Genomic DNA, 72089 nt, shown 5'->3' on the forward strand with positions numbered 1-72089 from the left:
TTAGTGCAGGGACACGCAAACCATCACACAGCCTCCCCGTTATTGATGGGGCTATAGAGACACACATCTTTATTGCTGGGGTCACAGACACACATCCCTTTGGTGCTGAGGTCACACAAACAGACACAGACACACACCTTCAGTGCTGGGGCCACACACACAGCCCTTCAGTGCTGCATTTCTGGAGACATGTACATGTGTGCCAAACACACGTGCACACACCCCTTCAGTGCTGCAGTGCTGAGGACACAAACACACATCCCTTTGGTGCTGAGGTCACACAAACAGACACAGGCACACACTTTCCGTGCTGGGGCCACACACACAGCCCTTAAGTGCTGCATTTCTGGAGACATGTACATGTGTGCCAAACACACGTGCACACACCCCTTCAGTGCTGCAGTGCTGAGGACACAAACACACACCCCATTAGTGCAGGGACACACAAACCATCACACAGCCACCCCTTTATTGATGGGGCCATAGAGACACAACCCCTCCATTGCTGGGGTCACAGACACACATCCCTTTGGTGCGGAGGTCACACAAACAGACACACACCTTCAGTGCTGGGGCCACCCACACAGTCCTTCAGTGCTGCATTTCAGGGGATATGAACACGTGCACACACCCGTTTAGTGCTGCGGTGTTGAGGAAACAAGCACACACCTCATTAGTGCAGGGACACGCAAACCATCACACAGCCTCCCCGTTATTGATGTGGCCATAGAGACACACATCTTTATTGCTGGGGTCACAGACACACATCCCTTTGGTGCTGAGGTCACACAAACAGACACACACCATCAGTGCTGGGGCCACACACACAGCCCTTCAGTGCTACATTTCTGGAGACATGTACATGTGTGCCAAACACACGTGCACACTCCCTTTCAGTGCTGCAGTGTTGAAGACACAAACACACACCCCATTAGTGCAGGGACACACAAACCATCACACATGCACCCCTTTATTGATGGGGTCACAGAGACACCCCTTCATTTCTGGGGTCACAGACACACATCCCTTTGGTGTTGAGGTCACACAAACAGACACAGACACACACCTTCAGTGCTGGGGCCACACACACAGCCCTTCAGTGCTGCATTTCAGGTAACATGTACACGTGTGCCAAACACACGTGCACACACCCCTTGTTGCAATGATGAGGAAACAAGCACACACCCCATTAGTGCAGGGACACACAAACCATCACACAGCCACCCCGTTATTGATGGGACCATAGAGACACACATCTTTATTGCTGGGGTCACAGACACACATCCCTTTGGTGCTGAGGTCACACAAACAGACACACACCTTCAGTGCTGGGGCCACACACACACAGTCCTTCAGTGCTGCATTTCAGGGGATATGTACACGTGTGCCAAACACACGTGCACACACCCCTTTAGTGCTGCGGTGTTGAGGACACAAACACGCACCCCATTAGTGCAGGGACACACAAACCATCACACATGCACCCCTTTATTGATGGGGTCACAGAGACACCCCTTCATTTCTGGGGTCACAGACACACATCCCTTTGGTGCTGAGATCACACAAACAGACACAGACACAGACCTTCAGTGCTGGTGCCACACTCACAGCCCTTCAGTGCTACATTTCTGGAGACATGTACATGTGTGCCAAACACACGTGCACACTCCCCTTCAGTGCTGCAGTGTTGAGGACACAAACACACACCCCATTAGTGCAGGGACACACAAACCATCACACAGCCACCCCTTTATTAATGGGGCCATAGAGACACAGCCCTTCATTGCTGGGGTCACAGACACACATCCCTTTGGTGCTGAGGTCACACAAACAGACACAGACACACACCTTCAGTGCTGGAGCCACACACACAGCCCTTCAGTGCTGCATTTCAGGGGAGATGTACACGTGTGCCAAACACACGTGCACACACCCCTTCAGTGTTGCAGTGTTGAGGACACAAACACACACCCCATTAGTGCAGGGACACACAAACCATCACACATGCACCCCTTTATTGATGGGGTCACAGAGACACCCCTTCATTTCTGGGGTCACAGACACACATCCCTTTGGTGCTGAGGTCACACAAACAGACACAGACACACACCTTCAGTGCTGGGGCCACACACACAGCCCTTCAGTGCTACATTTCTGGAGACATGTACATGTGTGCCAAACACACGTGCACACTCCCCTTCAGTGCTGCAGTGTTGAGGACACAAACACACACCCCATTAGTGCAGGGACACACAAACCATCAAACAGCCACCCCTTTATTAATGGGGCCATAGAGACACAGCCCTTCATTGCTGGGGTCACAGACACACATCCCTTTGGTGCTGAGGTCACACAAACAGACACAGACACACACCTTCAGTGCTGGAGCCACACACACAGCCCTTCAGTGCTGCATTTCAGGGGAGATGTACACGTGTGCCAAACACACGTGCACACACCCCTTCAGTGTTGCAGTGTTGAGGAAACAACCACACACCCCATTAGTGCAGGGACACGCAAACCATCACACAGCCTCCCCGTTATTGATGGGGCCATAGAGAGGCACATCTTTATTGCTGGGGTCACAGACACACATCCCTTTAGTGCTGAGGTCAAACAAACAGACACAGACACACACCTTCAGTGCTGGGCCACACACACAGCCCTTCAGTGCTGCATTTCAGAGGACATGTACACATGTGCCAAACACACGTGCACACACCCCTTCAGTGCTGCAGTGTTGAGGACACAAACAAACACCCCATTAGTGCAGGGACACACAAACCATCACACAGCCACCCCTTTATTAGTGGGGCCATAGAGACACAACCCCTTCATTGCTGGGGTCACACACACACATCCCTTTGGTGCTGAGGTCACACAGACAGACACACACCTTCAGTGCTGGGGCCACCCACACAGCCCTTCAGTGCTGCATTTCAGGGGAAATATACACGTGTGCCAAACACACGTGCACACACCCCTTCAGTGCTGCAGTGTTGAGGAAACAAGCACACACCCCATTAGTGCAGGGACACGCAAACCATCACACAGCCTCTCCGTTATTGATGGGGCCATAGAGACACACATCTTTATTGTTGGGGTCACAGACACACATCTCTTTGGTGCTGAGGTCACACAAACAGACACAGACACACACCTTCATTGCTGGGGCCACATACACAGCCCTTCATTGCTGCATTTCAGGGGAAATGTACACGTGTGCCAAACACACGTGCACACACCCCTTCAGTGCTGCAGTGTTGAGGACACAAACACACACCCCATTAGTGCAGGGACACACAAACCATCACACAGCCACCCCTTTATTGATGGGGCCATAGAGACACAACCCCTTCATTGCTGGGGTCACAGACACACATCCCTTTGGTGCTGAGGTCACACAAACAGACACACACCTTCAGTGCTGGGGCCACCCACACAGCCCTTCAGTGCTGCATTTCAGGGGAAATATACACGTGTGCCAAACACACGTGCACACACCTCTTCAGTGCTGCAGTGTTGAGGAAACAAGCACACACCCCATTAGTGCAGGGACACGCAAACCATCACACAGCCTCCCCGTTATTGATGGGGCCATAGAGACACACATCTTTATTGCTGGGGTCACAGACACACATCCCTTTGGTGCTGAGGTCACACAAACAGACACAGACACACACCTTCAGTGCTGGAGCCACACACAGCCCTTCAGTGCTGCATTTCAGGGGAGATGTACACGTGTGCCAAACACACGTGCACACACCCCTTCAGTGTTGCAGTGTTGAGGACACAAACACACACCCCATTAGTGCAGGGACACACAAACCATCACATATGCACCCCTTTATTGATGCGGTCACAGAGACACCCCTTCATTTCTGGGGTCACAGACACACATCCCTTTGGTGCTGAGTACACACAAACAGACACAGACACACACCTTCAGTGCTGGGGCCACACACACAGCCCTTCAGTGCTACATTTCTGGAGACATGTGCATGTGTGCCAAACACACGTGCACACTCCCCTTCAGTGCTGCAGTGTTGAGGACACAAACACACACCCCATTAGTGCAGGGACTCACAAACCATCACACAGCCACCCCTTTATTAATGGGGCCATAGAGACACAGCCCTTCATTGCTGGGGTCACAGACACACATCCCTTTGGTGCTGAGGTCACACAAACAGACACACACCTTCAGTGCTGGAGCCACACACACAGCCCTTCAGTGCTGCATTTCAGGGGACATGTACACGTGTGCCAAACACACTTGCACACACCCCTTCAGTGTTGCAGTGTTGAGGACACAAACACACACCCCATTAGTGCAGGGACACACAAACCATCACACATGCACCCCTTTATTGATGGGGTCACAGAGACACCCCTTCATTTCTGGCGTCACAGACACACATCCCTTTGGTGCTGAGGTCACACAAACAGACACAGACACACACCTTCAGTGCTGGGGCGACACACACAGCCCTTCAGTGCTACATTTCTGGAGACATGTACATGTGTGCCAAACACACGTGCACACTCCCCTTCAGTGCTGCAGTGTTGAGGACACAAACACACACCCCATTAGTGCAGGGACACACAAACCATCACACAGCCACCCCTTTATTAATGGGGCCATAGAGACACAGCCCTTCATTGCTGGGGTCACAGACACACATCCCTTTGGTGCTGAGGTCACACAAACAGACACAGACACACACCTTCAGTGCTGGAGCCACACACACAGCCCTTCAGTGCTGCATTTCAGGGGAGATGTACACGTGTGCCAAACACACGTGCACACACCCCTTCAGTGTTGCAGTGTTGAGGAAACAAGCACACACCCCATTAGTGCAGGGACACGCAAACCATCACACAGCCTCCCCGTTATTGATGGGGCCCTAGAGACGCACATCTTTATTGCTGGGGTCACAGACACACATCCCTTTAGTGCTGAGGTCAAACAGACACAGACACACACCTTCAGTGCTGGGCCACACACACAGCCCTTCAGTGCTGCATTTCAGGGGACATGTACACATGTGCCAAACACACGTGCACACACCCCTTCAGTGCTGCAGTGTTGAGGAAACAAACACACACCCCATTAGTGCAGGGACACACAAACCATCACACAGCCACCCCTTTATTGGTGGGGTCATAGGCACACATCCCTTTATTGGTGGGGTCAGAGACACACATCCCTTTATTGGTGGGATCACAGACACACATCCTTTTAGTGCTGGGGTCACAGACACACATGCCTTTATTGGTGGGGTCACAGATACACATCCTTTTAGTGCTGGGGTCACAGACACACTTCCCTTTAGATCTGGGGTCACACAAACCTTCAATGCTGTGCCTACACACACACTCACATGCACGCACACCTACCTTCTTGCTGAATCCCAAAAAGTCTACTCACTTGATAATTGCCAGACGTATGATAGTTACTCCACAGATCTCAGAACAGCCTTGAGGAAGGTCAGGAAGAAAGAAAACAATGCAGCTAATAATCATCTGGAAATATCATGGGGATGAGGACACAGTCCATACAGCACACACTGCAGATCTCTTCCTGATCCTACTCTGCTGTTTGTGCTGTGACACAATGCTGTGCAGCCAGTCCTCCTCCCTTTCCGATGTGACCCGATCCCCAGCGTTCAGTGATGAGCTACTTACCTGGACTGGTCCTCTTCAAGCTGTGACACAAGATGGCTCAGGAATAGAACTTTGTACATTCTGTAGCAGTTATGATGTCATGTGAGGTCTATGATGTCATGTTCTCGGTGCTGTCATGTGCTTTGTGATGTCATCATAACGGACACTGCTGTTTTATGTATCAAGTTTACACTTCAGGAAATAAATTACTAAACAAAAAAGTCACAGACTGCAAATATCCCACAGCCCCATGTTATAATTCATGACAGCTATTTAAATGAACCTTTATTTTAATCCATATAACCTACTGCTATATGAAAAACACTCGAGACCTGAACTGGAATTTTAATTGTCGTGCATGCAGCATGTAAGAGCATGTTCACACATGTTCACTAGCCAGAAAAAAAACGAAGACAGAAATACAATACACAAACACCCTGCAATAAATAAATAAATCGCAATAGTGCATGAAAATAATAAAGCGTACTTAGTTAACATAATTTTGATTGAAATAATGCGAAAGCCATCCCGTGTCGTCACGGCGACCCTTATGGGACAGTCCTAACTCTAATATTTAAAACTTTACCGATGGCTTTCACATTATTTTGATCACAATTCTGTTAACTAAGTCCCCTTTGTTATTTTCATGCACTATTGCGGTTTATTTTACTGCAGGGGATTTGTGTATTGTGTTTCTGTCTTTGTCTTCTACTGCTATGTGAGTTACAGGAAAACACTGGACTAAAATCACTGACTGTGGTGCTGTGGTGGAATCCCCAATAAAATGTACATTTTATTTCCTTAAATAACATTTTCCTATACACACCTTACCTAATAATCGTGACATTTTGTGGAGCGTGCCAAATACTACTCTCCATTTAAAGTCTACCAGCTGTGTTTTCTTGAACCTATTCACACTTGGTCGCAGACCAATACCACACTACAAGGCCAATGCCTAAAACCGTGGTCATCAGACGTGATCCCATATTACTGCCGTAAACATCCTGAAATTTTTGGGAACTGTCAAATATTATACTCCGTTTAACCCCTTTAAAGCATGGGGCGTAATAGTACGCACTAGGCTATCACCCCCGGTTCAGTGAGGGCTCCGGCGCTGAGCCCCCACTGAACCGGGCACATGTCGGCTGATTTATACAGCTGACATGTGCCCCCAACAGCCGCGGGTGGAATCGCAATCCACCCGCGGCTGTTAACATGTTAAATGCCGCTGTCAATCTCTGACAGCGGCATTTAACAGCGCTGCGCCGGAAGCGCATCACTTACCCCGCCCATCGGTGACCCCGTCACGTAATCGCGGGTCACTGATGGGTGGGCATGACAACTCTGGGTCTGCAGCAGACCCCAGTGATTGTCATGTACTGACGCTATGAGCGCCACCTAGTGGTCGGCGCTCATAGCACAGGAGCATTTCTGCTACATAGAGCTGATCTGCTCATCACCTCTATGTAGCAGAGGTGATTGGACAGTTGCTGCTTCTAGTCTCCTAATGAGACTATAGAAGCAAGCAAAAAGTGTACAAAAAAAATGTTTTTGAAAATATTAAAAAAAAATAAAAAATATATAAAAGTTTAAATCACCCCCCTTTCACCCCATTCAAAATAAAATTCTAAAAATACCACCCACATACACATATTTGGTATCGCTATGTTCAGAATCGCCCGATCTATCAATATAAAAAAGAATTAATCCGATCGGTAAACGGCGTAACGAGAAAAAAATTCTAAACGCCAGAATTATGTTTTTTGGTCGCCGCAACATTGCAATAAAATGCAATAACGGGTGATCAAAACATCGGATCTACCCCAAAATGGTATCAATAAAAACTTCAGCTCGGTGTGCAAAAAATAAACCCGGTCCCAGATCCCGAAAAATGGAGACGCTACGGGTCTTGTAAAATTGCGCCATTTTATTTTTTTAATTATGGCACTTTGCAAAGCACTTCATTAGTTTCTTTGGCGTCATATCCATAAAATGATGATATTAAAGTGGCCTCCAGACCCTGCTTTTCCCCAGTGCAGGAGCGTTGCTGGGGTCCTAAGAGATCAGGGACCCCAGCCCCAAAGTACATGTTTCCCCATATAACCTCCCTGCCACTTAAAAGAGGATTTATACATATATAATTACAGTATACCACTGTTACTAATAAAATACACTATACAAAGACCAATATTACCAAAATTACTACTATACAAGGCCAAAATGATCCTGCTACACAATGTCCTCTACCATCACCACCACACAGTGAGTCCATATATGAAAGAAAACCCCGCAGGGTAAAAGACCATCAAAGGAGTCCAGGGAGTATAAAATCTATGATATTTATTCAGCAATAGAACAATAAGATGATGGGGGAAGAGACGCAACACATATGTGATTGTTAGACATGTAAGCGAAAAAAGCAAGGCACGCAAGGAAGGGGCCATTCCAGGTATAATGGCTGTCTATAGTATCATCATGGGTATACTAAAATATCCCAAAATAGACACCGCACATATTCCACTGGGGGCAACAGTCATCATATGCAGGTGCATCTCACTAAATTAGAATATCATCAAAAAGTTAATTTATTTGAGTTCTTCAATACAAAGAGTGAAACTCCTATATTATATAGAGTCATTACAGACAGAGAGATCTATTTCAAGTGTTTATTTCTTTTAATGTTGACGATTATGGCTTACAGCCAATGAAAACACTAAAGTCATTATCTCAGTAAATTAGAATAATTAACAAAAAAACACCTGCAACGGCTTCCTAAGTGTTTAAAAATGTCCCATAGTCTGTTTCAGTAGGCTCCACAATCATGGGGAAGACTGCTGACTTGACAAATGCCAAGAAGGCAGTCATTGACACCATCCACAAGGTCCCAGAGTTCCAATTTTCCTTTGGAAATCAAGGTCCCAGAGTCTGGAGGAAGAGTGGAGAGGCCACAATCCAAGCTGCTGGAGGTCTAGTGTGAAGTTTCCACAATCAGTGATGGTTTGGGGAGCCATGTCATCTGCTGGTGTAGGTCCACTGTGTTTTATCAACACCAAAGTCAGCGCAGCCGTCTACCAGGAAATTTTAGAGCACTTCATGCTTCCCTCTGCCGACAAGCTTTTTGGAGATGGAAATTTCATTCTCCAGCAGGACTTGGTGTTAGAACTCTCCTGTTAGGTTTTTTCTATCTTGCTGGTCACATGACCTTTTTTGCCTATTTAATCCTGCTCCGCCCTTTTGGTCTTGCTGGACTTCATTGTAATTTCTACTCTTGAGCTAGCTTGGTGCTCTGTTACCTTTCTCAGTCAGTTTTGCTAGGTCTTCTGACCTCTATGTTCTATGTTGTTTGTTTATCTTTTTACTGCTACAATTTCTGCTAGGAGGTGTCCATCTTTCTCCCAGTCCCTAGTTCTTGTAGGGATCCCATCCTCACATCTATAGGTCTTCGTTCAGACTAGCCGAGGACTTTAGCTGGTCTGATCGCAGGATCAGGTTCCCCGTTACATCGTAGGGATCCAGCTTAGTTCTATTGTAGGGATAGATCTCCTGTCTTTCCTTAGTGCTTGTAGCAGATCATAACAGTAAGTCCAGCCCAAAAATTTCTCTAAGGAAAGACCACTGTAGTGCCGGCGTCCCTGCCGTCTGCTAGGCAGGGACGCTGCTCCCCTCACCGCTCTGCTCCGTGCCCGGCATCCTCCCCCCGCTCTGCTGTCAGCGCGCGCTCCGTCCCGGCGTCCTCCTCCTGCTCTGCTCTCAGCGCGCGCTCCTTCCCGGCCCCTGTGCTTAGGGCGCGCGCGCGCGCGCTCCCCTCCTCTTAAAGGGGCCGCGCGCGCCGCCCTAAAGAGTCCCCGGCCAATGGCCGGAGGACTTCATCATATATAAGGCACCTCCTCCAAAATGGAGGTGCCCGAGCAATGTTGTTTGCACCTGTGTCTCACCTGTGCTTCAGCCCTCAGGTCCCGTTGCCAGTTACCTGCCAGTTTCCTGCCAGTTACCTGCCAGTTACCTGCCTGATTCCTGCCTGAATACTTGTTACCTGTCTGCCAGTCTGAGGTCCGACGGTCTGCCTTACTACTCCTGTCAGTCTGTCTAAAGGACCAGCCTGCCCGCTCACCTGGGAGCGCATATCAGCTACCTGCCTGCTTGCCTGAGGTCCGACGGTCTGCCTTACTACTCCGGTCAGTCTGTCTATGGACCAGCTTGCCCGCTCACCTGGGAGCGCTTCTCCGATATCTGCCTGCTTGCCAGCCCGGAGGCTCCGTTGTCACGTGCTGTGACCACCAGCTATCTCAGAGACTCTTGCCCGCTCACCTGGGAGCGCATCTCCGTTACCTGCCTGCTTGCCAGCCCGGAGGTCCCGTTGTCACGTGCGGTGACCACCAGCTATTCCAGAGACTCTTGCCCGCTCACCTGGGAGCGCTTCTCCGTTACCTACCTGCCTGCCAGCCCGGAGGTTCCGCCGTCACGTGCCGTGACCACCTGCTATTCCAGAGACTCTCGCTTGCTCACCTGGGAGCACACATCTACCATCTGCCTGCTAGCCTACCCGGAGGCTCTGCCATCACAGGTCGTACCTACCCCTTACCCAGAGACTGCCCTGATCACTTGCCGTAACTCCCTGTCCGTTCACCCAGAGACTGCCACCCGCTCCCTTACAAGGGCCGCCCCCTTGTATAGTAGCTCAGAGGTTCCGCCTCCCGGACCCGTTACAGTTTGCTCGGGCCATGGAACCCGGTGGCACCCAAGCTCCCTCGCTCACGGACCTGTGTCATGAACTGTCCCGTCAAAGGTCCCAACAGGAGTCCATCCTGGGTCACCTGCGGAATGTCAATACTCGCCTGGACACTCTGACTGCACCACCTGCAGCCACTGCCAGTACCATGACTCGCAACCCGGCAGCTCCGCTAGCACTAATACCATGGTAACCTATCCCGGTCCCCAGCTGTCTGCACCTCCTCGCTTCGGAGGCGACTCCGCCCAGGCTCGGGGCTTCATAAATCAGTGCACCCTGCACTTTGAACTTTTGTCCCATCAGTTTAATTCCGACCGGGCCAAAATTGCCTTTATCATGTCCCATCTCACCGGGGAGGCCCTGGCCTGGCTAAATCCTCTATGGGAGAGAGGAGACCCCCTGGTGTCCAACTTGCCTGCTTTTCTCTCGGCTTTCCGGAAAGTCTTCGACGAACCCGGACGGAAGACCTCATCCGCATCCTCTCTGCTACGCCTCCGTCAGGAGGGTCTCACCGTGGGCCAATATGCCATACGGTTCCGCACCCTTGCCTCGGAGCTGGCTTGGGATAACGACGCTCTGGTATCCGTCTTCTGGGAGGGTCTGTCCGGTCGTATTAAAGATGAACTTGCTGGTCGGGACATTCCTACCTCTCTCGATGATCTAATAACCCTTGCCACCCGGATTGACCTACGGTTCCAGGAGCGTGCCAAAGAGGTCACCCGTGAGAGAAGGATTCCACGTTTAGCTCCTACTTTCCAGAAACCCGTCATTCCCTCCATCTCTCCCCAGGTACACTCTCCTGAGCCTATGCAGGTCGACCAGACCAAGATGGTCAAAACCCGTCAGGACTCACGCCGTGCCGAGGGGAGCTGCTTCTACTGTGGCAGTAAGGAGCACCGGATCCGTGCCTGCCCGGAGAGGTCGGGAAACGCCTGTGTCTAGGTTCGCTCAGAGAGGTCCACCTAGACAAGAATAAATCCTCTCCATCCCTGCTGTTGTCAGTTTCGATCATCTACGGGGAGAACCGTTATTTCGAACTAGCCCAACTTGACTCTGGAGCAGCCGGGAACCTTATTTCACAGTCCCTGGTTGAGAAATACCGCATCCCCATCAAACCTCTGGCTGTACCCTTGTCTGTCGCTGCCGTGGATGGGGGCCTCTTACCTCGCCCCATTCAACTCATCACCGAATCCATTACCCTGCAGGTGGGAATGCTGCATTCTGAAAGTATCTCCTTTCATGTTCTGCCTGGACTCTCTCACGCCCTCTTGCTAGGTCTGCCCTGGCTCCAGAGACATGCACCCGTGCTAGACTGGCAAACCGGAGAGGTCCTTCGCTGGGGACAAGACTGTCATAAAACCTGCCTGGTTCCCGTCCATCCCGTCCGTCCCTCTCCTTCCCCAGCTAATCTACCTGGACTTCCGATTCCTTATTGGTCTTATGCAGATGTCTTTAATAAAAAGGAGGCAGAGACATTACCACCACATAGACCATACGACTGTCCCATCGATCTGCTACCCGGTACTACTCCTCCCCGTGGGCGTATCTATCCTTTATCCGCTGCTGAGACCCGGTCAATGTCCGAATATATTGAGGAGAATCTGGCCAGAGGATTCATCCGGAAATCTACCTCCCCGGCGGGAGCAGGCTTCTTTTTCGTCAAAAAGAAGGACGGCTCTCTCCGTCCCTGTATAGACTATAGAGGCCTAAACCTGATCACGGTGAAGAATAAGTACCCCCTTCCGCTCATTCCAGAATTATTTGATCGTCTGAGGGGGGCTAGGATCTTCACCAAACTGGACCTTCGTGGGGCGTACAACCTGGTTCGTATTCGTCAGGGGGATGAATGGAAGACGGCATTCAACACCCGGGACGGCCACTATGAATACCTGGTAATGCCCTTTGGTCTCTGTAACGCTCCTGCCGTCTTTCAAGAGTTGGTCAATGACATCTTCCGGGACCTTCTCTACTCCTGCGTAGTGGTGTACCTGGACGACATCTTGGTCTTCTCTCCGGATCTCCAGACTCACCGGAGGGACGTTCGTCAGGTCCTGCTCAGGCTAAGGCAGAACCATCTCTACGCTAAATTTGAGAAGTGCCTCTTTGAGCAGACCTCGCTTCCGTTTCTGGGCTACATTATCTCTCAGACCGGCCTACAAATGGATCCTGAGAAACTGTCTGCCATCGAGAAATGGCCCCGACCGGAGGGGTTGAAGGCCATTCAGCGATTCCTGGGCTTCGCCAACTACTACCGCCTCTTCATACCACACTTCTCTTCCCGGACGGCCCCAATTTCTGCGCTCACCCGTAAAGGTACTAATCCCAAAGAGTGGCCACCCGAAGCAGAGGAGGCCTTTCTTTCCCTTAAACAGGCCTTCTCTTCCGCCCCGGTGCTGCATCGCCCAGATGGCAACAAGCAGTTCTTCCTGGAAGTTGACGCCTCCTCCTCTGGAGCCGGAGCGGTACTTACTCAAAAATCATCTTCCGGGAGGATGGTAACTTGTGGCTTCTTCTCTAAACTCTTCTCCTCTTCTGAGCGCAACTATTCCATAGGAGACCGAGAGTTATTGGCCATCAAACTGGCATTGGAGGAGTGGCGTTACCTGCTCGAGGGGGCTCTTCACCCGGTAATAATTTACACTGACCACAAGAACTTGGCTTACCTCCAGCATGCCCAGAGACTTAACCCGCGCCAAGCCCGGTGGTCCTTGTTTTTTGCTCGTTTTGATTTTGTCCTTCATTTTCGCCCGGCTGACAAAAACGTCAAGGCGGACGCCTTGTCTCGATCCTTTCTGGTGTCTGATCTCGAGGAGGATCCGAAACATATCATCGATCCCGCCAGAGTAATGCAGGTGGCTCCCGTGAGTCTAAATCGTCTTCCTCCTGGTAAGACGTTCGTAACAGTACCTGATCGGGAGAAGATCCTACACTGGGGTCATTCGTCTAAACTAGCTGGCCACGCCGGTCAGAAAAAGACCCTCCAGCTTATTACCCGGCACTACTGGTGGCCTAACCTGCACAAGGATGTAATAGACTTTGTTTCTGCCTGTGTGTCCTGCGCCCGCAACAAAGTTCCGAGACACCTGCCGGCCGGCCGCCTCCTACCTCTGCCAGTACCTGCTGCCCCCTGGCAGCATATAGCGATGGACTTCATTACTGATCTGCCCGTCTCTGCCGGTTGTACGGTCATTTGGGTGGTCGCTGACCGCTTCTCCAAGATGGCTCACTTCATTCCACTGCCAGGTCTTCCGTCTGCACCCGAGCTGGCTAAAGACTTTATCCGCCACATCTTCCGTCTTCATGGCCTGCCCGTCACATCGTGTCGGATCGTGGGGTACAGTTCACTTCCCGTTTCTGGAGAGCCACTTGTAAATTGCTGGACGTCACCCTGGACTTCTCCTCCGCTTACCACCCACAGTCTAATGGTCAAGTGGAGCGGATCAATCAGAACCTGACCAGTTACCTTCGGCACTTCGTTAATGCCCACCATTCTGACTGGGTGGATCTCCTGCCATGGGCCGAATTCTCGTACAACAATCACGAGAGCGAGTCTTCCTCCAAATCCCCGTTTTTTGTAGTCTACGGTCAGCATCCTCGGATCCCGTTTCCCGTCTCCACCTCGGCGGACAATCCGGCTGCGGAATCTCTTGTTAACAAATTTTCCTCCATATGGGAGAGTACCCGGTCCGCACTCCTTCTGTCATCCGAGCGTATGAAAAGACACGCTGACAAAAAACGTCTGGACCCTCCTCAATTCCGCCCTGGGGATAAAGTCTGGCTCTCGTCCAAATATGTCCGGCTCAAGATCCCTTCCTATAAGTTAGGGCCTCGGTTCATCGGCCCACTGGAGGTCATCAGTCAGATCAACCCGGTGGCCTATAAATTGAAACTCCCGGCCAACTTACGGATCCCTAACTCCTTCCATGTGTCTCTCCTCAAACCTGTGGTGCTTAACTCTTTTTCCAAGTCTACAGGTACGCCTCCTGCTCCGGTTTCTGCTGAGGACGAGTTTGAGGTAGAGAACATTCTTGCCACCAAAAGGGTAAGAGGAAAGACCTTTTTCCTGGTAGATTGGAAGGGGTTTGGTCCTGAGGAGAGAACGTGGGAGCCCCGGGAGAACATCCATGCCCCTCTCATCCTAGCTAAATTTCTGTCTGGCCTAAAAAAGGGGGGGCCTAAAGGGGGGGGTACTGTAGTGCCGGCGTCCCTGCCCTCTGCTAGGCAGGGACGCTGCTCCCCTCACCGCTCTGCTCCGTGCCCGGCATCCTCCCCCCGCTCTGCTGTCAGCGCGCGCTCCGTCCCGGCGTCCTCCTCCTGCTCTGCTCTCAGCGCGCGCTCCTTCCCGGCCCCTGTGCTTAGGGCGCGCGCGCGCGCGCTCCCCTCCTCTTAAAGGGGCCGCGCGCGCCGCCCTAAAGAGTCCCCGGCCAATGGCCGGAGGACTTCATCATATATAAGGCACCTCCTCCAAAATGGAGGTGCCCGAGCAATGTTGTTTGCACCTGTGTCTCACCTGTGCTTCAGCCCTCAGGTCCCGTTGCCAGTTACCTGCCAGTTTCCTGCCAGTTACCTGCCAGTTACCTGCCTGATTCCTGCCTGAATACTTGTTACCTGTCTGCCAGTCTGAGGTCCGACGGTCTGCCTTACTACTCCTGTCAGTCTGTCTAAAGGACCAGCCTGCCCGCTCACCTGGGAGCGCATATCAGCTACCTGCCTGCTTGCCTGAGGTCCGACGGTCTGCCTTACTACTCCGGTCAGTCTGTCTATGGACCAGCTTGCCCGCTCACCTGGGAGCGCTTCTCCGTTATCTGCCTGCTTGCCAGCCCGGAGGCTCCGTTGTCACGTGCTGTGACCACCAGCTATCTCAGAGACTCTTGCCCGCTCACCTGGGAGCGCATCTCCATTACCTGCCTGCTTGCCAGCCCGGAGGTCCCGTTGTCACGTGCGGTGACCACCAGCTATTCCAGAGACTCTTGCCCGCTCACCTGGGAGCGCTTCTCCGTTACCTACCTGCCTGCCAGCCCGGAGGTTCCGCCGTCACGTGCCGTGACCACCTGCTATTCCAGAGACTCTCGCTTGCTCACCTGGGAGCACACATCTACCATCTGCCTGCTAGCCTACCCGGAGGCTCTGCCATCACAGGTCGTACCTACCCCTTACCCAGAGACTGCCCTGATCACTTGCCGTAACTCCCTGTCCGTTCACCCAGAGACTGCCACCCGCTCCCTTACAAGGGCCGCCCCCTTGTATAGTAGCTCAGAGGTTCCGCCTCCCGGACCCGTTACAACCTCCAGTTTCCATCATGGTGTCGGTTCAGGATTTGGCTCAACGCTTGCAGGGACTCTCTCTGGAGGTGGCCGAGCTCCAACAACACGTGAGTAGCTGTTCTGGAGCGCATTTTGTAGAGCCAAAGGCACGATTGCCTGATTTATTTTTTGGTGAACAACAAGATTTTTTTTCCTTTAAAAATGCTTGTTTATTGTATTTTCGTTTAAGACCCAGATCCTCTGGTGATGTATCACAGCGCATAGGGTTCATAATGTCACTTTTGCGCAAAGAACCTCAGGGATGGGCCTTTTCTCTCCAACCTAGTGATCCGTGCTTTAGATCAGTGGATAGTTTTTTTTCTGCTTTGGGGTTGCTGTATGATGATCCTGATCGTGTCTCATCTGCTGAGTCTGAATTAAGACGTTTGAGGCAGGGATCAGGTAATGTGGAAAATTATTGTACTCACTTCCGTCGGTGGTCTGCTCAGGTGGGGTGGAACGATTCAGCTTTGAAAAGTTTGTTTCTTGCGGGGCTAGGTGAAAGGGTTAAGGATCTGCTGATTGCTTATCCTTCACCTGGAAACTTGCAGGAGGCAATGCAATTAGCTATACGGGTGGACAGGAGACTGCGTGCAAGGGTTAATCAGAGTAAATCCTCTGCCATGTCAGCTCCGAGTCTTGAGAGGGTCTGTACTGACATTGGAGAGCCGATGGAGATCGGGGCGATGTCACCCCGCTCTCAGGAAAAAGACCGCAGATTTTCTGAAGGTTTGTGCTTTTATTGCGGTGGATCTGACCATTTCATTAAGAACTGTGTGCTTCGTATGAACAAAGAAAAAAAAAAAAAGGTCAGTTACGCCCGTATAGCCTGTTTAAATACTAAGGGTGTATTTCTTTCTGCTACTACTGCTGCTCAGGAAGAATTAATTTAATTTCGGGTATTTGTGGATTGTGGTTCTACTCTGAATGTGATTGATGGGGGATTCTTGGAAAAACTTAAATTAAAACCCAAACCTTTGTCATCCCCTATTGCCGTGGTTTCTGTCGATGGCTCTCCCTTGAAATGTGTTACTCACAAGGTTTATGAATTTCCCCTCACTATTAATGGTATTCACCAAGAAAATTTGGATTTGGTGGTATTAAATAATTTGCCTTCTCCTGTAGTTTTGGGGTTACCCTGGTTAAAATTGCACAATCCTGTACTGGATTGGTCTACCAATGAAATTAAGTCCTGGAGCCCTAAGTGTTATGACAAGTGTTGTAACGGGCGCATTGCTGCTGTGGATAAAGGGGAATTACCTGTACCTATTCAGGATTTTTGGAAAGTTTTTTCTGAGGAGGTGTCGCAAATTTTGCCTCCCCATAGAGACTATGATTGTACCATTGAATTTGTCCCTGGAGCGACTCTTCCTAAAAGTCGTTTATTTAATCTTACTATCCCTGAGAGAAAGGCTTTGGAGGAATACATACAGACGAGCTTGGCCGCCGGTCATATCAGACCCTCTAAGTCACCTGTGGCTGTTGGATTTTTTTTTGTTAAAAAAAAGGACTGCGGTTTACGTCCTTGTCTGGACTTTCAAGAGATTAATAAAATTACTGTACGCAATCCCTACCCACTGCCATTGATTCCTGATTTGTTTAACCAGTTAGTGGGGGCCAAGTGGTTCTCTAAAATTGATCTCCGGGGGGCATACAATTTGTTGCGCATGAAGGAGGGTGATGAATGGAAGACTGCTTTTAACACTCCTGTGGGTCATTTTGAGAATCTGGTTATGCCTTTTGGTCTTACCAATGCACCAGCATTTTTTCAGAATCTTATTAATGACATCCTTAGACCTTTGATCGGCAAAAATGTGGTTGTGTATTTGGATGACATTTTGATTTATTCGCCGGATCTGGAGTCTCATTGGCAGAGCGTACGTGAGGTATTACAGTTATTAATTGACAATTCGCTTTTTGCTAAGCTAGAGAAATGTGAGTTCGCTGTACAGAGAATTAGTTTTTTGGGCTACATTATCTCCAGCGAGGGCTTTGAGATGGACCCGGTGAAAGTTCAAGCTGTGCAGGAATGGCCTAGGCCTATTGGTTTGAAATCGATACAGAGGTTTTTGGGTTTTGCCAATTTTTACAGAAAATTCATAAAAAATTTTTCTATTATTGTTAAACCACTGACCGATCTCACCAGGAAAGGTGCTAATGCGGTTCAGTGGACTACTGAGGCCATTGAAGCTTTTGTGTTTCTAAAGGAGAGGTTCACCTCTGCCCCCATCCTTATGCAGCCTGATGTGACTAAGCCGTTTTTGGTTGAAGTTGATGCTTCTTCTGTCGGGGTCGGTGCGGTGTTGTCTCAGGAAAACAAGGATGGAGTACATCCCTGTGCCTTTTTTTCAAAAATTTTTTCTGAGATTGAACTTAATTACGATATTGGTAATCGGGAATTGCTGGCTATTAAACTCGCATTAGAACACTGGCGTCATCTCTTGGAAGGTGCTGAATTTCCCATTCAGGTTTTCACTGATCATAAAAATCTGATCTATCTTGATGCTGCCAAGCGCTTGAATGCCCGTCAGGCTAGGTGGGCACTTTTTTTTTCGCGGTTTAATTTTTCCGTTACTTACATCCCGGGTACCAAGAATGTTAAAGCTGATGCTTTGTCTCGCAGCTTTTCTCCCATGGTCGGTGCTGAGGAGGAGGAGAGCATTTTACAAGAAGGTGTTATGATTGCTGCATTGGACTCCGTTTTGGAAGATGAGATTCTTAAAGCACAGGAGAATGCCCCATCTAACACTCCCAATGGGAGGTTGTTTGTGCCTAGGACCTTTAGGAGAGATTTGTTTGTTGAGTGTCATGAGTCTCGGTTGGCAGGTCATCCAGGAATTTCTGAGACCAAGAGACTTGTGGGTCGCAGTTTTTGGTGGCCTGGATGGCAGAAGGAAGTCATTAAGTGGGTGCATCAATGTACTGTGTGTGCTAGATCTAAGTCTTCACATACTCCTGCTGCGGGGTTGCTTTGCCCTCTGGAGGTTCCTAGTGCACCTTGGACACATCTGGCTATGGACTTTATTACTGACCTTCCCCCCTCTGAGGGTTTCACGGTCATCTGGGTGGTCGTGGACCGTTGTAGCAAGATGTGTCACTTGGTTCCCTTAATCAAACTGCCCTGCGCTAAGACACTCGCTAAGGCCTTTGTCAAGGAAATTGTCAGACTCCATGGTGTTCCTACTGACATTGTTTCTGATAGGGGACCTCAGTTCGTGGCTCGTTTTTGGTGTGCCTTTTGTGACAGGTTGGGAGTTCATTTGTCATTTTCATCGGGATATCATCCTGAGTCTAATGGCCAGACAGAAAGGAAGAACCAGGATGTTGAGCAGTTCTTGCATTGTTTTGTGGCAGACAATCAAGAGGGGTGGTCTGAGTTTCTGCCACTTGCTGAATTTGCTCTTAACAATCATACATCCTCTTCTGCTGGGTGTTCGCCTTTTTTTTGTTGTTCTGGGAGACATCCGTCTTTTGGGTCATTCTCCAAATTGGTATCGGCTGTGCCTGAGGAGGAGAGTTTTTCCGGTGATTTGGAGAGAGTTTGGACGGATGTGCGTGGTAATCTTCAGGAGGCTAACAAAAAATCTAAGAGGTACTTTGACAGGAAAAGTCAAGAGGTTTTGTTTACGGTTGGTGACATGGTTTGGTTGTCCTCTAAGAATCTGCGGTTGAGGATTCCTTCTAAAAAATTGGGTCCCAAGTTTGTAGGGCCCTTTAAGGTGCTTCAGGTAGTTAACCAATCTGCTGTTAGGTTGGAGTTTCCCACCTCCTGGAAGATTAATCCGGTGTTTCATGTTTCTCTATTGAAAAAAGCTGATGTATCAGATAGAGACGCCACTGCCACTGTTCCTCCGGTGGTGGAGGACGGGGAATATGAAATTTCCCGCATCCTTAATTCTAGACGGTATAGAGGGAGTTTGCAGTATCTCGTCGCTTGGAAGGGTTTCGGTCCCGAGGTTAACTTATGGGTGAGGGCGGATGATGTTTCTGCTTCCAGACTTGTCAGAGCGTTTCACAAGAGGTTTTCTGATAAGCCTGGGCCTAGGGGATCCGGAGGATCCTCATAGAAGAGGGGGTACTGTTAGAACTCTCCTGTTAGGTTTTTTCTATTTTGCTGGTCACATGACCTTTTTTGCCTATTTAATCCTGCTCCGCCCTTCTGGCCATGCTGGACTTCATTGTAATTTCTACTCTTAAGCTAGCCAGGTGCTTTGTTATCTTTCTCATTCAGTTTAGCTAGGTCTTTGGACCTCTATGTTCTATGTTGTTTGTTTGTCTTTTTGCTGCTACAATTTCTGCTAGGAGGTGTCCATCTTTCTCCCAGTCCCTAGTTCTTGTAGGGATCCCTCCCTCATATCTATAGGTCTTCGTTCAGACTAGCCGAGGACTTTAGCGGGTCTGATCGAAGGATCAGGTTCCCCGTTACATCGTAGGGATCTAGCTTAGTTCTATTGTAGGGACAGATCTCCTGTCTTTCCTTAGTGCTTGTAGCAGATCATAACAGTAATGACTTATTACCTACCAGCCATTGTCTCCTTTATCACTCGCTAGTTCTTATACACATTTGGATGATTTCAGATCTTCGTTGGAAGCCGTATTAGGAACCTCCATCGCAGATTTTATCTTTTAGGATGAGTTCTCAGCCAACAGCTATTTGGCCATTGTTCACATAACGTAAGCCTATGTTATATACAGCAATATGCAGCAGGATACACGAGATCCAGGGAAATATCCAATCGCCAGAAATGGGGTCAGGAATGGTATGTGTGGCCTTCTCATCCCCCAATCCTGGTATGTGTGGCCCCCTCATCCCCCAATCCTGGTATGCATGGCCCCCTCATCCCCCAATCCTGGTATGTATGGCCTCCTCACCCCCCAATCCTGGTATGTGTGGTCCCATCACTGCACACACAAAAAATAAATACTTATACTCGCCTTCCTTCCTCACCTCTGCTCCAGAGCTGCTGTGTTCTGTCTGCCAGCAGCTCATGTTGGTATCTGAGCAGCGCGCGCTCTCAGTTGCCGAGGTGAGCTGCTCCCGGCATATTCACTCCTCTCCACGCCGGGACTATGAGTGTTGACAAGCGTGAATATGCATTCTCTTTAGTAGTGGGCACTGTAAGCAGGAGCCACGGCTCAGCGCTCCTCCGTCCCCGCTACTAAAGAGACTGAATATTCTCTCTTCTCCACGCCCATGGAAGTGGAGAAGAGGGAATATTCATGTCCCTTTAGCAGCGGGCACACGTGGTAGCTACAGCAGCCGCTACTGCGTGTGCCCGCTCCGCAGCCGCCGCAACCTCCCACCCCCCCAATACTCACCTATCCTTCTCACTCCCCCGAGGCTCACGGGCCCCATAGCAGTGGTGTGGCCTTCCACCATTGGTGGTACGCCACTGATTATGGCTTACAGCCAATGAAATCACAAAAGTCATTATCTCAGTAAATTAAAATACTTTATAACATCAGCTTGAAAAATGTTTTTAAAATCCGAAATGTATGTTCAGTAAATGCACTCAATACTTGGTAGGGGCCCCTTTTGCATCAATCACTGCATCAATGCGGCGTGGCATGGAGGTGATCAGCCTGTGGCACTGCTGAGGTGTTATGGAAGCCCAGGTGGCTTTGATAGCAGCCTTCAGCTCGTCTGCTTTGTTGGGTTTGGTGTCTCTTATCTTCCTCTTGACAGTACCCCATAGATTCTCTATTAGCGATTCTCTATGGGGTTAAGGTCATGTGAGTTTGCTGACCAATTAAGCAGAGTGATACTGTTGTTTTTAAGCCAGGTATTGGTACTTTTGGCAGTGTGGACAGGTGCCAAGTCCTGCTGGAGAATGAAATTTCCATCTCCAAAAAGCTTGTCAGCAGAGGGAAGCATGAAGTGCTGTAAAATTTCCTGGTAGGCGGCTGCGCTGACTTTGGTCTTGATAAAACACAGTGGACCTACACCAGCAGATGACATGGCTCCCCAAACCATCACTGATTGTGGAAACTTCACACTAGACCTCAAGCAGCTTGGATTGTGGCCTCTCCACTCTTCCTCCAGACTCTGGGACCTTGATTTCCAAAGGAAAATTGGAACTCTGGGACCTTGTGGAGTGTGTCAATGACTGCCTTCTTGGCATTTGTCAAGTCAGCCGTCTTCCCCATGATTGTGGAGCCTACTGAAACTGACTATGGGACATTTGAAAACACTTAGGAAGCCGTTGCAGGTGTTTTTTGTTAATTATTCTAATTTACTGAATTAATATCTTTTGTGTTTTCATTGGCTGTAAGCCATAATCGTCAAAATTAACAGAAATAAACACTTGAAATAGATCACTCTGTTTGTAATGACTCTATATAATATAGGAGTTTCACTTTTTGTATTGAAGAACTGAAATAAATTAACTTTTTGATGATATTCTAATTTAGTGAGATGCACCTGTATATGATGACTGTTGCCCCCAGTGGAATATATGCGGTGTCTATTTTGGGATATTTTAGTATACCCATGATGATACTATAGACAGCCATTATACCTGGAATGGCCCCTTCCTTGCGTGCCTTGCTTTTTTTTCACTTACATGTCTAACAATCACATATGTGTTGTGTCCCTTCCCCCATCATCCTATTTTTCTATTGCTGAATAGATATGATAGATTTTATACTCCCTGGACTCCTTTGATGGTCTTTTACCCTGCGGGGTTTTCTTTCATATATGGACTCACTGTGTGGTGGTGATGGTAGAGGACATTGTGTAGCAGTAGCATTTTGGCCTTGTATAGTAGTAATTTTGGGAATATTGGTCTTTGTATAGTGTATTTTAGATTAGTAACAGTGGTATACTGTAATTATATATGTATAAATCCTCTTTTAAGTGACAGGGAGGTTATATGGGGAAACACGTACTTTGGGGCTGGGATCCCTGATCTCTTAGGACCCCAGCAACGCTCCTGCACTGGGGAAAAGCAGGGTCTGGAGGCCACTTTAATATCATCATTTTATGGATATGACGCCAAAGAAACTAATGAAGTGCTTTGCAAAGTGCCATAATTTTCACAATTCTAAAAATAAATTGTAAGTTTAGTTCCAGTATAAGTGATGTTAATTCTGTTATGAGAGCTAACCTTCTGAGACAATGTATCAATGCGGTGTGTGAATTGTCACATTAAGCTTTGCTACATCTATACATAGTGAAGTTCAGGATGAAAATGCTGCAGGTCCCATCTCTGCTACAGAACGATCCCATGGAAATAAAGCTGATCATTTTATCAGATGGGATCATTAGAACTTACCTGGTTGATCCTGATAACATTCAATTTAGCACATAAAGTATTGAAAAATGGGGAAAAAAATCAAAGTAAGGTTATTATTTTTGTTTGTTTGGTTTTTTTTATGAACATTTAAAAAAAAATGTGGTTTGTGAGACCATTTTCATCTTGCATTTTATAAAATGATCCCATTGATGGAGTTGTCGGATTCTTCCTGTGGAGAGATCAGTAGTTACAAGTTTCTGATTGCATTTTTGGGAGGGAAGTAGAGAGACCCAAAAACCACAACCATGGCACTTTACTGTCCTTTACAGCATTGACCCGACGTGTAATAGATTTATATATAATGAAAGATTGTACTTATGTCAATGCAGCAGAAACAAATATTGTTTTACGCTTTTTCTTTTTTATAGTTGGCCAGAAAACCGCAGAACCTTAAGCAGAAAATGACATGAATGAGACCATCTGCCCGGCTTGTACCGGATCCGGGGGTGTTACGTACAAGGCGAAGGTCCCAGAATAAGGATTTGCTTCATTTTGGTGCAGAGTTTCTAGTAGTTTCTGGTTACTACTGTTACAGGCAGATGCCGTCTGAATAATACAGCCAGCACCGCCTCAACCCCCCCATGCATGTGGACCCCGGCACAAACACTCAGGTACATCATTTTATGCTAAGACATTAATAATTCTACAATTATCACACACAACTTATATACAGAAACCTCCCAACCGTCCCCGATCCAATGGGACTGTCCGGCTGTCGCTGGAGGTCGGGGCTATGTCCTGACGAGCTGTGTTCTGTCAGGACAGTCAGTGTGGTACAAGAATGTCTCATGCCGTGCTGCTGTGATCGCTCCTGGAGAGGGGCAGCATCCGCTCCGCACGCCTCGTACACGCCCGGCTCCGCTCCGCACACCTCGTACACACGCGCGGCTCCGCTCCGCACGCCTCGTACACCCGACTCCGCTCCGTACACCCGACTCCGCTCCGTACGCCTCGTACACGCGCGGCTCCGCTCCGTACACCTCGTACACGCCCGGCTCCGCACGCCTCGTACACACGCGGCTCCGCTCCGTACGCCTCGTACACGTGCGGCTCTGCTCCGTACGCCTCGTACACGCGCGGCTCTGCTCTGTACGCCTCGTACACACACGGCTCTGCTCCGTACGCCTCGTACACACACGGCTCCGCTCCGCACGCCTCGTACACACGGGGCTCCGCACGCCTCGTACACACACGGCTCCGCTCCGTACACCACGTACACGCGCGGCTCCGCTCCGTACGCCTTGTACACACGCGGCTCCGCTCCGTACACCTCGTACACAAGCGGCTCCGCTCCGTACACCTCGTACACAGGGCTCCGCTCCATACACCTCGTACACACGCAGCTCCGCTCCGTACACCTCGTACACAGGGCTCCGCTCCGTACGCCTCGTACACACGCGGCTCCGCTCCGTACACCTCGTACACAGGGCTCCGCTCCGTACGCCTCGTACACGTGCGGCTCCGCTCCGTACGCCTCGTACACACGCGGCTCTGCTCCGTACGCCTCGTACACACGCGGCTCCGCTCCGTACACCTCGTACACAAGCGGCTCTGCTCCGTACACCTCGTACACAGGGCTCTGCTCCGTACACCTCGTACACACGCGGCTCCGCTCCGTACACCTCGTACACAGGGCTCCGCTCCGTACGCCTCGTACACGTGCGGCTCCGCTCCGTACGCCTCGTACACACGTGGCTCCGCTCCGTACGCCTCGTACACACGCGGCTCCGCTCCGTACGCCTCGTACACAAGCGGCTCTGCTCCGTACACCTCGTACACAGGGCTCTGCTCCGTACGCCTCGTACACATGCGGCTCTGCTCCGTACACCTCGTACACAGGGCTCTGCTCCGTACACCTCGTACACACGCGGCTCCGCTCCGTACACCTCGTACACAGGGCTCCGCTCCGTACGCCTCGTACACGCGCGGCTCCGCTCCGTACGCCTCGTACACGCGCGGCTCCGCTCCGTACGCCTCGTACACGCGCGGCTCCGCTCCGTACGCCTCGTACACGCGCGGCTCCGCTCCGTACGCCTCGTACACGCGCGGCTCCGCTCCGTACGTCTCGTACACGCGCGGCTCCGCTCCGTACGTCTCGTACACGCGCGGCTCCGCTCCGTACACCTCGTACACGCGCGGCTCCGCTCCGTACACCTCGTACACGCGCGGCTCCGCTCCGTACACCTCGTACACACGCGGCTCCGCTCCGTACACCTCGTACACACGCGGCTCCGCTCCGTACACCTCGTACACACGCGGCTCCGCTCCGTACACCTCGTACACACACGGCTCCGCTCCGTACACCTCGTACACACGCGGCTCTGCTCCGTACACCTCGTACATACGCGGCTCTGCTCCGTACACCTCGTACACACGCGGCTCGGCTCCGTACACCTCGTACACACGCGGCTCCGCTCCGTACACCTCGTACACACGCGGCTCCGCTCCGTACACCTCGTACACACGCGGCTCTGCTCCGTACACCTCGTACACACGTGGCTCCGCTCCGTACACCTCGTACACACACGGCTCTGCTCCGTACACCTCGTACACACACGGCTCTGCTCCGTACACCTCGTACATACGCGGCTCTGCTCCGTACACCTCGTACACACTCGGCTCTGCTACATCCACACTGTAAACCCCTCCTGACCCCACACATAAACTTCAGCTCATCCAGCACCATGACAACCAGCACAGCAGAGTCCTGCATCCACTGAGGCCCCTGATCATGTGACCCCTGACTCCTCCCCTCCTGTGACCTCATCACAGCTCCTGTGCGCACAGAGCAGCCATATATGTGGTGGCGGCTCTGCAGGTGGAGGTATGTGGAGACCCCATTACTGGGCGCAGGGGTCATTAACCCCTTCAGCTCGGAGACTCTTTTGGGGTCTTGTGTTGCCCCTTTATAAGAATCATAAGGTTTTTGTTGTGTTTCCTGTAATAATGTATTGTTCTCATAGTACAGGGCCCCTTTCTTGCCCCCACACAGTGTAATGCCCCCATTATGCCCCTTATGCAGTATGTATTATGCCCCCACAGTGTAATGCCCCCATTATGTCCCTTATGCAGGATGTATGATGCCCCTCACACAGTGTAATACCCCCATTATGTCCCTTATGCAGGATGTATGATGCCTCCACACAGTGTAATGCCCCCATTATGCTCTTTTTGCAATATGTTTGATGCCCCCCACACAGAGTAATGTTCCTACACTACCACCTTCCCCCCCACACACAGTATAATGTTCCCATAGTATCGCTTGAGGTCCTGCAGTTGGAATAAGCCCTGAGGTTTTACAGTTAAAATAATCCCTCTGGAGTTTTCCCTCTGCCTGCTCCCCTACATGTATACCCTCGAGCATGTATACTTGCATGTAGGGGAGCAGGCCTTACTAGATATCGAGGCTTTGTACAGTAATATACTGCATGAGGATGATATCAGAGGAGCATGAGATTTACCAATTATTCTTATGGTAGCATGAGACGGACTTTACAACCCACAGAGGTTGACCAGGTAGTGCAGCTCATCTAGGATGGCACATCAATGCGAGCTGTGGTAAGAAGGTTTGCTGTGTCTGTTAGCGTAGTGTCCAGTGGCTGGAGGCACTACCAGAAGACAGGCCAGTACACCAGGAGACGTGGAGGGGGCCATATAAGGACAGCAACCCAGGAGCAGGACCGCTACCTCCGCCTTTGTGCAAGGAGGAGCACTGCCAGAGGGCCCGACGTCCACAGATGGGGGTTGTGCTCACAGCCCAACACCGTGCAGGACGCTTGGCATTTACCACAGAACACCAGGATTAGCAAAGTCGCTACTGGCGCCCTGTGCTCTTCACAGATAAAAGCAGTTTCACACTGAGCACATGTGACAGACAAGTCTGGAGATGCCTTGGAGAGCGATCTGCAGCCTGCAACATCCTTCAGCATGACCGGTTTGGCAGTGGGTCAGTAATGGTGTGGGGTGGCATTTCTTTGGAGGGCTGCACATCCCTTCATATGCTCGCCAGAGGTAGCCTGACTGCCATTAGGTACCAAGATGAGATCTCAGTCCCCTTGTGAGACCATATGCTGGTGTGGTTGGCCCTGCGTTCCTCTTAATGCAGGACAATGCCAGACCCCATGTGGCTGGAGTGTGTCAGCAGTTCCTGCAAGATGAAGGCATTGAAGCTATGGACTGGCCCTCCTGTTCCCTAGACCTGAATCCGATTGAGCTCATCTGGGACATCATGTCTCGCTCCATCCATTGCACCACTGACTGTCCAGGAGTTGGCAGATGCTTTAGTCCAGGTCTGGGAGGAGATCCCACAGGAGACCATCCGCAACCTCATCAGGAGCATGCCCAGGCATTGTAGGGAGGTCATACAGGCACGTGGAGGCGACACACAATACTGAGCCTCATTTTGACTTGTTTTAAGGACATTACATCAAAGTTGGATCAGCCTGTAGTGTGTTTTTCCACTTTAATTTTTGGGGTGACTCCAAATCCAGGCCTCCATTGGTTAATAAATTTGATTTCCATTGATGATTTTTATGTGACTTTGTTGTCAGCACATTCAACTTTGTACAGAACGAAGTATTCAATGAGAATATTTCATTCATTCAGATCTAGGATGTGTTATTTGAGTGTTCCCTTTATTTTTTTGAGCAGTGTGTGTATATATATTTATTATAAATACGCACACATATACTGCTCAAAAAATAAAGGGATTCAGGTCTGGGGCCAGTCCATAGCTTCAATGCCTTCATCTTGCAGGAACTGCTGACACACTCCAGTCACATGAGGTCTGGCATTGTCCTGCATTAGGAGGAACCCAGGGCCAACCGCACCAGCATATGGTCTCACAAGGGGTCTGAGGATCTCATCTCGGTACCTAATGGCAGTCAGGCTACCTCTGGCGAGCACATGGAGGGCTGTGCAGCCCTCCAAAGAAATGCCACCCATACCATTACTGACCCACTGCCAAACAAGTCATGCTGAAGGATGTTGCAGGCAGCAGATCGCTCTCCACGGCGTCTCCAGACTCTGTCACATGTGCTCAGTGTGAACCTTCCTTCATCTGTGAAGAGCACAGGGCGCCAGTGGCGACTTTGCCAATCCTGGTGTTTTGTGGCAAATGTCAAGCATCCTGCGCGGTGTTGGGCTGTGAGCACAACCCCCATCTTTGGAAGTCGGCCCCTCATACCACCCTCATGGAGTCGGTTTCTAACCGTTTGTGCAGACACATGCACATTTGTGGCCTGCTGGAGGTCATTTTGCAGGGCTCTGGCAGTGCTCCTCCTGTTTCTCCTTGCACACAGGAGGAGGTAACAGTCCTGCTGCTGGGTTGTTGCCCTCCTATGGCTCCATCCACATCTCCTGGTATCTGCTCCATGCTCTGGACACTATGGTGACTGACACAGCTACACTTCTTGCCACAGCTCGCACTGATGTGCCATCCTGGATGAACTGCACTACCTGAGCAACTTCTGTGGGTTGTACTGTAGACACCGCCTCATGCTACTGTACCTCTAGGGGTGAGAGCTATGGCAAAATGAAAAAGTGACCAAAACAACAGCCAAAAAGGATGAGAACAGAGAGATGGTCTGTGGTCACCACCTGCAGAACCACTCCTTTATAGGGGGTATCTTGCTAATTGCCGATCATTTCTACCAGTTGTCTGTACCATTTGCACAACAGCAGGAGAAATTGATTCACAATCAGTTTTGCTTCATAACTGGACAGGTAGATTGCACAGAAGTGTTATTGACTTGGAGTTACATTGTGATGTTTAAGTGTTCCCTTTATTTTTTGAGCAGCGTGTGTGTATATATATAATATATTTACATATTTTTATTGATCATATATATTGTGCAAGACAAATTTGTTTTGCATCAAGTTGGAGATGACTACGGAATTGCACCCAATTCCACAAATTATATACTATTATCCAAATGATCAAAGGTTCATTATTATGCCATCAAGTTTAGTTGATTTGATAATCAGAATTATACTATGTCAAATAATAAAGGAGATTATTTATGAAAAATTCTAAAGTGACTAGTGCATCAAATAGATAACAATTGATCATATCATATACTGTGTATAAAAATAATAAATAAACGATACAACAAAGATACCACCTATAAAGTACTCTTGTGCCATATTTCGATATGAAATTGATATAAGATTGATAGATTATTAATTACTAGAGATGAGCGAATGTTTTGATGTTCCGGTTCGGCAAATAAACCTGTAACATCAAAAAAATGCAAGCACCACACCTAAAATCGACTCCAGGTCTTTTATCTGCTTAATTGAGAATGACATAACGAAGGGATTGCCCACACCTGTCCATGAAATAGCCTTGGAGTCAATTGTCCAATTACTTTTGGTCCCTTTAAAAACAGGGTGGCACATGTTAAGGAGCTGAAACTCCTAAACCCTTCATCCAATTTTAATGTGGATACCCTCAAATGAAAGCTGAAAGTCTGAACTTCAACTGCATCTGAATTGTTTAGTTTAAAATTCATTGTGGTAATGTCTAGAACCAAAATTAGAAAAATGTTGTCTCTGTCCAAATATATATGGACCTAACTGTATATGTTCTGCTCTGCGTTTTTTCTATTTTCTTACAGTACACACCACGTACAATTTACTGCACGCTTTGCATTCAATTATATATACAACATGATTACTGTTGCAATATTTATGCAGCTGTGGAGACATTTTTTGAGACCTGAACTAAATTACTCATGCCACAGCCATTTTGACCACATTTAAAAAATTTTTTGCAATTTAGCCATGCATGTCTTTGTCTCACAGTATTAGATCTCTTTGGGGATAAAATGTCTCCCCAAGATGATTGTCTCTTTGCCACAATTGAACACCCTGACTTCAGAATCTCAGATCTGACACTGTCATCATGCAATATGGGCAAATATTTATTTATTATTTTTTTTAATCTTATTAAATTGTAGACTAAATGTTAAAGCTAATGCTGGTTTCATTATCTTTTTTTCATCAGTTTCACTCTCAGAGACATCAATTAGTTTTTCAATCACAAGTAAGAATAGAAGGAAAGGCAGCACTCACCCAGTCTTCTTTAAAACGTTCCTTTATTTTTGTGCGCGGAGGTTTGGACCCGTTGAAGCGCCGGAAGGCAGCGAAACGGCCGTTGTCCCTTTTTTCCCCCGCACACCCTTCGGGGTCTCAGTCCAATGCTGCACGCTGAATTGCTCCACACACAAAAATAAAGGAACGTTTTAAAGAAGACTGGGTGAGTGCTGCCTTTCCTTCTATTCTTGCTTGTGAGTGAAATATTTCTTGGATGTGCACCACCGTTTAAGTCTTGAAGCACATAGTCTGAATTATGCCCTGGTGATTGATCTTCTGAATAAACAGTGTGGTGGCAGAATGTTTCTCTTGCATTTGAATCAATTAGTTTTTCTCTGTCTCTTGTAGCTACGATCCTTGAAGCTCTGTCCAGAGTCCAGGGTGGGTAACCTCTCCTAATTAGTTTATCCCGACAAGTAGTGATTTCACTTTCTAGTTGTCAGCTTTACTGCAGTTACGCTTTATCCTGGTATACTCTCCCGCTGGGATGGCTTTTATGGTGTGACTGCGGTCGACTGCTTGCAGCATGCAGTATCGTATTTCCTGAGCGGGGTTTAGAAAATGATGAAGTAGCTATACTTCCATTTCCCCCCTCCAGTCTGAGGTCCAAGAATGGAATTACAGTGGGGTGAGTATTGTATGTGAATGACAAATTAAAATCATTAAGATACTGTACAAATTCCGGTATGGCAGATATATTGCCCCTCCATATGAAGATCAAATCATCGATGTATCTGACATACCAGAGCAGACAATTCACATAAGGATTCGCAGAAGTATACAAACATTTATGCTCCCAGAAGGACATTATTAAGTTTGCGAGCGACGGGGAGTATTTAGCTCCCATGGAGACCCCCTTGCACTGAAGGAAAAAAACCTGCTTGTACATAAAAAAAATATTAGTTATTAAAAATTGCACCTACAAGACAATATATTCACAAAGATCAGAAGAATAAGCGCTGAATTTAAATATATGATACTTTAGTGTTTGGATAACAATATTATAGGGAATGCAAGTATACAATGACACTACATCGCAGCTAAGCCACGTGTAGTAAGGCTGCCATTCCATTTTAGATACCTGATTTAAGACATCCCTGGAGTCCTTTAAAAATCTTGCAGTTCTTTGAACTAATGGCTGCAGCAAATTATCCTTCCAATCCCCTATTAATTCAGTAACTGAGTTTATACCCGATACTATGAGTCTCATCGGGGGAGGAATTATATTTTTTTGTATGTTTGGCAGACCATATAAACCTGGCAACATTGGTTGCTCCACAATTAAATAATCCCTTTCTTTTTCAGTTATAACCTCTAGGGCAAAACCCTCTTGAATAATAGAATGGGTATCTATAACTAGCTTTTGTAATGCACACGCCCGGACTGACTGGCATGTGCGTGTATATGTAGTGATTCCACTGGACCGTACCGGAGAGTGCCAGGAGGGGCGTAACTAAGTATCTGCCAGATCCGACCAAGGTCGCACGACGGCATATGACGCCAGTGCACCAGGGAGGAACCGAGCTGAGGGACCCGGGTCTACTCCAGGTCAGACTCCGGACACGGCGGTTGGCCCACACCGGGGAATACAGGAACTGGAATGTTAGGCTGGCACACAGACTGGGGGAATAGGCGGACACGGCTGGTAAGCACGACTGGTATGCAGGCAGGGAGGTACTGGCAGGTACAACAGGTTGGTGCACAGAGTGGATAGGACCCAGTACAGACTGGGACTTCCGGAACAGAACCGCAGATGCGGTAGACAAACACAGCAGGGTGAGACCGCCCGGAGCGGCGGGCAAGAGCAGAGCAAGACGAGACCGTCAGGAGCGGAGAGTAAAGGGTCAGAGCAGAGCGAGACTGCCGGAGCGGCGAGCAAAGGGTCAGAGCAGAGCGAGACTGCCGAAGCGGCGAGCAAAGGGTCAGCAGAGCGAGACTGCCGGAGCGGCGAGCAAAGGGTCAGCAGAGCGAGACTGCCGGAGCGGCGAGCAAAGGGTCAGCAGAGCGAGACTGCCGGAGCGGCGAGCAAAGGGTCAGCAGAGCGAGACTGCCGGAGCGGCGAGCAAAGGGTCAGCAGAGCGAGACTGCCGGAGCGGCGAGCAAAGGGTCAGCAGAGCGAGACTGCCGGAGCGGCGAGCAAAGGGTGAGCAGAGCGAGACTGCCGAAGCGGCGAGCAAAGGGTCAGCAGAGCGAGACTGCCGGAGCGGCGAGCAAAGGGTCAGCAGAGCGAGACTGCCGGAGCGGCGAGCAAAGGGTCAGCAGAGCGAGACTGCCGAAGCGGCGAGCAAAGGGTCAGGGCAGAGCGAGACTGCCGGAGCGGCGAGCAAAGGGTCAGGGCAGAGCGAGACTGCCGGAGCGGCGAGCAAAGGGTCAGGGCAGAGCGAGACTGCCGGAGCGGCGAGCAAAGGGTCAGGGCAGAGCGAGACTGCCGGAGCGGCGAGCAAAGGGTCAGGGCAGAGCGAGACTGCCGGAGCGGCGAGCAAAGGGTCAGGGCAGAGCGAGACTGCCGGAGCGGCGAGCAAAGGGTCAGGGCAGAGCGAGACTGCCGGAGCGGCGAGCAAAGGGTCAGGGCAGAGCGAGACTGCCGGAGAGACAGTCTGGACTGGAAATCAAATGCGCGCTCTTGCACAGTGGGAGATATACCACTATGCAAGGACGCCGCCAGGTATGTTACAGCTTTGATGTGGGATTATCTAGGACTTTTTTATATGTTGTTTTATCTGACAGCATTTGTAAATCATACATCTCTGCTTCCATTAACCGCTTCCGACCTCCCACTTGTAAGGCGGCGGTGTTCACACCGTGCAGTAACTGAGGCAGTGACCCAAGCAAGTCCAACATAAGCAGCTTTTATTCAGCACTCACGGGTAAAACAGAAAGTCCTCTGGTTTTCAGCCGGGTTAACATAAGTCCATAACAACGGTTGCCGTGGGCAACGGCTGCGCCGGGCTGCTCAGAGCCTGACTGGTGCAGAGCCTACCCAGGCGTAGGTTCAGCTACACACAGGCCCGCTAAGCCTTCCTGCTATGTCCCTAGCGGGTCCGAACACTGAACAACACTAATCCTTAATGCAGGGTTTTTAAAGGACCTGAGGCAAGAGCCACTGGAAAACCCGGGTTGGAGGGAGGAATCCGCCCCACTGCCTTCCTGTAGTCTCCTCCAAGAAATGAAGGCCCCGGGTTTTACTAATCTGCCTTAGCCAGATAGCCTGACCAGGTCAATGCTCACCTTCATGCCTGCATTGCAGCCGCAGGTGTGTCTGTGGCTGCAATGCACTTCAATGGGTTTAATAGGTCTCTGTACACATTCTGGGGGATATATACCGTCCCTTGTATACGATCCCCGTCACTGCCTCACACACTGTACATAAACGTCGGTGCTGGCTGGGCTCTGTGCAGCGCCCACGTTTATGAACAATCGGCGGCCTCGCAGCGCTCAGGAACCCCAGGGTCCTGCAAGTGCTGCGGTTGCGGTGCAGAGCAACAGCTCTGACAGGTAACATCATCGGAACCTGATTGGATCAGGTCCCAATGATGCTAACCCTTTGCTATCTTCTATGCCGCGATCCATAGCGATTGCGGCATTTAGGAGATGGTGAGAGGAGAGGGGGTCGTCCACTCACCTTTCCGATGGCCCCCGTGATAGGACCTGGCGTTGTCATGGCAGCAAGAGGTAATATGATGACTTCCTGGTCTGCCATGCACGGTGTCCTGCTAGAATCAGCCAGCAGCTGAGTCTAGCAGGAGATCTGACAGTGTAAAACTGTCTGCTCTCATGCAATGCAATACATGTCTATTGCATTGCGTAAGACTAGTGATCAGAAAAATAAAAATTGAAGTTCCATACAGGGACTAAGTAAAAATGTAAAAAAAAAAAAAGTATAAAAAAATGTTTTCAAACTGTTAAAAAAAAAAAAATATATATATCTCACAAAATAAAATTAAATAAATACGGTAAATAAACCAACAAATCAATATATTTATGCAAAAACAAAAAAAGTACATATGTTTGGTATCGCCGCATCCGGAACAACCCTATAAAACTGTTACACTAATTAACCCCTTCTGTAAACACCATAAAAAACGGAGCAAAAAGCTATGCTTTTACATGATACTGCCAAACAAAAAGTGGAATAAAATACAATCAAAAAGCTAAATGGAAATAAAAATGTTACCGCTAAAAACGTCATCTTGTCCTGCAAAAAAAAAGCCGCCATGCAGCTCCATCAGCTGAAAGATAAAAAAGTTGTAGCTCTTTTGTAATTCTTTTGTCTATAAAATAGTTTTTATTGTGTAAAAGCGCCAAAACATAAAAAAACTTTGTGTGGTATCGCTGTAAACATGCTGACCCGAAGAATAACGCTGCCTTATCAATTTTTACACTTGCGGAACGGTATTAAAAAAAACCTCAAAAAACAAATCCTGAATTGCTGTTTTTTGTTCATTGTACCTCCCAAAAAACAGAATAGAAAACGATCAAAAAATGTCACATGCCCAAAAATGGTTCCAATAATAACGTCAACTGGACCCGCAAAAAACAAGCCCTCACATGACTCTGTCGGCCAAAATCTGGAAAAATCATAGCTCTCAAAATATGGCAATGCAAAAACTAGATTTTGCAAAACAAAGCGTCTTTTAGTGTATGACAGCTGTCAATCATAAATACCCTATATAAATCTGGTATCACTGTAATAGCAACGACCCGAAGAATATAGTTGTCTAATTTTTTTCACTTATACCGCATGAGGAACGGCGTAAAAAATAAATAAAAACAATTTTTCACCTGCTGCTAATTTGTTCATTCTGCTTCCCAAAACAATGCAGTATGGCGCGTCTCCCGTTTATTCTGTGCTAAGCGCTTACACCGGGGTTTCCGTGTAAATCTCTGAAATACATGATTCAGACGGAACACCCGACGGAAGATTCCCTGTAATGAGGCTGATGGAGGCACCGTGTAGCCTATCATCCCACAGTGTCAGGTTTTTTTTAGACATGTGTAAAAGTGTGATTGGCCACAATTTTGTGCACCTCTGAAAAAAAGGACACCGCTAAACAGAGCCAAGACTGAGTCCTGAGTAACTCTGCTGCCTCACTATAGTGAATGGTTCCCTCGGGGGTTTCATCTGAATTACATCACTTGGAGATTTAGATGGAAACCCCGATGTAAGTGCCCAGCGTAGAGAGCCGGATAAACGTTATGTAAAATGTTCCCAATAAAAGCTTCAACTCAATCCACAAAAAAAGCAAGTCCCCACTCAGGTCTGTCATCTAGCGAAAATATAAGGGACTTTCAAGTTACTGGTAGCACAAAGGCTGTGGAAAAGCAAAATGGCCCTTGCCCCCCAAAAGAAATTCAGCAAATCCTGTGCTCCCAAGTCCAAATGCTCCCCTCCCTTCTGAGCCCCACAATGTGCCTAAACTATATTTGGGGTCCACATGTCTGGCATTCCTGTAGCGATGAGAGCCCGCCTAATTTACAGGTGCATGTCTACAGAAGCATGAGCTGGGCACAACGTACTGGTCTCTACAACGTACTAGTCACTACAACGGCAGTTTGAAATTTTCACTCAGCAACATCCACTGCTGCATGTTTCTGGAAAACACGCATGAAGTGAAAATTGTCACTACACCTGTATGTAAATTTCCAAAGGGGTATAATTTCCAAAATGGGGTCACTTGAGGGGGGATTCTGCTCTTCTAGCACTTAGGGGCTCTGTATAGAGTCCTCAAACTATTCTACAATAATTTGTTCTCCAGGAGTCAAATAGCGCTCCCTCCCTCCTGAGTCTTGCCGTATGGCTAGGCGGTACTGTACAGCCACATATGGGGTATTGCCACGTTTAGAAGAAATTGTGTGACACATTTTGGCACCATTTTTACCCATTCCCCTCTGTGAAAATGTAAAATCTGAGGCTAAAACTATTTTTTTGTGGTAAAAATGTAATTATTTTTTCCTCACTGCCAAATGGTATAAATTTCTGTCACATGTGATGTAAATATGATCACTGCACCCCTAGATGAATTCATGAATTCATTGAGAGGTGTCGTTTGTAAAATGGAGTAATTTATGGGGGGGTTTCTTCTGTTCTGGGACCTCAGGGGCTCTCCCAGTGGGTCATATCACCTGCAAACCACAGCAGTAAAATCTGCACTGTAACATGGCGCTCCTTCCCTTATGAGCTTTGCATTGTGCCTGCAAAGTAGTTTTCGACCACTTATGGGGTATTAATGTACTTAAGAGAAGCTGTTTAACATTTTCTCTTATTACCCCTTTTGAAAACTGCAAACTTGGGGTCAAAGCAACACTTGAATGGAAAAAATAGTAATATTTCATTTACTCAGCCCAATGTTATACAAGTTTGTGTATCGCCTGAGTTTTAAAAAATACTCCCTACTCCCGTAGATGAATTTCTTGAGAGGTGTAGTTTACAAAATGGTGTCACTTGTGGGGGTTTCTGCTGTTTTGGTATGTCAGCGACTCTTCAAATGTGACATGGTGTCTGCAACCTCTTCCAAGCCCTGCCGTGCGCTAAAGCAGTAGTTTTCCTCCCCATATGGGGTATCGGCTTACTCAGGAGGAATTGCACAACAAACTGCATGGTGCAATTACTCCTGTTACCCTTATGAAAATGTAAAATTGGGGGCTGAAAAACATTTTTGTGGGAAAAATGTGAAAGTTTTATTTTTACGGCTTAATGTTATAAACTTCTGTGAAGCACCTGGGGGTTTAAGGTGCTCACCACACATCTAGATAAGTTCCCTGAGTGGTCTGGTTTCCAAAATGGTGTAACTTGTGGGGGGTTTCCATTGTTTAAGCACATCAGAGGCTCCCCAAACACGAGATGGCGTCCACTAGTTATTTAAGCAAATTTTACATTCAAAAAGTCAAATGGTGCTCCTTCCCTTCCGAGCCCTGCCGTGGACCCCTACAGTAGTTTTCCCTCACATATGGTGTATCAGCGTGCTCAGGAGAAACTGCACAACACATTTTGTAGTTCATTTTTTCCTGTTACCCTTGCGAAAAAAAAAAAAAATTTGATCTAAAGTAACATTTTTGTGAAAAAAAAGTTAAATGTTCATTGTTTACTTCCATATTCCAAAAATTCCTGCGAATCACCTGAAGGGTTAATAAACTTATGGAATGTGGTTTTGAGCCCCTTGAGGGGTGCAGTTTTTAGAATGGTGTCACTTTGGATTATTTTCTGTCATAAAGGCCCCTCAAAGTCACTTCAAATAAAATGTGGTCCCTAAAATTTGGTTTTGAAAATTTTGTTGGATAAATGAGAAATCAATGGTCAACTTTTAACCCCTATAACTTCCTAGCGAAAAAAATTTGGTTCCAAAATTGTGCTCATGTAAAGTAGACATGTTAGAAATGTTATTAACTATTTTGTCACATATCTTTCTGATTTAAGGGCATAAAAATTCAAAGTTTGAAAATTGCAACATTTTCAAAATTTTTGCCATGCCAAATTTCCGATTTTTTTCACAAAGTAACGCAAGTCATATCGAATAAATTTTACCACAATCATGACATACAATATGTCACGAAAAAAACAGTCTCAGAATCAGTGGGATCCGCTGAAGCATTCCAGAGTAATTACCTCATAAAGTGACAGTGGTCAGATTGACCAAAAATTGGCCTGATCACGAAGGCGTTGGTGTTAAAGGGTTAATACTACTACTCCTCCCTTGTCTGACATTCTTATGACAAGATCTTTCATACATTTTAATTCTTGAAGGGCAATCCGTTCTTTATTGGTCACATTTCACTTGACAGTCCCCATATTCGGAAATGAGTGCAGCACCTTTTACATTTGCTGCACAACATCCTGAAAAATATCCATTGAATCAGATCTGGACTGAATAGGATAAAATCCTAAAAATTTGACTTTGGTTTTCTTTGGATATGGGTCACACTATGACTAAGAACATCTGAGTTCGAAACATGTTATTGTGACTCGTAAGTCCCATTGTCTTGTTTTAACTTTTTCACAATAAATGGAGTTTTAACTTTTATCACATTACCTGGATTTCGTGCTGGATTTTTCGCCCTTCTGTGGAGTGGGTACGGAAAGTATTCAGACCCCTTTAAATTTTTCACTCTTTGTTTCATTGCAGCCATTTGGTAAATTCTAAAAAGTTCAGTTTTTTCTCATTAAAGTCCACTCTGCACCCCATCTTGACTGAAAAAAAACAGAAATGTAGACATTTTTGAAAATGTATTAAAAATGAAAAACTGAAATATCACATGGTCATGAGTATTCAGACCCTTTGCTCAGACACTCATATTTAAGTCACATGCTGTCAATTTCCTTGTGATCCTCCTTGAGATGGTTCTACTCCTTCATTGGATTCCAGCTGTGATTAATTAAACTGATAGGACTTGATTCAGAAAGGCACACACCTGTCTATATAAGACCTCACAGCTCACAGTGCATGTCAGACCAAATGAGAATCATGAGCTCAAAAGGAACTGCCCAAGCAGCTCAGAGGCAGAATTGTGGCAAGGCACAGATCTGGCCAAGGTTACAAAAGAATTTCTGCTTTACTCAGAAATTTCACAAAGAGTGAAAAGATTAAAGGGGTCTGAATACTTACCTTGACTTCTCCAAAGTGTTTGATACCGTGCCACACAAAAGGTTGGTATATAAAATGAGAATGCTTTGTCTGGGGGATAATGTGTGCAAGTGGGTAAATAGCTGGCTGAGTGATAGAAAGCAGAGGGTGGTTATCAATGGAGTAAGCTCAGGGTATGTCAGGGTTACTAGCGGGGTGCCTCGAGGGTCTGTCTTGGGCCCTATATTATTTAATATATTTATTAATGATCTGGTGGAAGGGTTGCATAGTAAAATAGCAATATTTGCAGATGATACTAAACTTTGTAAAGTAGTTAATACAGATGAGGATAGGGCACAGCTACAGGAGGATTTAGATAAATTGGGGAGTTGGGCCAAAAAATGGCAAATGGGGTTCAATGCCGATAAATGTAACGTCATGCACATGGGAAAGAACAACAGCAGTCACCCATACATATTAAATGGGAAACCGTTGGGGAAATCTGACATGGAGAAGGACCTGGGCGTCTTGGTTAACAGCAAATTAAATTGGAGTGCCCAGTGTCAGGCAGCAGCTGCGAAGGCAAATAGAGTCATGGCATGCATCAGAAGAGGAATAGGTGCATATGATGAGAACATTGTTCTTCCTCTGTATAAAGCGCTGGTAAGGCCGCTCTTAGAATATTGTGCACAGTTCTGGGCTCCGGTGCTCAGGAAAGACATATTGGAGCTAGAGAGGGTACAAAGGAGGGCGACTAAGGTAATAAAGGGAATGGAGGGACTAGAATACCCAGAGAGGTTGTCAAAATTAGGCCTATTTACGTTGGAAAAGAGAAGGATTAGGGGAGACCTCATAAACATGTATAAATACATCAGGGGGCAGTACAGAGATATCTCCCATGACCTGTTTATACCAAGGATGGTGACAAAGACGAGGTGGCACACTATGCATCTGGAGGAAAGGAGGTTCCTGCACCAGCATAGAAGGGGATTCTTTACGGTCAGAGCCGTGGTGATGTCCAACTCACTTAATGAGTTCAAGAGAGGCCTGGACGCCTTTCTTGAGAACAATAAAATTACATCTTATGCTTAGTTAATTAATCCAGGGATTTAATCTGACTGCCAGATTGGAGTCGGGAAGTGAATTTTTCCTCAATGATGTAAATTGGCCTATACCGCATGGGCTTTTTTTTGCCTTCCCCTGGATCAACGCTGTGGAATAGCTGCAGTGCACAAGAAATAGGCTGAACTGGATGGCCTTATAAACTGTTACTATGTTCCATACCCACTGTGTGTGTGTGTATGTGTGTATATATATGTATATATATATATATATATATATATATATAAAAAAAGTATTTAGTCAGCCACCAATTGTGCAAGTTCTCCCACTTAAAAATATGAGAGAGACCTGTATTTGACATCATAGGTAGACCTCAACTATGAGCGACAAAATGAGAAAACAAATCCTGAAAATCACATTGTCTGATTTGGAAATAAATTTTTTTTTCAAATTTTGGTGGAAAATAAGTATTCGGTCAATTACAAACAAGCAAGATTTCTGGCTCTCACAGACCTGTAACTTCTTTAAGAGGCTCCTCTGTCCTCCACTCATACCTGTAGTACTGGCACCTGTTTGAACTTGTTATCAGTATAAAAGACACCTGTCCACAACCTCAAACAGTCACACTCCAAACTCCACTGTGGTGAAGACCAAAGACCTGTCGAAGGACTCCAGAAACAAAATTGTAGCCTCGCACCAGGCTGGGAAGACTGAATCTGCAATAGGCAAGCAGCTTGGTGTGAAGAAATCAACTGTGGGAGCAATAATTAGAAAATAGAAGACCTACAAGACCACTGATAATCTCCCTCAATCTGGGGCTCCACACGAGATCTCACCCCGTAGGTCAAAATGATCTCAAGAACGGTGAACAAAAATCCCAGAACCACACGGGGGGACCTAGTGAATGACCTGCAGAGAGCTGGGACCAACGTTACACAGGCTACCTTCAGTAACACACTACACCACCAGGGACTCAGATTCTGCAGTGCCAGACATGTCCCCCTGCTTAAGCCATTACATGTCCAGACTCTTCTGAAGTTTGCTAGAGAGCATTTGGATGATCCAAAAGAGTATTGGGAGAATGGTCAGATGAAACCAAAGTAGCACTGTTTGGTAGAAGCACAATTCATCGTGTTTGGAGGGGAAAGAATGCTGAGATGCATCCAAAGAACACCATACCTACTGTGAAGCATGGGGGTGGCAACATCATGCTTTGGGGCTGTTTATCTGCCAAGGGACCAGGACGACTGATCCGTGTAGATGAAAGAATGAATGGGGCCATGTATCGTGAAATTTCGAATGCAAACCTCCTTCCATCAACAAGGTCATTGGAGATGAAACGTGGCTGGGTCTTTCAGCATGACAATGATCCCAAGCACACCGCCAGGGCAACGAAGGAGTGGCTTTGCAAGAAACATTTCATGGTCCTGGACTGGCCTAGCCAGTCTTCAGATCTAAACACTATAGAAAACCTTTGGAGGGAGCTGAAAGTCCATGTTGCCCAGCGACAGCCCCAAAACATCACTGCTCTAGAGGAGATGTGCATGGAGGAATGGGCCAACATACCAGCAACAGTGTGTGCCAACCTTGTGAAGACTTACAGAAAACGTTTGACCTCTGTCATTGCCAAGAAAGGATATATAACAAAGTATTGAGTACTTATTTTCCACCAAAATATGAAAAAAAATTCTTTACAAATCAGACAATGTGATTTTCAGGATTTGTTGTCAAATTTTGTCTCTCATAGTTGAGGTCGACCTATGATGTCAATTACAGGCCTCTCTCATCTTTTTAAGTGGGAGAACTTGCACAATTGCTGGCTGACAAAATACTTTTTTTCCCCACTGTATAATCTGTATAATATAGTGTGTGTGTGTGTATATATTTGCTAATTATACGTTCTATAGGGCTTCTGAGGGACACAATTGTCGTTCCTTAGGGTGCCAACCTCCTCTTCTAGGCAGCATCAGCTTAGTTTAGGTAGGGATTGGGTAAGGTAGTGACTGTATCAATCATTCATTGTTTACATCTGTTTATATACAGTACATCCACAACAAGCCATTGAGCTTGTAATTTTGGTAGTGTTAACCCCTTCATGACCGGGCCATTTTCCATTATTGCATTTTCGTTTTCTGCTCCCTTTCTTCCTACAGCCATAACTTTTTTCTTTTTTGGTAAAAAAACAAAGCCACAATAAGAAGAATTAAAATTCCCCCACAATTGAAGAAAAAAAGAAAAAAAAAATTAATTCTTCTTATTGTGGCTTTGCTTTTTATGTTTAGAGTAGGGACTCATAAGCATGAGGACCCTTGACACGGGTTACGAGCTTGAGTATTTTGCCCAAAATATCGGCCAATACGTCATATATTATATATGCATTTTTGCACTTTTTTATTCCACTTTTTTATTATTAATGCAGAAGAAGCATTCATAAAGTGTTGTGCCTGCTATCTGATGTATATACTTCTCATCAAGTTCTTGTTAAGTGTGGAAAAGTTTGCCTTTGGACTTTTCCCTCATTAATCTCCATACCATCTGGTCCGTGCCTGCCAAGTACAGCAGCGGCATGCGGTCTGCAGAGTCGGGAGATATGACTCCACCAGATATACAGTATATATTTATAGATACAGTACCCACCAAAAGTTTGGACACACCTTGTCATTTAAAGATTTTTCTGTATTTTCATGACTATGAAAATTGTACATTCGCACTGAAGGCATCAAAACTATGAATTAACACATGTGGAATTATATACTTAACAAAAAAGTGTGAAACAACTGAAAATATGTCTTATAATCTAGGTTCTTCAAAGTAGCCACCTTTTGCTTTGATGACTGCTTTGCACACTCTTGACATTCTCTTGATGTACAGTTGAAACCAGAAGTTTACATACACTATATAAAGACACATATGCATGTTTCTCTCAATATCTGACATGAAATCAGAATAAACCTTTCCAGTTTTAGGTCAAATAGGATTACCATAATTTACCATAATTTTTAATATTTGCCAGATGAGAGAGAATGTTTTAAGGCATTTTTATTACTTACTGCAAAGTTAAAACATTACATACATTTCATTAGTATTTGGTACCATTGCCCTTAAACTTGTCTTGTGCTTTTTGCATGTTTTTACTATTTCTGCTCTTATCTGGTGTCTTTCTTGTAACATAGGAAAGACTAAGGCCAGAAATAAACACCATAAAACAGTGTACATGAAGACTTTCGTATCAAATAATTTCTGTCCGAGGTGTTTGTGTGAACAAAAAAGCTTTTATAAAAGCCTCAAACTTCTGTGTGTGAATCAGACATGAGATCTAATATGATACAAGATTACAGTCCGGGGAAGAAGGGAAACATTCATATAGACGACCGGTGGAGATGTAGTCGGTGACGGATTCTGGCCCAATATGTTTCTAGAGCCATAGTAGAAAATGAAGATGCCGTCCTGATCATGAAGTAGTTATTTCTCATGTCATGTGTAATGAATATCTCCTGTAGTATTACTAATGCCGATTCCAGTGTCCGTAAATGAGACGACAATTAGCATTATGGAAGATGAGTCTATGAGAAACGTGTTCAGCTGCAGACTCTGAGGAAGAAACTGCTTGTTGTCTGTGGCCTAAAATACACTGCTCAAAAAAATAAAGGGAACACTTAAACAACAGAATATAACTCCAAGTAAATCAAACTTCTGTGAAATCAAACTGTCCACTTAGGAAGCAACACTGATTGACAATCAATTTCACATGCTGTTGTGCAAATGGAATAGACAATAGATGGAAATTATTGGCAATTATCAAGACACCCTCAATAAAGGAGTGGTTCTGCAGATGGGAACCACAGACCACATCTCAGCACCAATGCTTTCTGGCTGATGTTTTGGTCACTTTTGAATGTTGGTTGTGCTTTCATACTCGTGGTAGCATGAGACGGACTCTACAACCCACAGAAGTTGCTCAGGTAGTGCAGCTCATCCAGGATGGCACATCAATGCGAGCTGTGGCAAGAAGGTTTGCTGTGTCTGTCAGCGTAGTGTCCAGAGGCTGGAGGCACTACCAGGAGACAGGCCAGTACACAAGGAGACGTGGAGGGGGCCGTATGAGGACAACAACCCAGCAGCAGGACCGCTACCTCCGCCTTTGTGCAAGAAGGAACAGGAGAAGCACTGCCAGAGCCCTGCAAAATGACCTCTAGCAGGCCACAAATGTGCAAGTGTCTGCACAATCCATAAGAAACCGACTCCATGAGGGTGGTATGAGAGCCCGACGTCCCAACACCGTGCAGAACGCTTGGCATTTGCCACAGAACACCAGGATTGGCAAAGTCGCCACTGGTGCCCTGTGCGCTTCACAGATGCAAGCAGGTTCACACTGAGCACATGTGAGAGATGTAACAGAGTCTGGAGATGCCGTGAAGAGCGATCTGCTGCCTGCAACATCCTTCAGCATGACCTATGGCAGTGGGTCAGTAATGGTGTGGTGTGGCATTTCTTTGGAGGCCCACACAGCTCTCCATGTAGCCAGACTGCCATTAGGTACCAAGGTGAGATCCTCAGACCCCTTGCGAGACCATATGCTGGTGCGGTTGGCCCTGGGTTCCTCCTAATGCAGGACAATGCCAGACCTCATGTGGCTGGAGTGTGTCAGCAGTTCCTGGAAGATGAAGGTGACGCGCCCCCTGGGCCATGTTCAAAGGATACCCGGAGCCGGATCTGTATGGGGGTAGTAGTCCTTGTGGCGGTGACCCGGTCCGTGCCCAGGGTGTCAAACTAAGTGGCAGTCTATGGCAGTAGATGTTAATTTGATGTGTCGACTACGCCACCCGTTGAGTGCGGCTTTGAAGCCGCCGCTGCAGAGCAGTCCACTGAGGCCGGTGGTATATGTGCAGCAGTGATGGTATAACCCCCAACGGGAGGGGTATGGCCTCAGGGCAGCAGGTGTAGATGGTGGGGGTTGTGACGGTGCAGTAAGAAGACTCAGAGTCGGGAGATGCAGTTCAGGGTTTTTACTTACTGGTGTCCTTTTAGTCACTCTGGCCTTGAGTGACCACCCGAGCAGTGCTGCGTCCACCAGTTCCTGGACTCGGCCAACCCCCAGGCAATTCCGGAGCGTGGTCCTGAGCTCCTTTCTGACTCTCCCTTCCTCTGGCCGTTCCCACCAGGGATCCACTTTTGGCCGGCTCCCTCGGGTCTCTTGGTGGTCAAGCCTCCTCTGGGCTCCCTGACCCTATACTTGGTGTGCCTTTCTAGTGGATTTGGTGAGGGTCGTGGCAGATCCTGACCACGACCTCCGGTTCCTGGCTAAGGTTTGTTCTGGTCTCTGCCAGCTTGGGATCCGGTACCCGTGTCCGCCAACACTTCACCCTTCTGTCCTTATTCTGGGATCTTGGGGTTCTCTTCTTGTTTCCTCTCTGGGTCCTTCTTACTCCTCTCTCTCTCTCTCCCAGCAGGCTCTGTTCTGGAGCTGGGCCCAGCCGGAGCCACAGATCCCTGTCAGCCCTCCTGGCTGAGCTCCTCTGCTCTTCTCCTCCTGCCTGAACTGAACTCTGATCTAAGATGGTGCCCACCTAATATACTCCCTCTATGTGTGAGCCCAGGTGACCAGCACCCAATGAGCTCCTAGCTTTACCCAGACTACTCCCCCTATCTGCCCCTACACTACTGGGATGTTCCACCCCCCTCCCACTCCAGCCAGGGACAGACGCTGTCGTACCTGCACATATACTGGTGGGAGTACCGTAGTTCTGTCCCCCAGAAATGGGATGTATGTAGTGCATGCAGCCTACTAAGCTCAGTTCCACACTCCATCCTTACCCGGGAGTGGAATACCACACCTCTGGCTTGAGGTGTAATACCCCTGTAGCAGCCGAATCCTCAGGGTGCTACAAAGGCATCCTGTCTCGCTCCATCCACCAAGGTCACGTTGCACCACAGACTGTCCAGAAGTTGGCGGATGCTTTAGTCCAGGTCTGGGAGGAGATCCCACAGGAGACCATCCGCAACCTCATCAGGAGCATGCCCAGGCATTGTAGGGAGATCATACAGGCACGTGGCCACACACAATACTGAACCTCATTTTGACTTGTTTTAAGGACATTACATCAAAGTTGGATTAGCCTGTAGTGTGTTTTTCCACTTTCATTTTGGTGGTGACTCCAAATCCAGGCCTCCATTGGTTAATAAATTTGATTTCCGTTGATGATTTTTGTGTGATTTTGTTGTCAGCACATTCAACTTTGTACAGAACAAAGTATTCAATGAGAATATTTAATTCATTCAGATCTAGGATGTGTTATTTGAGTGTTCCCTTTATTTTTTTGAGCAGTGTATATAGGTTTTATTTCTAGATGTAAAGAAGAAAACTAAATACTGTAAAATTATAAATCTCCTCATGTTTTCCCTGATTATCTCTAGTAATTGTATTATTACACAGGATTTTTATGATATTACATCGGCTCATCGTCTTCTCGTTCAGGTCTCTACAATATCGGATCCTCTCAGTAAAGATCTTCTATACAAGTGAATTTTCCTGATTTATCCATCAAAGATGGAAATGGACAGAGACAAGATGGCGGAGAGGATATTACACCTCACCCTAGAGATCCTCTTCCGGGTTACTGGAGAGGTGAGAGATTCTGATGACGTCACATTGCATCATTCTTATCTATGGGAATAACAGATGGACAGAACTGGAGAGGTGAGGACTCTGGAAATGTCTGTAGTGAGGTTTATGAATGTGTCTCTCCATAACCAGGATTACACAGTAGTGAAGAAGACCTCTAGTGGGCGCTGTCAGGACCCTGTGTCTGAGGGATGGGGAAGACCCCTGAGCCCAATCACGGGGCCTCCATCTCACCCCTTCATACATGAGGACATCAATGACCAGAAGATCCTAGAACTCACTTACAAGATGATTGAGCTGCTGACTGGAGAGGTGACACTGCTGGGAATGCTGGGACATTATACAGTAACGCTATGAAGGGATCGGGGGGATGACGGTATCATTGTATATGTCAGGTTCCTATAAGGTATCAGGATGTTGCAGTCTATTTCTCCATGGAGGAGTGGGAGTATTTAGAAGGACACAAAGATCTGTACAAGGACGTCATGATGAATGTTCCCCAGCCCCTCACATCACCAGGTAATAGACAGGACTAAATACACACGGCCTATAATTATCTGTATGTAAAGAATGAATTCAGTCCCTATATGTGTTTCCTCCAGTTTTATCCAGTAAGAGGACAACACCAGAGAGATGTCCCCGTCCTCTTCTTCCACAGGACTGTAAACAAGAAGATCCCAATGTTCCTCAGGATCATCAGGTAGATGGAGAGAAGGTGTCATGAGATCTCCCCTATGATGTGTAGATGGCTGTGAAGGTCTTGTGCTCAGTCTTGTTTTATCCACCAGTATTATATGTTTTATACTTGTGTAATGAGAACGGTGGAGATGGCAGGATTAGAGCTGATCATAGATGGGACTTCTCCATCTGTCTGTGACTTTTACAATATTTGTTTCAGGTTGAAGATCTGACCCACATTAATACTACAGAGACATATGTGAGGGGTGATGAGCGGTGTAAAGAGATGATTCCTACAGATGACCTCCCAGGTGAGTAGTAACCACTAAATGCAGAGAAGTTACAGATTCTTATAAGTCACCGGCTGTGGCTGCTTTATCGGTTGTGTAGTCCGGCTGTATCACAACCGTGTGATCACCATTTTACCTCTAGACTACAACATTCTCCTCCACCAAAAACTGTTCAAATGATTTTGGCCATTGAAAGCCCTTTTCTATAGAACTTATAACTTGGAGGATCCACCTACTCCCTGTGATTAGAAGACGCTGACCATTACCTCCTCAGATCTGTAAACTACAAAACCAGATGACAATCTACGTAGAATGTACAGACAGTTTAGAAAATCACTTGAAGAAAATATTATGATGGGCCTGTAAGTGAAAGCGGAGGGTAATGATGGTGTTGGCTTCCTAGAACCCTGATATCTTATTGGATGAATCTACCTTCTCTCCCTTCTGTGTTGCTGAATGTGCTCATATGGTCCCTACAAGACCAGGTCCAGTTTTAATGACCAAACTTCACTTTTATGATCGACAACATTAAATGTGCAGTGAGGCCAAGTGTGAATTTCTGTACAATAACAACAGAGTTTCCCTTTTGTCCTGATTTTTCAATTTCTTTTAAAACCGACTAACTTCATACAGGATCGCAATTAACTATGCAAAAAACATTACACCTGTGCCATGATATACAGGTGCTTCTCAATAAATTAGAATATCATCAAAAAGTTAATTTATTTCAGTTCTTCAAAAAAGTGAAACTCACATATTATATAGAGCCATTACAAACAGAGTGATCTATTTCAAGTGTTTATTTCTGTTAATGTTGATTATAGCTTACAGCCAATGAAAACACAAAAGTCATTATCTCAGTAAATTAGAATACTTTATAACAGCTTGAAAAAATATTTTAAAATCCGAAATGATGTCCTACCGAAATGTATGTTTAGTAAATGCACTCAATACTTGGTCGGGGCTCCTTTTGCATCAATTACTGCATCAATGCGGCAATGTGGCATGGAGGCGATCAGCCTGTGGCACTGCTGAGGTGTTATGGAAGCCCAGGTTGCTTTGATAACAGCCTTCACCTCGTCTGCATTGTTGGGTCTGGTGTCTCTCATCCTCCTCTTGACAATACCCCATAGATTCTCTATTGGGTTAAGGTCAGGCGAGTTGCTGGCCAATCAAGCACATTGATACTGTTCTTTTTAAACCAGGTATTGGTACTTTTGGCAGTGTGGACAGGTGCCAAGTCCTGCTGGAGAATGAAATTTCCATCTCCAAAAAACTTGTCGGCAGAGGGAAGCATAAAGTGCTGCAAAATGTCATGGTAGACGGCTGCGCTGACTTTGGTGTTGATAAAACACAGTGGACCTACACCAGCAGATGACATGGCTCCCCAAACCATCACGGATTGTGGAAACTTCACACTAGACGTCAAGCAGCTTGGATTGTGTGCCTCTCCACTCTTCCTCAAGACTCTGGGACCTCTATTTCCAAATGAAATGCAAAATTTACTTTCATCTGAAAACAACACCTTGGACCACTAAGCAACAGACCAGGTCTTTTTCTCCTTGGCCCAGGTAAGACGCTTCTGGCGTTGTCTGTTGGTCATGACTGGCTTGACACAAGGAATGCGACACTTGTAACACATGTCCTGGATAAGTCTATGTGTGTTGACGCTCTTGAAGCAATGACTCCAGCAGCAGTCCACTTCTTGTGAATCTCCCCCCAAATTTTTGAATGGCCTTTTCTTAACAATCCTTTCAAGGCCGCAGTTAACCCGGTTGCTTGTGCACCTTTTTCTACCACACTTCTTCCTTCCACTCAACTTTCCATTAATATGCTTGGATACAGCACTCTGTGAACAGCCAGCATCTTTAGCAATGACCTTTTGTGGCTTACCCTCCTTGTGGAGTGTGTAAGTGACTGCCTTCTAGACATCTGTCAAGTCAGCAGTCTTCCTCATGATTGTAGAGCCTACTGAAACAGACTAAGGGACCTTTTTAAACGCATAGGAATCCTTTGCAGGTGTTTTTTGTTAATTATTCTAATTTACTGAAATAATGACTTTTGTGTTTTCATTGACTGTAAGCCATAATCATCAACATTAACAGAAATAAGCGCTTGAAATAGATCACTCTGTTTGTAATGACTATATAATATGAGTTTCACTTTTTTTAAGATCTGAAATAAATTAACTTTTTGATGATATTCTAATTTATTGAGAAGCACCTGTATCTCTAAGCTGTGCGAGGCTGATAGCTGTAATATACTGTAATATATACACCTGCAGGAGATGTGTTGGCTCGAGCCCTGGTATGTTGGATTCACTTCACGTCATAAATTCCATTATGTTTTCGATCCTAAGGAATTCAGATTACTGCACAATCTCTCCTGAAATGGGAGCACTAATACTTTCTCTACTCTCCTGGTCAGAACTCATAGTAGCTCCAATGGTCCACCATAAATAAGTGTAAGTCCGCTTTAATGTTGGAGTTCTCCCCTCATACATATGTTCTTGTTGAGGATGTAACATATTTTTTATGTATTTTTTTCCAGGTTCATTCTGTATGATAGTTTGATTGTGGTGGGATCGGCCGGCCTCACTTATGTGACTCTGTAACTCCCTGGTAGTCTTTCAAAAAAAGGTCTCCATTACGTCTTCCCAATGCCCGAGGTCTAAATATAAGACACCTCAGCTCTGCACTATTATAAAAAGTTCATTTAAAATGTCTAATATTTCTTCTTGAAACTCATCTGATCTGAAAATATTGGCACTTAGCGATAATTTAGATTGCCAAGAACCACATGCTCTAATTACCCCCGAGAGGTTTCACCACTATTTACTCATTTTTTTTTATAAAGAAGACTGTTCAGCTTGATTTCTTCAGTAGATGTGTTATGGTCTATAGTCACAGTTTTGCCCATCACCCCTTTAACTTCTTTAAAGGAAATCTCTCATCCCCTGGGAGATGTGAGACCTCTAATATGGGCATACAGGTTATAGAAAAGTAAATCTATACATACCTGTATGGCCCATAGTAGAGGTCTGCTTGCAGTGAAATTGAGTTTTATAAAATCTGTCTTCACATGCTTGGTGTCCCCTGGACATGAGCGTTGCGACTGCAGAGCAGTGCAGAGACAAACGGACCGGGAGGAAACAAAGCTCTCCTGATGTGAGCGTCGCATTGCGCATGCGCGGGAAATGAGTTAAACCAGTGCACGTCACAGGTCACAGGTGGGGAACATGCTAAATAAGCAGATAGGCGGGGACTTCTTGGCGTCCGGGGGACGCCAAGCATGTGATAACGGATTTTATAAAACCCCCATTTCACTGCAAGCCGACCTCTACTATGGGCCATACAGGCATGTATAGATCTACTTTTCTATAACCTGTATGCCCATATTAGGGGTCTCCAATCTCCCAGGGGGTGGCAGATTCTCTTTAACCCCTCTACATGGATCTGGACTTACACAGAGACCCCTAGCTTGGGCCACTGTGTTACCTGCTGTTCTGTTGTGTCAGATGGGAAGAATAGTCAGCTATTCAGGTCAGAACCAGGAGGGCAGAGAAAATACAAAATCAGAAGAAACTAATAGTCAGTAAAGGGGCCGAGGTCACAACAGAAACAAATAGACAAACCGGGAGCTGATCACAGAGGACTGAACCAGAGGAGGACAAGGCTGTATCTGGCAGCTTCCCGCAATATGCTTCCAGCTTTAGTAGGGTGCGGTGCTTTCCAATTAACTGAAGCAGGGAGCAGATTACTCCAGCTGGACAGCACACACACCCATACTGCCAGACTGGATGATACTACTGGTCCCAGCAACCCTAATCTTAATGGCTGGACAGAGCCTGCGCCGCCAGAGCTTCTGGTTCTGATGTCTCCTCCTTCACCAGCGCCGCCTGCAGGATGAATAAAGCTCCTGGTGACAGAATTAGACGTTGCAGGAGCAGATCCCAGAGAAAATGGGACCCACCATTTGCAGAAACCTTGATATGACAAAATGAAAGAAAACCAGAGCAGTAGAAATCCCCATAAGGTGACTCCATCTTGGAAATTATAACCTTCAGGGAATTAATCTATAGGAGTAGGGACTATTTTGACTCCACAGGCACTTTCCATAAATTAGCACGCAGTGGATGTTGGAGAGTAAAAATTGCAAAAATGCCATTTTATTACCCAACACACAGTGCCCAGATAAATTAAGTGGGTTCTTCTCACTATAGTAATGCCAAATACATGAATGCTAAATGTGGTTTGGGCACAGTCTTTTAGACTGTGAACTGTAATTGACTTGGTGAATAATTTTTTTTTTATTTTTTTTTTACGTAGCTTGCCATTTTTACAGACACTTTAAGTAAAAATGTTAAAAAAATGTAAGAACATTTTATTCAATAATAATACTTAATTTTATTCTTGGCAGATGACTGTACCAGGAGATCAGAAGGACAACTGACATCTTCAATTTTTAAATCACATGAGATTGAGATCCAACAAGATGCAATTGAAATGAATGCCATTACTCCAGATATACCATCATCCCTTCACAGCAAAGATCAATCATCTAATCCTTTGAAACAGGTCCTGTCTTCTGATTCATTAGCGACTACTAAGGAAAATCAAAGTTACAAAATAAGCATTAAAAAACGAACTGCTCCTAAAGCAAAGAAGCCATTTTCACGTTCAGAATATAGAAATACTGTTCTTAAACAAGAAAAAATTCGCAGATCAGATCTTGCGAGGCAGAGAACTCACACAGGGGAGAAGCCATTTTCATGTTTGGAATGTGGGAAATGTTTTAACGATAAATCAGTTTTGATTAATCACCAGAGAACTCACACAGGGGAGAAGCCTTTTTCCTGTTCAGAATGTGGGAAAGGTTTTAACTACAAATCAGAGCTTCTTATACATCAGAGAACTCACACAGGGGAGAAGCCTTTTTCTTGTTCAGAATGTGGGAAATGTTTTAACCTAAAATCAGATTTAGTTATACACCAGAGAACTCACACAGGGGAGAAGCCATTTTCATGTCCAGAATGTGGGAAATGTTTTAACCATAAATTGGTTTTGGTTAATCACCATAGAACTCACACAGGGGAGAAGTCTTTTTCCTGTTCAGAATGTGGGAAATGTTTTAGCCGGAAATCAGGTTTAGTTGTGCACCAGAGAACCCACACAGGGGAGAAGCCTTTTTCCTGTTCAGAATGTGGGAAAGGTTTTAACTACAAATCAGAGCTTCTTATACATCAGAGAACTCACACAGGGGAGAAGCCTTTTTCTTGTTCAGAATGTGGGAAATGTTTTAACCATAAATTGGTTTTGGTTAATCACCATAGAACTCACACAGGGGAGAAGCCTTTTTCCTGTTCAGAATGTGGGAAATGTTTTAAACAGGAATCAGGGCTTTATAGACATCGGAGAACTCACACAGGGGAGAAGCCTTTTTCTTGTTCAGAATGTGGGAAATGTTTTAACCTAAAATCAGATTTAGTTATACACCAGAGAACTCACACAGGGGAGAAGCCATTTTCATGTCCAGAATGTGGGAAATGTTTTAACCATAAATCGGTTATGGTTAATCACCAGAGAATCCACACAGGAGAGAAGCCTTTTTCATGTCCAGAATGTGGGAAATGTTTTAACCATAAATCGGTTATGGTTAATCACCAGAGAATCCACACGGGAGAGAAGCCTTTTTACTGTTCAGAATGTGGAAAATGTTTTAACCAGGAATCGGTGCTTTATAGACATCAGAGAACTCACACAGGGGAGAAGCCTTTTTCACGTCCAGAATGTGGGAAATGTTTCACCCATAAATCAGCTTTGGTTAATCACCAGAGAACTCACACAGTGGAGAAGCCTTTTTCATGTTCTTAATGTGGGAAATGTTTTATACGGAAATCAATTCTTAATAAACATCAGAGAAGCCACAGAGGGGAAAAGCCTTTTTCATGTTCAGAATTTTGGAAATGTTTTAACCGAAAATTGTATCTTCTTAAAGGGGTTACTAAGAAAAAAAACAAAAAGTCAGCTCACCCATTGAGGAATCCAAAGCTCAGGAAACCAGCAGAATAGAGAGCAGAAAAAAATCCAGCTTCAATGACTAAAGACCTTACTGTCTGAAACGTGTCTGCTAGAAAATATTTCCCCCTCTAGGGGTTGTGACATCCATGCTGTTATCTCAGATTTTTATATTTACTCAATAAAGCAGTGTTTTTAGAGGATCATTGAAGCTGGATTTTTTTCTGCTCTCCATTCTTTTTTTTTAAAACCAATTATTTTTATTTAGGTTTCAAAAATTTACAGCAAACAGTTATCAATATACATATAACAATTCACATAACGTGTAGTAATACAGTCAAAACCCTCTCCCCCCTCCCCCCTCCCGCCAATACTCCTTATGCCGGGCATACCTGGGAACATTGACAATCATATTACCGCCATCCATGCGGACCATATTTTCCCAAAAGTTCTCTCTCCATGCCTCCGCCTGTAAATGCTTTCCTCTAAATGCATTACCGTACGTGTCTGAGCAATAAATTCCCTCCTAGTGGGGGGTTCCGAATCTGTCCATTTTCGTGCTATTAGTTTGCGTGCCACATATAGCAATCGCGCTATCGCCACTTTGTAATGTTCTGAGACAGGTATTCCATCCACCTCCCCCAAAACACACAGCACCGGGTTTCTGTCAATTGTACATGTATAAGCCCTCTCAATTTTGTTAACAACGACCAACCAATAAGCCACTAGCCGTGGACATGACCATAGCATGTGTAGCAGTCCGGCCTGGTCCGTGCCACATCTAGGGCAACTGGAATCTCCCCTCAAGCCCGCCTTGTACAGGCGCAGCGGTGTTTTGTATGTCCTATGTATTATGTATAATTGGGAGATCCGTGCCTGCTCGCTTAGAGAGATCTTCGGGACATATTCTAGAATTGCCTCCCATTGTTCTGTTGTGAGGGTACCCACCTCCCTTTCCCATTTACTCTTTGCAATGAAGTGATTTCCCCCCAGATAGGAGTGCAGTAGGTCATGATATAAGCTCGATATGACTCCCCTCGTCCCTCCCTTCATACATACAGAGTCTAGTACAATGTCACCCTGAACCGTCATGGCTCCCAATCCACACTGTGCCCTCCAAGCATGTCGAAGCCTATAGTATTGAAATCCCCATACCAAAGGCAAATCAAATTCTTCTCTCAATTTCTCAAAGGTCTTCAGGTCCGTTCCACTCTGCAGCTGGCACACATATCTCACTCCTTGCGCCTTCCAATTGCCCATTTGACACAGCTTATTAAGTTCCGGCAGATGTTCATTGCCCAACACCGGTGAGTACTTAGTCAGCCCGTCCACCCCCCTGATCTTTTTAATAGTGTCCCATACCTTCTGAGTCAAGCCTAAGGTAGGATATATTGCTCCCAATTTCTTAAAGGTACCATCCTCTAACGCCTGGACCAGTGGGCGTCTCCCCGACACATGTACCAGCACCCGGCAAGCTGCCCCTCCACAATCGGGTTCTCTCCATCCCCTGACATGCTGGCCCTGTACTGCCAAGAAATAGACCCAGGGATTGGGTGCGGCCAATCCTCCCTCCTCCTTCCCATTTTGCAGCGTTCCCAATTTAATCCTTGCCTGCCTCTTGCCCCATATCAAGGATCTGAAGATAGAATCAATACCCTGAAATCGTTTTTTTGGTAGCCATATCGGTGAGCTGTGCAAAACGTACATTAGTTGTGGCATAAGGACCATCTTAATCAGGTTAGTTCTACCCGTCACCGTCAAAGCCAATTGGCACCATGCGCCTATTTTCTTTTTAAATTTCTCTAGCAGAGGAACTAAATTCAGATCCGTGAATCGTGTCAATGGAAGCGCCACCCATATCCCAAGGTATTTAAATTGTGAAACCAGCTGGAGCTGCTTCCCCCTCTCATCTATCTCCTCCGCTTTTATTGGTCTATCTACAGCCATGACATAAGACTTGTGCCAGTTTATCTCCAGTCCCGAAATGCTCCCAAAGTGTTTAATTACATCCATCGTGCACCCCAATGTCTCTCCTGCATTTTCCAGAAATAACAGGATGTCATCGGCATACAGTGATATTTTTTCTTCCAGCCTCCCAAATTTAAATCCGACCACTCCTCTCTCAGCTCTTATTTTGGCCGCCAGGGGCTCCACTGCCACCGCAAACAATAGCGGGGACAGCGGGCACCCCTGCCTTGTGCCCCTATGTAAGTCAAACATCCCGGACCGTTCACCATTCACCTTAACTACCGCCCTTGGGGATGAGTACAATAACTTCACCCAGGCCATGAATGCGGGGCCAAATCCCATTATTTCCATGATTTTCCATAAATATTTCCATTCCACGCTATCAAATGCTTTTCTAGCGTCCAATGACATCACTATTCTCCCGCCACCATTATCAGCAGGCAGCTGCATATTAAGAAATAATCTTCTCAAGTTAACAGCCGTGGAGCGGTTGGGCATAAAGCCCGACTGGTCCTCGTGAATAACAGTATGCGCAACCCCGGTGAGCCAGGTGGCCAGGATCTTAGCGAGTATTTTGACATCCGTTGTCAACAGCGATATGGGCCTATACGACTCCGCATCCATGGGGTCTTTCCCCTCCTTTGGCAGAACCACTATCACCGCTTCCTCCATTGATCTCGGTAACGCCCCCTTCACCAAAGCCTCATCAAACACAGATTTCAATTTTGGAGCTAGCAGTTCCACCAGCTCCCTGTACACCTCCCCAGGTAGACCATCAGCACCCGGTGATTTGTTATTGGGCATAGACAGAATTGCACATTCCACCTCCTCCACACTCACAGGTTCATCCAACCTCATCCTATCTTCCTCAGACAATTTAGACAGTGAGATGCCTTCCAAAAATTCCTCTACGGCCCCCTCCGTGTCCCGTACTCTTGAATTGTACAGTGCCATGTAATATTCCTTGAAGACCTCCAATATGTCCTTTGTGTCTGTCAGAGTCGTCCCCGTTTGGTCTCTCAACCTGTACACCCTGGAAGACTCCCTCTGTGCCGCAGATATCACCGCCAACAAGCGACACACTCTCTCTCCTTCCTCAAAGAATTGGGCTTGCTGAAATGCCCTTTTCCTCTCAGCTTGCATCATGTGCAGTTTATTAACTGCCTCCTGTGCCAATTTTAGTCTATTGTGAGCTACACTCGTTGGCGCCAAAATCATGTCTGCCTCTGCCCTTGTCAAGTCATCCTTTATTTGTTGATCTGCCAATTTAGTTTTGGTCTTACACCGTGAGATCTCACTTATAAAGAGTCCCCTCGTAAATGCCTTCATAGCCTCCCACACCACTGTGGCCTCAGCACTCCCTTCATTCACTTGGAAGAAGTGCTCTAGTTCTTTGGTTATGCCACCCATATCCACCACTTTAAGCCACGTCGGGTGAAGACGCCAACCTCCCCTCTGACCCTGAGCAGATCCCACTAGAAGCGTGACAACCATAGGACTATGATCCGATAGAGTCCTCTGTAGGTATTCCACCTCCCAAACCATCCCATCCATAGCAGTATCCCCAAAAGCCAGGTCTATCCTTGACAGTGTTCCGTGTGTAGCCGAATGACACGAGAAGGTCCTCTTACCCTCATTTCGTACTCTCCACAGATCCACCAGCCCCAGCTCCCCCACGTAGGTGCCAAATGCAGTCATTCCGTCCCGTCCAGCTTCCATACCTGCCGGACGTACTTTATCCCAGTAATCATTCATGGTGTTGTTAACATCTCCCATAATCAACATCGGAGCCTCCCCCCATCTGGCCGTCAAGTCCATTACTGCTTGAAGTTCCTTTTTAGAATAAGGTGGAGGGATATATAAAGCCACTAAAATCATTTTGTGTCCATACAATCTGCACGCAATCCATACATACTGCCCTTCACTGTCTACTTGCACTGCCAGCTCTTCATAATGTGCGTTTTTGTGTATTAGGACTGACACCCCCCTGGAGTACGAGGAATAAGTGGAATGATATGTCTTTAACATCCACCCTCTCGATAGCCAGTGCCTAGTATCTCTAGTGAGATGGGTCTCCTGTAAGCACGCAATCATAGGATCACAAGATCTGATGTGATTCAGAACTGCTGCCCTCTTAATCCTGTCAGATATACCACGTACATTCCAACTTAAAATCCGAACCGTACGGTTACTCATTGTGCATTAGAAAAAACAATCCACCATCATCAAGTAACATCTTTCCATTTTGTTCCCAAGCATACCAGGTCAAACAGCATAAGCAACCCCATTTTCCCGCAAATCCAACCCATCCAACTCCCCCCCTCCCTCCCCCTCCCCCCACCCTTCTCTTGTCACTCTCTTCCCAACGTGAGAGTGGGAGCTCAAAGAACCTGAGCAACATCGTAGTATACCGCATATCAACATGCGCCGTGTCCTCCTCCAGCATTGGCAGTCTCTCCACCACATAATCAATAGTATGCATAGTCCCGAACCATTAATCAAACAAATTAACTATAAAACTATAAAACGTAGATCCCAGCGGGGGTTTCTCCCCCTCCTCTGCGGTTTCGCAGAGCAATGCAGAGCCACAACCCTGTCCAGTGGTCAGGATAGCAGGGTCGTGCATTCACCGTGCCGAGTCCTCAGCTTCTCTCAATTTGCTCCGGTTCCGCTCCAACCACGAGGCGGCCTCTACCGGTGACGGGAAAAAATTGACCTTTCCAAAGGCTTCCACTCTTAATTTGGCAGGATAAATTGTAGAGTATTTCACATTCAAAGAGCGGAGCTGTTTCTTCACTTCACCATACCGTAGCCGCAGCTTTTGCACCTCAGCCGAGTAATCCGGGTATATTTCAATGCGTTTGCCCTCCAGGGTAAGATCTGTCAATTTTCTGGCCTTACGTAAGATAGTGTCCCGGTCTCTGCAGTTCAGGATTCTGGCTAACATCGTACGAGGGCCCTCTCCAGGCACTGGGGGTCTCATGGGCACTCAATGGGCACGCTCCACAGCAAACACCCTCGACAGGTTATTAGACCCAAACTTTCCCAGCAGCCAGGTTTCAACAAAGGTCGTGGGGTCAGCACCCTCAGCTCTTTCAGGGATGCCCACAATACGCAAATTGTTCCTGCGTGACCGGTTTTCCAGGTCATCGTTTTTGTTAGCCACTACCGTGATCCTCTGAGTGTGCTGTTGCTGCGTCTTTTGCACTGAGGTTAAATGATCTTCTGTTACACCAACTCTGCCCTCCACCTCAGTCAATCTGGCTGTAACTTTCTGCATAGAAGCCTCAATGCCTCCCATGTCGGCTTTCAGACCATTCACCTGCTTTGTCAGAGCAGTTAAAGCAGTCTTGCAGTATAAGACAGCCTGGAATACATCTCGCAGAGTCGGCTCTGCCTCATCTGAACTTTCAGCTGCCAGCACAGTGTCACCATCCCCCTCCTCCTGCTGTTCATTATGTAGCACAGGCACAGGCATCTCCTCACCATCTTCCTCCTCATCTCCATGCTTCTCACTGCCTTCACTTCCTTCTTCATCTGCCTTCATGCCCCTCGCATACCTGTGCAGCCGTGCTGAAGCCTCCAGCCTCCGTGCATAGGCTGTGTTCCTCCTTCCCGCCTCTTCCTCTGTCTCGGTGCCATCTTGGGCTGAGGCACTGCTGCAGGCCCCGGCATCCTTCTGCCTTTTGCGGCCCATGTTGGACTCTCTGAGTCTGGCAGAAGCTCGCCTCTGACTCCCGGGACCCTCAGACAGCAGTTCCTGATAAGGGATTTGGCTGGTTCGGGCTCTGTGCAGGATAATTGAAGCTAATGGTGGTGGAGAGGCACTGCCACCCGACCTCTCACATCAAGAGCTAGGCCACGCCCCCCGCTCTCCATTCTTAAAGGGGATGTCCTCTACTTGGACAATGCTTTGTTATTCCTCATGTTTGGCCTCGTTAAATGTGACGCCAGCGCTGACTGGGCTCAGGGCTCACATGGCGAAACAACCTGACCTGAGTCCCGGGAACACAAGTGCTGACACCGATGGAACGGCACCAGTATGGGAGGTTTGTATAATTCTTATAATAATTTTTGTAATAAGTATATCGTTTATCCATTATGTATATATTCAGTGTGTTCATTAATAGAGATTTGAATCCTTAGTTATAGAAATATAGGTTTATCAAAAGATCATAACAGGTCTACTTTTCAGTCATGCTCTTTGCGGTCAGAAGCATCTAACATTCTGAGATACAGTGGTGTAAAACAAAGTGTTTGCCCCGTCCTGATTTCTTATTCTTTTGCATATTTGTCACAGATGTAAATATTAGACAAAGATAACACAAGTAAACACAAAAAGCCATTTTTAAATGAAGGTATTTTATTATTAAGGGAAAAAGAAATCCAAAGCTCCAGGGCCCTCTGTAAAAAAGGCCCCACTCATATACACACACACACACACACACACACACACACCACTTAAAACATAAATTAACTGTGGTTTATAACATCTTTGGGAACCTGAGTTAAATTTCCCTAGCCACACTCAGGCCTGATTCCTGCCACACCTGTTCTCAATCAAGAAAATACTTTAATAGAACTTGCTTGACAAAGTGAGGTAGACCAAAAGATCCTCAAAAGCTAGACATCATGCCGCGATCCAAATAAATTAAAGAACAAATGAGAAAAAAGTAATTGAGATCGATCAATCTGGAAAAGGTTATAAAGCCATTTCTAAAGCTTTAGGACTCCAGCGAACCACAGTGAGAACCATTATCCACAAATGGCAAAAGCATGGAACAGTGGTCAACCTTCCCAGGAGTGGCCGGCCCACCAAAATTACTCTAAGAGCGCAGCGGCCACTCATCCAAGAGGTCACAAAAGACCCTGCAACAACATCCAAAGAACTGCAGACCTCACTTGCCTCAGTTAAGGTCAGTGTTCAAGACTCGACCATAAGAAAGAGACTGGGCGAAAATGGCCTGCGTGGCATAGTTCCAAGACTAAAACCATTGCTAAGCAATAAGAACATAAATGCTTTTCTCAGTTTTGTCAGAAAACATCTTGATGATCCCCCAAGACTTTTGGGAGAATACACTGTGGACTGACGAGACAAAAGTTGAACTTTTTGAAAGGTGAATGTCCCATTACATCTGGCATAGTAGTAACAGCATTTCAGAAAAGGAACATTATACCCACAGTAAAATGTGGTGGTAGTGTGATGGTCTGGGGCTGTTTTGCTGCTTCAGGACCTGGAAGACTTGCTGTGGTAAATAGAACCATGAATTCTGCTGTCTACCAAAAAATCCTGAAGGAGAATGTCCGGCCATCTGTTTGTGACCTCAAGCTGAAGCGCATTTGGGTTATGCATCAGTACAATGATCCAAAACACACCAGCAAATCCACCTACCTCTGAATGGCTTAAGAAAAACAAAATTAAGACTTTGGAGTGGCCTAGTCAAAGTCCTGACTTTAATCTGATTGAGATGCTGTGGCATGACCTTAAATAGGCGGTTCATGCTCTGAAACCCTCCAATGTGGCTGAATTACAAAAATTTAGCAAAGATGAGTGGCCAAAATTCCCCCAGAGCGTTGTAAAAGACTCATTGCCAAACTGCAAACGCTTGATTGCAGTTGTTGCTGCGAAGGGTGGCCCAACCAGTTATTAGGTTTAGGGGGCAATCACTTTTACACACAGGGCCCTGTAAGTTTGGATTTTTTTTCCCTAAATAATAAAGACCTTCATTTAAAAACTGCATTTTGTGGGTACTAGTGTTATCTTTATGTAATATTTAAATTTGTTTGGTGATCTGAAACATTTAAGTGACAAACATGCAAAAGAATAAGAAATCAGGAAGGGGAAACATTTTCACACCACTGTATGTGTAGAAGCCGTAACCGTATCTTTTGAAACACAGTATGCTTAGAATATTATCTATAGTCGGCAGCAAGTATTAGTTTTAGCTGCCTGTCATATCTGATTGTGTATATTTTGCATTGCCTGTATAAGCTTGATCGGAATGAATTAGCGTCAGACGGCCTGCTGAGCATCTCACTTGTCTCCTTGTTGAACAAAATAAACAGATTTTTACTCTGGAATTCAGGATGATCTCCTATCTCACTTGGTAGAAAGTGAAATATTCCCGTCAATAATTGTTTTTATTTTAACAGGATCAAACATGTGGAATGTTTGTCCACTACTTGGACAACCCCTTTAAACATTAAAACTCCCACAGCGGGAGAAGTCATTCTCATACCAAGAGTGTGAAAAGTTAATTACTGGAAAATCTATTTTGTTGACCATCAAAAATAACTCCGATGGGGAGAAACTATATATGTTATTGACAAATTGTACAAAAACATATAACATAATTAACCCCTTAATGACCACCAATATGTCTTTACTGACCTGAGATATAAGAGACTAGCGTCCTCCAACTGGTGACAATCGAGCTGTACACTATAGCTGACAACTTGCTGCATTGGCTACAATCAGTGTTGGAACCGGCCATGACCGTTTAACTCCTCAGATGCTACTGTCAATAATAACTACAGCAATTAGATGATTAAAGGGAAAGTGCCATAAAAAATGTAAACAATTAAAAAAATGTAAAGTATTAATGTTTTGATTTTTTTTTTTTTTAAATATCATTTGTTTTTAATGAAGTAAAATATGAAAAATAATTTAACAAGGTTTGGTATTTCCACTTTTAAACACTAAGGGGAGCAACTGCTGAAATTTGCCATGAAAACCTAGTGTACAACTCGCCCACATTACGACTGCAGTAAATGTGGGCTGGGTCTGCTCTCATGTGTGTGATGTCGCTCCTCTCTTCCCCTTTTGGGTGTTTGTAACAGGATAAGAGAGGATGAAGTTTAGGATCACAGTGTGGAGCCATTTTGTTGGTGACTGCCAGTGATACTGACAAGTACAGTGTCACCGAGGACGGCCGGCAGCGCCACTTCTGTTAGTGCTGCTCTCTGTATCATAAGCTGGGGTTAGATACTGTCGTGGTAGCCCTTCCAAGAATTTGGATTGAGATAATTATCTCCCAAATCTTCCATTTTTGGTTCAAATTAAATAAATAAATACGATGCATCGGAGAAATAAAATAACAGACAGCCAGTGTCTGAGTGTATAATTCTTGTCTGCCCTCAGAACCCAAGCAACAAGTACTTTATTACACCCCCAGAAGACAGGGGTGGCTAACATTACCTAAGAAAGAAAGTATTTTAATTGGAAATAACAGTCCTTGAAAGCAGCTCTGTCCAATTTACTATACTTTTAAAAACAAATAAGGAAAGCTTAACACGAAGACAGCTCTATATTTCATACAATGCCGTGTTATCGCTTTTATGAGTAACACTTATAAAGCTAATATTAAATTAGCAAAAATATATAGGTAGATTTAATTGTCTAAAATAATAAAACAAAGTATAAATATTTACCATAACAATACGCGGCGTGTTACACACACTGGGATTATTCACTACACATGATACATTACACATATCTAGATATGTGTAGTGTATCACATGATTGGATTAGATACACCAGTCCGGGGATATAGCACACGATGACGGGATTATATACACCGGTCAGGGGCATATCGCACACGATGACTGGAATAGATACACCGGTCTGGGGAGTATCGCACATTTTGTTGGTGACCGCCAGCGATACTGCCAAGTACAGTGTCACTGAGGATGACCGGCAGACCTGATCCTGATAGATGGTGCTGCTCGCTGTATCATAAACTGGGGTTAGATATGTGGAATGTATCACATGCGCGATTAGATACGCTTAGAGTAACACATACTGCTATTAGATACAGGACTAAGTGTAGTGTATCACATTATGGGATTACATATTGAGCTCAGCAGAGTGTATCACACAGGATGGGATTACATACACAGTTTCTAATGTATGGAGCAAGGTCACACCTTACACCACTGCTCACATAGAAGTGGACGGAGCGGGGTCACACATGACACCACTGCTCCCATAGAAGTGGACGGAGAGGGGTCACACATTACACCACTGCTCCCATAGAAGTGGACGGAGCGGGGTCACACATGACACCACTGCTCCCATAGAAGTGGACGGAGCGGGGGATCACACCTGACACCACTGTTCCCATAGAAGTGGACGGAGAGGGGTCACACATTACACCACTGCTCCCAAAGAAATGAACGGAGCGGGGTCACACATGACATCACTGCTCAAATAGAAGTGGACGGAGCAGGGTCACACGTGACACCACTGCTCCCATAGAAGTGGACAGAGTGGGGTCACACCTGACACCACTGCTCCCATAGAAGTGGACTGAGCAGGGTCACTTCTATGGGGGGAGGAGAGTTTTTGCTAAAAAAAGCAAAAACTTGTCCAAGTCTCAGGAATTCCACATATTCACAGGGATCAAATGGAATCTACAGGACGGTGAGGAGTGTGTCTCCAAAGCATACAACCACGTGGAGGTCTGCGGAACACAGAAAAGCCACAAAGGACCATCCATTGACTGTTGAATCAATCCAGGAGAGGAAAAGCCATTCCATAGGTGAGAAATGGATTTTATTCTTGACTATTCTAAGAAAAGTGACATACACATTAAGTTTGTTCATAGCCATACAGATGCACAATTATGGTCTATTTGTATAGCCAATGTGAAGCAGAGAATCTTAGTATTGATTAAAGGTTTCTCTCTGTAAAAAAGTTACAGAGAAAACTTCAAAATGTGATGCTTATGGTCCGTGTGTACAATAATTTAGTCTTTAAAAAAACAGGTGGACACACAAGAGACCAGTCATACTGGGACACAAGACGCTGACGGGGATTACTCCGATTGTCCAAATTGTTTGATTTTGGCAGAACATATTGAACAATTGGATCAAATTGCTACTCGGACAGAGTTATTGTCCAAATTACACCAAGGCACAAAAAGATTTCTGTTAATACAAGATTAAATAGTAAAAGTGAAGATAATGCCTCCACATCATTTGTACCAGACACACAAAGTCCAGATGTTTCAGGAGAAGCTTTACAGGGAAATGAATTACAAAGGAAAAAATTACATGACAGAGTAGCACGAATCAATCTTAAAATACACGATCAATTAATGAAAATTGTAAAAGACATTCCAAAGTACAATGAGAAGATGGATGATTTTGATAATGCCGACATTTTTGAATCTAATAAAGATAAATTCAATCTTAATGATGAACAAAAAAACAAGACATTCAGAGTATGGTTACCCTCACATATGGCAAAAAGATTACAGACCAGATTAAATGAGGATAATGAACTGATACATACTACAAAAGAAGACAGACTTAGACAATTGCTATTATTTACCACAGGAGACATGCCCTCTCTTGACATTTTGCATCAATTGAGTGCGAGTGTCCATGATGACCCGTTTGCTTTTTTGGTCAAATTTGAACAGGCCTATAGAATGGTGATGCCTGATGTGGGGCCTAATGAGGAACCAACATCGATGATCAAATTGTATGTAACAAAATTCAAGTACCTAGATCCTGTTTCAGTGCAATTGGCTAGTGTTCAGACATCATTGCAGGAAGCAACAACTTTTATCGTCACAATTAGGAGATCCATGAAGCAGAATCAGGTCAAGGCAAAAATAGCTGTAGTTCATGAGGAAAAAGATAGACAGCTGACATCAGAGAAAACTCAACCAAACCCTAAACCCACATTAACATCCAGGAACAGAGATTACACTGAACATAGAGATAAAAATATCACACAAAGGAACAATATCCATTGTTATTTTTGTGGTATACCTGAACACTTAAAGTGGCAGTGCAGGAAATTTTTGAGAGCAGAATCAGAGGCAGGTACACTGGGAACAGGTAAGCCGGGAAGGGAATACTGACTTATTCCAAAATCTTCCAACAGACCTTCTGCCCCTCCATTCAATTCTCTCACATCCCCTCACACTGACAATACACAAACACAGTCACCATATGCTCCATTAATCAGACAGAGCAGAGAGATGACAGTGAAGGAGTCAAATTGCAGGGACACTGGTCTGCTCCCATCTCCTCCATCTTTCTGACTAACAAAGAATGCTCCCACACCCCATCCATTGGAATTTGTGACTCGAGTTACATTGGATGAATGTGGGAGACTATTCCTCAATGTGATTTTAGCAGGACAAAGTGCTGTGTTTCTTATTGATAAAGGGGCACAATTAAGTGTTACTAACCTTGATTTGATGGTAAAACCAGAATCTCCTAGTTGTAATATTATCGGATTCAGCAGAAAAGGAAAAACAAAAGCAAAGCTCGTTCCCAATGTTATGTTGGAAATACCAGGTTCTTTCAAAACAGGAATTGACATTTGGCATTGTCGTGATTCTGAGAATATACTTGACATAGATTTTATGCAGAGATTCGGATGGTTAATTGATCTAGGGGATCAAGTGATCTGGAAAGATTCTAATGGACGTAAACCTGTAGTCATTGGCCCTAGTGAATATAGCCATGTTGGAAGTATTTGCTTGAATGATGTTTTGTGTCATCAGATCATTTGTGGCCTGAAACTGGCGGTGATGAGGGACTGACTGAAATTGTACAATGTTTTCCTTCTCTTTGGGCTCAGTTCAGGAATGAGGTGGGTACAATGAAGGATGCAATTGTGAATGTAGAAGGACGTGATCCTCCTCCACAGCGTCAGTATAAATTGCCTCCAGATTCAATTGGTTCTATGTATAAGATCATACAGGAATTGCTAGCTCAAGGTGTCATACGTAAGGCTGTGTTCACACGATGCGTATTTCATGCGTTTCCGCGGCGTTTTTGCAGTTGCGTAAACGCCGCGGAAACGCATGAAAAACGCATGGTAGAAGGGCAGCAATGTTCCCCAATGGAAATCCGCATGTGCTGTGCCCATGATGCGGATTTTTCCGCAGCGTTAACGCTGCGGTCAAAAATCCGCAGCATGTCAATTAATTTTGCGGAAACGCGGCGATTTCGCCGCCATTGACTTGCATTAGAACGCGCCAATTCCGCAAGACAGCATTTGTGCTTGCGTAATTGGTGCGTTCTAATGTGCGGATGGTACCCGGGTGTGGAGGAGAGGAGAGTCTCATCCACACCCAGGTACCATTAAAAAAGCTGTAAAAAGAAGAATAAAATAAAAAATAAATGTATTCTTACCTTCTGTCGGCCCGCGCAGCGCTCCCACTTGGTTCCCGGCACTTGCAGTGAGTTGTAGGACCTGCGGTGACGTCAGAGTCATGTGACGGGTCACGTGACGCTGACGTCGGCAGGTCTTTCAATTCAAAGTTGCCGGCAGCCGGGAGAACGGAGTGAGCAGGACAGCGCGGGCCATCAGAGGTAAGTATATACACTCTCTCGGTTCACACTGTATAAATCCATGCTGTTTGCATGGATTTATATAGTGTGACCTAGTTGTCAAGCACTTTCCAGGTGATGCTAAAATCGCCTGGAAAGCGCTTGTCAATCTGCATGCGGAAACGCATGTGAATCTGCATGTGGATCCGCATGTATTCTGCAGGAAAAACGCATGCACAATCTGCATGCGTTTTTTCTGCCAGGGAGATGCAGAAATGATGCAGAAATTTTCTGCTTCATTTCTGCATCGTGTGCACATACCCTAAGGCTAACTCTGTAAGTAGCAATCCTTTATGGTGTGTATTGAAATCTGATGGTAGATATCGAATGATATTGGATTTGGGGATGTTTAATAAACATACTCCCAATGTTGCTCCCATTGTTGCTGATACTCATGACATGATGGCAAGGCTAAATGCAAAGGCAAAATATTTCTCTGTACTAGACATCAGTAATGTTTTTTTTCAGTATACCTCTTGAAAAGAGCTGTCAGTACAAGTTTGCATTCACTTTCTTGGATGAACAATATCTGTTTTGCAGGTTACATCAAGGAGCACATTTGTCACCTAGTGTTTTTCATCAGGCATTGGTGAAGGTATTATCCAGATTTTCTAGGCCTGATTGCATACTGCAATATGTGGATGATATTCTGTTGTCTACTGAGGATAAGGAGTCGCATGTTTCTCTTTTGACAGAATTGTTTGAACTGTTGTATGATGCAGGGTTGAAATTTAACACTAAAAAGGTCAAATTGATGCAGACTGAGGTCAGGTTTCTGGGAGTATTGTTGAGTCCAGGAAAAAGACCGCCATTGCAGGAAAGAATAGAGGCGATCGCTTCTCTCCCAATCCCAACCACACACAAGGCATTGCAACATTTTTTGGGTCTTGTAAACTATTCTAGGGATTTCATTGAGGGTTTTGCTGATAAGACCAGGCCTTTTGTATGAACTTTTGAAAGGTGAAAATAATGATTACTTTGGTCCTCGGGATGTTGAACAACAAACCGCATTTGAACAATTGAAAATGAATTTACATAATGCACCTGCTTTGTCCACAGTAGATCCTTCAGCTCCATTTGCTTTGCAAGTTCACACATCAGAGACAGCGGTGTCTGCTGTTCTGTTACAATTGTAGGGAGAAGAGTGGAGAATTTTGGGCTATTTTTCTAAGCTTCTCTCATCTGTAGAAAGAGGTTTTGAAATTTGTGCAAGACACTTGGTAGGCGTCTACTTTGCAGTCAAAGCAACTGAAGACATTGTTGGTTTCAACCAAATCATTCTGCAAACTCCTCATTCTACACTAAAGCTTCTCTTTGAGAAAAATATCCCAGGTATCCCACATCAGAGATTTGCCCATTGGTTACTGTCATTGTCTTCCAATCAAATTGAGGTAGATTATAAGGCCAAATATGTTCTTCCTCAGTTGATGCAATATGAAGGGCAAACTCATGATTGTCTCCATTCTTTTCAGGATCCGATTCTATCACTTTTCAGATGGTAGGCCGAGGTAACAGATGAAGCAGTCTTTGTAGATGGTTCCAGATTCTATTCAGATGGGCACTATTATACAGGATATGCCATTTTTTATCCCACAAGAAGACAGGTGGTAAAACAAAAGTTACTGAGTCATTTTCAGCTCAGAGGGTAGAGCTAGAAGCAGTAAAAATGGTGCTACAGCTGAATGAGGCTGACGATCAGTGTCCCATTGTAATCTACAGTGATAGCTCCTATGTTGTGAGATCATTGACAGATTACCTGTCAGTTTTGGAAAAAAGAGGCTATGTAGATTCTTCTAACAAGACTCTTGTACATAGTGACACACTGAAAACAATTTTTGAGATAGCTTCAAAAACCCCTAACGGTTTTGCAATTGTCAAAGTTCATGCCCATAAAAAGTCTGATGATGATGATCTGTTGGAAATGCAACTGCAGATACGTTAGCCAAAGAGGCAGCCCTGATAGAAGTGTTTGAGCCTGAACCTCTCGAGGTTTCAGCAGTTCAAAGAACAGACACGCATATCCCTTCTTTTGCGGAAGAACAAGAAAAAGATACAACTCTTGTTGCTTCCCGGGTTTTGTGTCATGACCTAAATGGGGACTTGCATCCTGTTGTACCAAAACATCTACAGGATGAGTTCACGAGATATAATCATGACAGCTTGGGTCATTTGGGCCAACAGAAATTGTTAGGCATTCTCAGAGAGATTTTACTGGGAAAAGATGGAAGAGACTGTATGAAATATTATTCAATCATGCCTCATTTGTGCCCAAATTAATCCAAGACAAAAAGGACAGAAATCGCCAATACTGCGAACCGCACCTGCAGATGGTCCATGGTCTACGTTACAAATAGACTATATTGGTTCATTACCATCAGGTAAAAATGGTCTCAGGTATGCATTGGTTGTAGTAGATGTTTTTTCTAAATGGGTTGAAATTTTACCTGTCAAGAAAGATGATGCTTTGTCTATAGCTAGAGCATTAGTTAATCGTGTCTTTTGTACTTGGGGGATCCCAAGAATGATTACCTCTGATCGAGCAAGTCACTTCACAGGAAAAATCATGCGAGCAGTTTGTACTATTCTAGGGGTACAATAGTTTCATGTACCTTACCATCCACAGTCTGCTGGTATTGTGGAAAGGATGAATAGGACAATAAAATCCAGAATTGCCAAAATGTTATTGGACAAAGGTAATGCTTGGGTGGATGCCTTTTGTACTGTTGAGTGTTAGAGGAACAACTTCCTCCACAACTCCATTTACTCCTTTTGAACTAATGACAGGAAGAAAAATGCTATTGATTTTCCCACATGAACCATTTTTGTCCACACCTCAAAAAGATGCTGTTCCAAGGTCCAAATGGTTGCAATTGTTGCAGGAAAACTTGAAAACCATTCTTCCACATGAATGCAGAGGATGGAGCCACCATATGAATCCAAATTCAAAAAAGGGGCTCTAGTCATGATTAAATCTTTCAGGAAGAGTGGACCTTGGGAAAGTAACTGGGAGGGTCCCTTTGAAATAATCGACACCATGGGACAAGTTATGATCCTAGTGCAACCAGCATCCAACATGGTTAAAAATATCCGCAGACAACAAAAATTGTGGGTACACGTTGATCAATGCAAATTGTATATTGCAAAATAATGATACTGCATTTCTTTTAGGAAGAAATGGATTCCAATAAGAGCTGGAATACGGAATACCATGTCCTTGATGGAAGGGATTCAACACCAATCCTTCAAGAAAAGAAAAGGTTTCCCAGGAAAAGCTACTGATGCGCCCCTGGGCCTGTGTCGCGCTGCGTTGCGCACGCGGGAGCTTACCCGGAGCCGGATCTCTTGAGGGTTGTAGTCTCGTGGCGGCGACCCGGTCCGTGCCCAGGGAGTCAAACTGAGCGGCGATGTACTAGCAGTAGATGGTTGGTGACTACGCCACCCGTTGAATGCAGCTATGGAGCTGCCGCTGCAGGGCAGACCGCTGAGGCCGGTGGAAGGATGGTGCAGCGTGGATGGTATAACCTCCAACGGGAGGGGTATGGCCTCAGGGCAGCCGACGTGGATGATGGGGGTAGCAGGAACCACTCAGAGACGGTGCGGTGTAGTTCAGGGTCTTTACTGGTGACAAAAATAGACCCTCCCGGAGTACTTGCTAGTGATAGGGGCCTGGTCAGTCCTTGAGCAGATGGGATCTCCCCTGGCCAGGCGGAGTTGTAGGCCTTCCCAACTAACTGTACTCTTCTGGCTACCTTGCTAGAGGCGGGAATAAGTAGCCCACGTCCCTGAGTGTACCGTGTGGTGCTCACCCGTATGGCCGGTGACTCGGGACCTTCTAATGGCTTCCGCTCCACGATGGCGGTGCTGGTCCCACGCGTGTGACCGTGCCTTCGGGCTTCTGGGCCAGAGGACCTGAAATCCTCTGCCGGACGGTTTCTGCTGCTGGGTAGGAGTTAGTCCCCACAGCCTCGGACTCCGGGTCCGGTAAGAAATCTTCTCAGTCAGGGCGAGCTCTGTAGGTGCCAGCCCCTGACTTGTTGTAACACTGCTCCCCACAGAGCTCCTGATGTTTCTTGCTATGCTGCTTCTCTTCTCTACTCTTGTTCTGTCTTCTTTCTCACTCACTCTGCCTCAGCCCCGGGTTTATATAGGGGAAGTCCTTCCCCTCCCAAGACTGGGCAGGAGGTGTGGCATGCACAGGATCCCTGACCAAAGGACCTCCCACCTGCTCTCAGACGTAATATCTCTATCACTGTGGCAACCAGACCCCTGGGGTGTCACATTCCCCCCTAGTGAAATTTAGTACTCCGGGACTAAACATATTTTTTAGAAAAACATAACAAGGTATAGCAATAACAATACAATAAGAAAAACACATAAGATGGTTACGGCGTGTCCGCAACCGGGTGCAGTTTTGAAAAGCAAGGTGTCCATTTCACCAAAACAGGGAGACGTAACCAGGTAGGGGCCTGTCCTGCCCCGAGTCCTTAACAGTCTTTAGTCCATCCTGGGTTACGCTCCAACTATGTACAAGGATTCCCGGTAAATCCACCAAGGACTCCTAAAAAGAACTAGAAACACAAAATTATACACAAGCAACTATAAACAAGTAAACATTATAAGATAGCTTAAACATTTAGATCCTCCAACGTGCGGGTAGCTGGCCTCTAGTGGCCCTAGTGGACCTACGGAGCTGACTGTCTGGCCCTGAACTACAGGGTGTAAGAGCTGTCAAGGGTAAACTGGGCAGCTGTCTATGGGCCCTCTGGCTCACTAGGGGTATGGCAGGCTCACTATAAGCAGAGGGTTGATTTTCTGGGTCTGCTTGTGTAGAGTCTTCTGCCTCCTGGACCGGCTGTTCTTCCAGCTCTACCGGTTGCTCCGTAGGTTCTTGGGAGGATGGTTGGAGGAAGGTGAGTACGGGTACCACAACTGCACCATTGACTTGAGTCCAAGACCGAGGGAAGTCCCCGAGCACGGTACTAACCATATCTTCCCTTTCCTCTACGGGTCGATGGTCTTCTTGTTCCTCTTCAGGGTTCCTCAGTTGTTCGGGACACTTCTTCAGGTGGTCCCGGGATACAATGGCTGTGGTTTCCCCTCCGTCTTTACTGATGGTACAGACCTTCGGGTTTTCGTGGCTTGAGGGCAGTACGGTGTACGGGTCCTTCTCCCACTGGTCGTCCAACTTGTGGAGCCGTCTCTTCCTCTTCAAGACCTGCTCTCCGGGTACCAGGGGAACAGCGGGAGCATACTGGTTGTAAGTTTTCTCTTGTCTTTCCCTAGCCTGACAGAGACTTCGCTCCACGCTTTCCTGTACTCTCCGGTACTGCTGCTGCCTCTCTGTGTCCCAGTCTGTTTCTGGTGAAGTGTCCTCGGGTGTCAGGACTCCCATTTCCAGGTCAACAGGTAACTTACCAGGTCTTGCCCTCATTAGGTAAGCCGGGGTACAG

At 46.2% G+C, this 72089-nt stretch overlaps 1 protein-coding gene across 3 annotated transcripts; it reads left to right on the forward strand.

Annotated features, from left to right (window-relative positions):
* Positions 1-25732: 25732 nt before the first annotated feature.
* On the forward strand, positions 25733-57594 carry LOC141182593 (uncharacterized). 3 transcript variants are annotated; one of them, XM_073660749.1, is made up of 7 exons: positions 25733-25818; positions 46185-46334; positions 46464-46643; positions 46727-46850; positions 46934-47031; positions 47230-47320; positions 51719-57594. In XM_073660749.1, exons 2-7 carry the CDS (start codon positions 46257-46259, stop codon positions 53170-53172), a joined length of 2025 nt encoding a protein of 674 aa, XP_073516850.1. In that variant the 5' UTR covers positions 25733-25818; positions 46185-46256; the 3' UTR covers positions 53173-57594. The 3 variants fall into 3 exon arrangements, with proteins under 3 accessions (XP_073516850.1, XP_073516852.1, XP_073516851.1); XM_073660751.1 differs by lacking the exon at positions 25733-25818 and adding an exon at positions 30433-30470; XM_073660750.1 differs by lacking the exon at positions 25733-25818 and adding an exon at positions 30526-30717.
* Positions 57595-72089: the final 14495 nt, after the last annotated feature.

This window comes from Phyllobates terribilis, unplaced genomic scaffold, assembly GCF_046119375.1.
Source record: "Phyllobates terribilis strain yellow unplaced genomic scaffold, ASM4611937v1 Scaffold_35__1_contigs__length_13245226, whole genome shotgun sequence".
Classification (NCBI taxonomy): domain Eukaryota; kingdom Metazoa; phylum Chordata; class Amphibia; order Anura; family Dendrobatidae; genus Phyllobates; species Phyllobates terribilis.

What these genes read in the sequence shown, in the direction of transcription:
- LOC141182593 (XM_073660749.1), top strand. Translation starts at nt 46,257, where the DNA reads ATGGAAATGGACAGAGACAAGATGGCGGAGAGGATATTACACCTCACC. An exon ending in TCTTCCGGGTTACTGGAGAG is followed by an intron (nt 46,335 to 46,463) that starts GTGAGAGATTCT and finishes CTCCATAACCAG; the next exon opens with GATTACACAGTAGTGAAGAA. An exon ending in CCAGCCCCTCACATCACCAG is followed by an intron (nt 46,851 to 46,933) that starts GTAATAGACAGG and finishes TGTTTCCTCCAG; the next exon opens with TTTTATCCAGTAAGAGGACA.